General features: G+C 40.6%; 3 protein-coding genes across 7 annotated transcripts; all 3 read left to right on the forward strand.

Moving 5' to 3' along the window:
- The first annotated feature begins 20,616 nt into the window (after positions 1–20,616).
- Positions 20,617–41,998, forward strand: rasgrf1 (Ras protein specific guanine nucleotide releasing factor 1). Its single transcript, XM_076089899.1, has 27 exons — positions 20,617–20,892; positions 24,618–24,724; positions 25,030–25,177; positions 27,309–27,401; positions 27,487–27,740; positions 28,958–29,037; positions 29,190–29,383; positions 29,937–30,046; positions 30,554–30,672; positions 31,228–31,388; positions 32,916–32,979; positions 33,372–33,514; positions 33,651–33,733; positions 33,835–34,083; positions 35,531–35,901; positions 35,991–36,110; positions 37,024–37,194; positions 37,387–37,493; positions 37,780–37,892; positions 37,994–38,054; positions 39,813–39,916; positions 40,012–40,096; positions 40,191–40,388; positions 40,475–40,554; positions 40,645–40,762; positions 40,870–40,938; positions 41,906–41,998. The coding sequence occupies exons 1-27, from the start codon at positions 20,617–20,619 to the stop codon at positions 41,996–41,998; spliced, it is 3,771 nt and encodes a 1,256-aa protein (XP_075946014.1).
- A 3,366-nt stretch (positions 41,999–45,364) lies between these two features.
- ctsh (cathepsin H) lies at positions 45,365–49,544 on the forward strand. The gene is made up of 12 exons (XM_076089068.1): positions 45,365–45,521; positions 45,668–45,699; positions 45,947–46,052; positions 46,156–46,226; positions 46,325–46,429; positions 47,582–47,668; positions 47,763–47,818; positions 47,931–48,012; positions 48,113–48,181; positions 48,264–48,370; positions 49,038–49,163; positions 49,252–49,544. The coding sequence occupies exons 1-12, from the start codon at positions 45,458–45,460 to the stop codon at positions 49,319–49,321; spliced, it is 975 nt and encodes a 324-aa protein (XP_075945183.1). The 5' UTR covers positions 45,365–45,457; the 3' UTR covers positions 49,322–49,544.
- An 815-nt stretch (positions 49,545–50,359) lies between these two features.
- Positions 50,360–58,182, forward strand: blm (BLM RecQ like helicase). 5 transcript variants are annotated; one of them, XM_076089072.1, is made up of 23 exons: positions 50,363–50,710; positions 51,277–51,337; positions 51,428–51,509; positions 51,600–52,046; positions 52,143–52,278; positions 52,397–52,500; positions 52,627–52,741; positions 52,836–53,473; positions 53,883–54,059; positions 54,160–54,278; positions 54,378–54,491; positions 54,599–54,697; positions 54,791–54,939; positions 55,019–55,125; positions 55,412–55,572; positions 55,739–55,934; positions 56,051–56,241; positions 56,335–56,479; positions 56,593–56,792; positions 56,910–57,105; positions 57,198–57,320; positions 57,420–57,618; positions 57,746–58,182. In XM_076089072.1, the coding sequence occupies exons 1-23, from the start codon at positions 50,616–50,618 to the stop codon at positions 57,933–57,935; spliced, it is 4,044 nt and encodes a 1,347-aa protein (XP_075945187.1). In that variant the 5' UTR covers positions 50,363–50,615; the 3' UTR covers positions 57,936–58,182. The 5 variants fall into 5 exon arrangements, with proteins under 5 accessions (XP_075945188.1, XP_075945187.1, XP_075945186.1 ...); XM_076089071.1 differs by having other exon boundaries at positions 51,277–51,509; XM_076089070.1 differs by having other exon boundaries at positions 51,428–52,046.
- Positions 58,183–61,961: the final 3,779 nt, after the last annotated feature.

The raw sequence follows: 61,961 nt of genomic DNA on the forward strand, positions 1-61,961 counted from the left end.
TCAAAAGGACATCGTGTGTCACGATGTGGTCGCAGCTGATTTCAAGACCGTGTCAAAATAAATTAGCGGCAGATATTAATAGAACGCGGTGATCATATCACAAAATTATAGTCAAATGTATGGTGATATGTAGTGCCCTTTCTGCTTCCAGAGATGCACACCAAACCGTCTTCCTTCGCCTCTGTCTTTTTATTGTGTCGTCATGGTGATGGGTTTTCGTCTTTGTGTCTAATTAGAGAGCTTTAGATGTATTGACTATCTCAGACGATAGAACCACCTCTCTCCTAATACCTCTCCCTGTGTCATCATCAAATAGTCAATCTTTAATTGGAAAGAAACATGCTGAACATGTGTCCGGAAAACCTGTAGTTTCAGAAACAGAGATGGCCATTGCAACGTTGTTTAGTGAAAACTGATATTAACGTTGATTTGCTCGCTTTGAGAGAGAATTGTGCCTTCTGTGATGACCGCTTTCACAAATAAACTCTGTGTGACCTTTGCTGGCAGACACTGGTGTCAGTAAACAAGTTTGTTTTTAGAAATAAACATCTCTGCAAGTGTGAAAATCCCAAATTTATCCCAGAGCGTGTCAGCAATCAAAAATCAAGTTCTTAATTACAACCACATTGTTTCCATAGTTACATGGAGAATAGGAAAAGGATGAGCCAAAGCTCTCCAGTTTCAACATGGCTTTTTACGTCATGTTTTCAATGTATTAGAGGGAACATCATGTACACGCGACTGTTAATCATGGCGGTGACGTTTAGAGACAGCTTCACCTTTTTTTTTGAAGTTTAGCAAATTCCTTAATCTGTTTCTTATACTTCAGAAAGGATCTTTGGTAAAAAAAATAAGCGTGGAAGGCTCTTGGTCAAAGCGAAGAGAAATATACCAATTATTGTTCTGCAAATATAAACACAGTTATGAGTCATAATTGCCTCTAAACTTCAATAAATAATAATAGAATGATGGCAGCGGAGTCAAAGAGAAACAGCGTCATTGTTTTGTGTCAATGAATTATCTTTAAATAAAGTGAGGCATCTTCGTCCTATTAAAATAATCTTTTTTTCTCGACTTAGTTAATCTTTGCGTTACACATACTCAAAAACAAGCTGCACATGATATCCCACAGGCCTTAATGTAAATATAATTATAAGAACTATTCTTAGAAAAATCTAAAGCTGTCTCCCCCATCAAGAGAGCGTTCCTTCAAAGATTTTGCAAAGAAATCAGGCAGGAGGGTCCTTCATTTGGCAGGCAAGGATGCTTAAAGTACAGTTTAATAATCCCTGAGCCTAAAGTCTGCCCTGTTCCACGGATCAACTTCAGGCGACATTGGCTGCCCTTGCATATTTGGTATGATTAATGGTCATTGTAATATATTTTTCTATTTTAAGTTGATTGCATTCTCTCTTCTCGGGGATGTCATTATAGGAGCTTTGGGTTGTATCATTGGTGTGTCCTGTGTGTTCAACATCCACTTCACCGGTATCTGACAACCAGAGAGCTGCTCTGCAAAAGTAGTGGACCAATACCCTCTTGTGTCGACTGATGCAGCTGCAGGCTACAATCCACATCTCTGCACAGGAGAGTTTCTGCATAGCATGTTTGTATGCATGTTTTTAGGTATACGTATTATACTCATATAATGTCTAAAATATTTCTACGGTTGCATTTGATCAAGCTAATATTATGAGGAACATGTAGCACAAATGTGACTAGATGTTATTGCCAAGGCATAGTACAAAAAAATACAAAAATGTTGCAACGTTGGTAAAAACGTTCTGCTTCTATCCTCAGAGAAGCGTTTTGCCGCCGTGTGAACTGTAGGTGAAATGTAGCCACATATTTTTGAATAAAAGTGCAGTACAACATCGTTACAGCATTTGCAATTCAGCATTTTGCAACATTTTCCAAAAAAACTAAACTGAAAACAGTATGTGCATTTCGTAACTACAAAATGTATCTTTTGTCTTTTAATCATGGCTGTACCTGCATCATTGTTGTGAGAGTACACACTGAAATGTTAGATAGCGTTGTGTCTTTTGACGTGCGTCAAAGAACCCTGATGAGCAAACAGCCACACGTCTAGTCTGATAAATTGGGTACGCTAACACACTCAAGAATACTTACGAGACTGGACGGAGTTAATCTTTGCATGCTGGGATGAAAACTGTAGTGACCAACGTGCTTTGGTTTAAATGTGATCAAAATTATTTATGCGAGTATCCATATCGGCACATAAAAAATTACTCACATCAAACAATGAAGTCCAAAAATGATAAAAACACCAGCGGATCAATGAACTTGGGAAAACAAGGTAAGGGTGAACTACATATGTAGTGATGCTGTACAGAATTTAACAAACATACAGAAGCAAGCAGCTTCTCTCAAGTAAACCCTGGTGTCTCCAAAATGCCAAATTCAATAAAACAGTTTTGTAAACTTGTAAACTTATAAAAACAGAGGATAATGAAATGTTTGAATAAAAATTAAACAGGAACTTCATCAAATATTGGATTCTTGAGGTTTTTGTTGCAGCATTGATACGACACAACGGTATGACAGATAAGGGGTGAAAGAGAGACAGAAAAAGGTGGCAAAATGAAATGCATCATTGATATAATATTTTTTTGATCAAAAGTTAAAATTGAGAAAGTTATGATCTGGTTGTCTTTATGAGAAAGTCACTGTTTCATATAATGAACTTTTTTTTTCTCAGAATATTTGTCCAGTTATCAGTGAAGGAAAGTGTCAGACACATACCCTTATCAGTTCTCCGTCCAACAAACATTTGATAGATAGCTGGGCTGGAAAAGTGATAAGGAGATGTGCTCGACAACATATAACCTGAACAGCATTTTGTAATAAAGCAAAAATGAAAAACAAACTGACCCTGACAAAGGTCATAAGACAATAAAAAAAAACTTCTAAAAGTGTCAATTAGTCTTCATATTATCACCACAAAACGGTTGTCCAAAACGTTTATGAAAGGTATTTTGTCGACAATTTAAGGTCGACAAACACAAACGTCCTCAGAGGAAGTAGATCGCTGCATCACTTCACCATCGGAACCAAAATGCCATCAAGCTGCAGTCTCTGTCCAACAGCTCGGAGTCCAGCGTCCATCTGCATCCAAAAGGCCGAGTAACTACGAGGACACGTCCCGTGAGCAGTTTTATGTCCCTCTGGCCCCACCTCGTCCCAGCTGCTGTCTTGTCTCTTACTGGTCGAAAACGAGTGCTGAGATTATCTTTTCACTCTCCGGTCTGTGTTTTGTCAAGTCATTGTGGTGCAAGGGGACTGACTCTGTCCCAGGAAAGGGTGATAATTACTTCATTACACTTTTCAAAAACAGTGTTGCATGGTGCTTTGCAGTAAAACTCGGATTATACGGTAAAATAAGAAATAATAATTAGTAGTGATACAATAGTGATACAAAATCCAAATCGTAAAACATAAAATGAGATGCAGTAATTACAACCTTCCCAACAAATTACAATTTGTTAAGAAAAAGCCACAGAAAAATAAAAAAAATAGTTAACAGCTGCAAAGCATTTGATAACATTTGATTGTCATCAATTAATATTCTATAACGCTGAATGCATTATGGACAAAACAGTTATCCATTAATCCTAAAGTATTAGTGTCCTGATATCATAACTGTTTAACAATTCTTAATAATTATTATATCAAGTAGGTGGAAATATTAGTAGAAGCTACAAAGCAAATCTGTGAATGAGCTTTGAGTTAATAGAGTTTAAATCCAAATTGCTGTACATCCTAACTTAGAAATGAATAATTAACTGAGGGTTATTATTTATCATCTCAAAAGCAGCCAGCTTCATCTGTGAAAATTGCATTTAGACATCGAACATAGAAGTTGTCTTTAGTGGTCATCTTTCATTGCAACAGTCTTTTTGAATGAAAATCAAACAGGCTTCACACCCAGTGCACTGACACCCTCTGACCCCTCTGCCTGTTATCTACAGTCACTCCTGGCATGCGGTTGGCAGAGGAAGGACAGCAGACGTCTCTGTATGCTTTGGTGTTGGCTATCTCTGCCTAGTTCCTCCCGTCGGTGTGAAAAGTCCCGAGCAAATTAAACACGGGTGGCTCGCTTTCTGATCCAGTTCCGGATTTCTTCTCCACACCAGACGCCAACAGCAGTCACACGGATGAGGGGAGATCTGCCAAGCATCTCCTCTGCAGTGCTCTGCTCTCCTCTGGGATTAGCTGCACTGCATTCCCACCATCAGCAGCACCGGGGCCATCATAATCACACACACACACACACACACACACACACACACACACACACACACACACACACACACACATTTCAGTGGAGGCAGGGGCTGGGTTGTCTATACAAACAAACACACGTAAATTCCTTTTCTTTCTCTCTGTCTCTCGGTCTCACGGACTCCCACCAGTCTGGTTTAACCTTTTCTGCCTCACTAAGTGACACACACAAACACACACACACACACACACACACACACACACACACACACACACACACACGTAAATTTGTTCTGCACTTCCTTCCGGGGGACAGAGTGGTGCTGTGTAGGTTGACAAAAGTTTTTAAAGGTTGTGGTTTGTGGTTTTGTTGCGTCCACCCCTCATTGACAGCACAGAGACCCTCTCCCTTCCTCTCACCCGCCCTGGGGACGATGGATCAGATTGTATGAACAAGAGGTCAGCGCACACATCATTACATATCGCTGGAAGGCTGCAGCATTGCAATGCCAAGCAAAATCGTCCAATTCTGGAGTCACACAACACACAACCACTGCTGCATTCAAAACTATTTTGAAATAAGAAAACGGCATATATTTGCAGCTATAATAGTGCATGAGCTGCAAAAATGTCATTAATCTCTGCAGAAATAGGATTAGAACGTGTATGATTTTAGTCCTAATCTGACCATGACATTCATCAAAAGCAAAGGCCAGAAGCTTCCTGATTCCCACCACATTTGGTGAAATAAATTACCTCCACATCCAACCTCTACCATCTATCACTATTTATCATCCCTCTCTTTTCCTCAGCCTGGAGTGACCTCGGAACCCTGCTGCGTCCTCTTGGGTCATGATTGCCAGTTGTTAAATAACAATAGATGATTAGCCTAAGACAGAGGGGGATTTCCACTGCGCTATTTTGTCTGCAAACAAAAGAGGCATTCAGTTTAGTGGAGGCTTGATTAGGCTTTTCCTGGGGAGACCAGGTAATTCCCACTGATGACGTCCTGAGAGAGAGAGAGAGAGAGAGCAGGGGGAACCTGGGGATTGGCTAACTTCAGGATACTGCAGGCATGCATGTGGGGAAATGTCTTCATGAGGAAACAAGCTTGCTTTCAACATTCACATAGACACAGATGATCAATGCGGCAATGTAAAAATAAAAGTGCCAGCCGTGTGATTCATCTCGCAAGAAACAGGCAGCATAGTCCTGTGTACATGGACACATATCATCAGTCTGTGAACAGTCCTGCAGTATTGCTTGATGCTCCCAAATAGAATACAGCGCATGTCAGTGGCTGAAATTAATCTCCAGCAGAGGGCACCATGAATGCTTTCTATTTTTAGTAGTTGACTAAGATTTCTAAAGGGGATTAGAGGCTTCCTGAGGATGCCTTGCTCTGTTTTCAGGGGGGGGGGGAGCCTATTTTCTCAGATTGAGCACTAACAGGAGATTGTGCAGCAGCCATTTATCAATTCCTCAGTATTAAGCAACAGGGATAATTGTATGTTTCTTTGTGTTATCACTGTGGAAGGATTTCGCATGCCTTTTGTGTCATTGTGTTTACCTAACACTAAAGCAGCAGTATTTTGATTTGATCTTTTTATAGGCTGTCAGGCGAGATGCTGTTTAATGCATTTGCTTCTGATAGTGCTGTAGTGTTGTTTACCGGTAGCTGAATGTGCCTTGCAACTGGCACTGGCATCTAATACACATATCTCGCATCTCTTAGGAGACTTTTGCCGAAACCATTTTTGGCAGCACTTAACTTGACTCAGTTGCTATGGACACAGATGATGTTTTCTTTTTTCTCCTTTTTTATCTATCTGTGTCCATGACAACAAAATGGCTGTTACAGGAAACGGTTTGCATTTCAAGACACCAGAAAGAGAGAGAAACAGCGAGAGAGAAACAGACCGGGGGGGTAATGTCTTAATTAGTTATGGCAAGTTAATATAAACGAGCAATACATTTTTACAATCATACTGTTGTTTGTTATTTTCTCCTACAAATATGTGACTCTTATATGTGTCCAGAAAACATGACAGATTTACAATTGATAAAAAAAACATCATTCACTTTCACTTTATTTAGTTATTTTACAAACAGTTAACGGTGATCCGGGAGACAGACGATGGTAAAACCCCAAACATACGTCTGTATGTGGGGACTGATAAACTGACTCGTCACAGTGAGTGGATCTCAGCAGAAGCCTAAAGGCAGGATGAAGGCGGAGAGAAGAGGGTGGGGGGGATGGTGGGATATCCCTGATGACGGTTTATTGCTGTTTTCTAATTAGTTTGATGTTTGTAAAGAGTCACCAAATGAAAAGGAGAATATTTAATTACCCCCTCCGCCAAAGAAGTATCTTAATTGTTCACCACCTAATAATAATAATACAAGTGCACAACTGCCATATCAAAAAAAAAAAACTTTTAATCTAATTATTGTACAAAATTGATAAAACACATTATTATTATCATTAATGTATTTGTCAACAACATCTCATAACTGGTAAATAAACAGTTGGTAAGAGCTTGATTATAATTTGTAGTCATATATAGAAATATTATTTGTGAAGACAGCAGTAGTAAATGTGTTAATAACAATTTATCAAATGTTCAAGACAGGCGTGAAAGGTTTTGGTCATGTGTTATCATATCATAATATATGATTACAACTATCCTATACTCAGTATAGTATACTGTGTTATACAACAGTTATGGATGCTTGATAAGAGGATTCAAATTGTTGACAAAAATGTTATTTTAATTCCATTATTTATAATTTATAAGCAGCATGTACAAACTTATTAAATAGTTTATATCAGATAATAATTTAAGAAAATGTGAGGACAGTGTGTATTCATATACAGTATTTACCAGTAGTTTGATGACCAAAAACAATACAAAGCAACTGCAAAGAGATGCAAAACGACCAAATGGAGACGCAAAACGACCACAAAGAGATGCAAAAATGTCAAACAGACACAAAACAACCACAAACAGATGCAAAGTTACCACAAACAGATGCAAAATGACCAAAGAGAGATGCAAAACAACCACAAACAGATGCAAAATGACCAAAGAGAGATGCAAAACAGCCACAAACAGATGCACAACGACCTAAAATAATTTGAATCTGTGGCTTTGTTCTTATGCAGGAGGGATGGAGGCCATTTGTGTGACAAGGGGCCCTTTGCCTCATAATCCATGGATGAAAGGTTAAAAATAAAGTATTAGCCAATACTTCACTGCTGATGCCAAACAAGACCTGCTCCATTTGCATGACCACTAGATGGCAGCGTCAAGTCAACCATCAGCCTGGTTGTGTGTGGCCACCAGGCTCATTATTAGCACATGATGAGGCTGCACTTCTTGGGAGAAGCAAATGCAGGCTACTAGATGCATATTTAAGAGGGATAAAGTAAACAAACAGAGGAACAACAAATTCAACACAAGAAGACATCCAAGGTCCCTGTGAAATAAGAAAACCTCCCCCGAGGCCCTCGGCTCAGCGGCAGCAGCTTTTATATTCATCATGTATTCAATTATAGATGGTTTTAAGGTGTCTTGTGTGTTATGAATGTTGCTCATTATAACAACATCACATCTCATCTTCAAAGCAAACGCCACTGCCAGTTTGTTGTGACCTCCTTGGCGTTCGCATTTTCAATTATCTCTAAAGTTTTTCAGCTGATTGCATTTAAAGATGTTGGACTTGCTTACATCAGAGGGCACACAAGCATGCTGCGTGATGCTGTAAGTAGTGTTCAGAGCATGTAATGATTCATAATACACGTCGATTTTAAAATCATGAAGAAGAATGGAATTCCAGCTGTGCCGATTTTACCAACTACACACTTATCAAGATACCTGCTGGGAGTTTTTAAAAGGATTTTCTTAATACAAATAATAATACAAATTGAGGCCACTCATGAAAAAGACATGTTAAGAGCACCAACGCTTATACAACAAATGAAGCATACAGCATCTGTTATGAAATTATCTGTAACAGCAGAGCAGAATCAATGTGTTGAGTTATTTTAACTTAAAGTATTTGTGCTGAGAGAATACAGTATTTCTGCTGTGTCACACGTTTACTGTTAATTATTCCTTCTCTACTGGCTTTAGATCCGTCCAGCTGAACTGACTTTGCAGAGTAAATTATTGTAGATTATCAAAGTATGCAAACGAAAATACTGGCACCATATAACCAGAACAATAAGCAAATTTGAGCTATACATTTCTTGTACATCAAACAGTATTTGGCAGCCAGGAGAAATGTGGGCAAACAAATAATTATACCAGTTTGTTCCTGCAGATGAGGTTGATTTGGGATGATTGTTTGACTTTAATGTTAATTTCCAGATGACAGATTGATGACCGCAGAGGGTTAGTTGTGACACAAACACATTGGGAGTGAAGGTGGGGGGGAAAAAACCCCACAGAGAAATGCATTTCCACAAAATACTGCAGTAAAAAAAGGAGATAAAAGGGGGTATTAAAGATCACAACCTCAAATATCAACTCTGCACAGTGTTGCCAAGTCTTGTTGCTATGGAGATTGCATCCTACTGCAGGTGTGAGTAACGACAGAGGAAGTCAACTGTGCTTCCCTCTCTGCGTCTCTTTCTGCTCCTCTGTATCTTACATGGTCCTCACTGCATGTGTGAGCGCATGTGAGTGTGTGTGTGTGTGTGTGTGTGTGTGTGTTTCCGCCACAGACGCGCTAATAAACAGCCGTGAAGATTAACCTTGTTAAACTTTCTATGATCTCTGTGTGTTCATTACGGACACCATGTAGATCACAATTAAAAGCTTCATTGTCCTCACATCTCGAAATATTTTGCTCTCCGCCATTGTGTCAGGGAGGTGTCAATGGAGGACCTCTGAATTGTGCAAATGTAATTAGCCCTCAGGCAGGGTGTGCACATTGTAGGCTGGAATAAATGGATGCATGCGTCCAAATACTGCTCGGGAGATCTCCAGTGAACCGAGATGGCATCGCTTTGCGTCAACGCTGTTGGAAGAAATCCAGTCTGAAAAGCCAAAAGAGATCTGACCTGGCCAGATGTGATATGACTCTTTTCAAAAGTGTTTTCATGAGATTGCGTGGCACTTGTTTTTAAGACTGTGTCTGACAAAAAAAAATCTAATATTTTATTTATTTCTTCGTTTACAGTACAGTGACAGTCTTTAGCACTTCATCTCTTCTCAATGCCTTTGATGAATTGCTCAGTGTATTTTGATAACCCAGTTATAGTTTAAGTCATATTTCAAGCAAAAAAAAAGACAACAGAAAAACAAGCATTTGCACAGTTGTGAGGATTTGCCACTTTTCTGTGTCTAATAAACTTAATCTGTGTTTTCGACTATTGAACAGACAATTGACCTCGAGCTCTGCCTCACTTCATACATTAAATGATTAATCAATTGATTAAAATTGTAAAAAATTGTTACATTTATCTTAAGTATTCTCTGTGGTTTGAGTAATTTTAAAGTTGCACAAGAACGTTAAATTTAAATGGACACAGTATATATTTTTTCTCCACAAGAATTACACCCTCACATTGACTTGTCCAATTCTATCAGATTTGGAGCTGTTGTTATGCACTGCAGGCGGCTGCTGCTCAGCTTCCTTGTGGCTTTGTGGCTTTGAGTCTAACCGAGGCGGACTGAGAGAGGCTTATTAATCCCACGGCTGCAGCTTCACTCTGAAGGCCACAATCAGGAAAACAAAAATTCACTCACTGTGTGACTTAAATAGACTTCTAATGTTGATCATCTAAATATACAGGATGAAGTGCAGACGTTAAGATCCAGCATACTTGATCCAGTATTGTTATTAATAGGGGCTGACATTTTCACACCTCACGGCTCAATCATTCTGTGCAAGCCTTAGTGAGCCTGCACATTTGTATTACGATGCATAAAAGCTCACCCAAGTGTCCAAATTTGTTCATAACTGCATTTTGAAGTACAGATCAAAGTTAAAGATAAACGTCTGCAGTGAGAGAGCACAAGGAGGTTTCTACTTCCACGATTACTGCTGCTAAAACCGAGAGGAAAGAAAAATAATTATTAATTTATAATATTCGATCATCATCGGTATGATAAAAAAGAAAATTGACAAATGAATTACAAATGGAACACTTAATGTCCGTTTCTCATTAGCAGCAGACTGGAAAGGGCAGCAGTTTGATTAACAAATATCAATCAGCGATGGCAAGCCGATGATTGTGGCGGGTGCAATTTTAACTCAGTGGATTGTGGTGTGAGAAGGTCAAGAACAGCCATAACCGTCCGTAACAAACACACTCCACAGAAAGGACGCTCCAGCAAAATAGATTTACATGTAGTGACCAAAACAATGAAATATGTAAATACATGCTTACATACATCAGATGAAAGGATAAGGCTGTCTATTGACTTATCGTAAACAAGTCCCACTGGAAAACAACAATGCATTAGTCTGTCTCTCAAAAGCTTTCTGACTTCCCTCAACCTGAATGTGTCTCTCTCAGCCCTAAACCCATTGATTTCAACTGAAGACGTAAATCATTAAAAACAGGTCACAACTATACAGTGACATTTAGAAAAAAGGACTCAGTAGTTTCCTAAAACTCTGCTTTATCAGCTATTTTACTCTAATGGGACCATAATATACTGAATGAACATCGCGCTGTATTTAGGAAGAGTTGAAACTGGAGATTGAGATCATGAACTCAAGCTAACAATGTTTACTTGGGTAATAAATCAAGTGAGAAGTCGGCTAATTTTCTCATAGACTTCACAATCAAACTTCTTTTCTGCAACCAGAGGACTCGTGCCCTGCTGGTTTCACTTTTCAGACCTGGACCTGGACCTGGACCTGGACCTCGACCTGGACCTCGACCTCGACCTGGACCTAGATTAATACACATTTCGTGTTCAAGTGAGTATTTTTGACAGCAGGACTGTGTATGTGATATTTACTCAAAATAAACTACACTTCCCATGTTTATCATAAAACAACATGGTCACACCCGTTGTAACAGTGTGGCTCACTGATGTGTTTTTAATAGTTTTTGGACAACAATGACGTCGATGACACAATGGAATTAGATGTATCAGGCTTTTGCTACACAGACAATAATTGTTGCAGGATCAGTCTATGGTTGGTTTTGGTCCTTTCACAGGACTTGTTGACAATATAAAAAAAAATAAATGGAATACTTCCAGCCCTGCCCTTTCAATCTGCGCTGTCACCCAGACAAGAAAAAGACGAATGCACTGAGGAGGCTTGAAGATGGGTTCATGCTGGGTGGGACGATGGTGTTGAAGGAGCTGTTGACTGCAACAGCTGAGATAATAGCATTTTTTATTTTGAGCACTCGCCAACAGTGGTATAACCTTGCCTGGCCCTTGCTGAGCACTGGGCTGTAGTGTAAGCGATGGCACTCTTCCAGGATCTGACCATTAAGGCTCATTAGTCCCTATTGATAGCCCTGATGATAGGCACTCTGAAAAGAGCCAGCCAGGCAAAAGGTCAGCGTATGGATCTTAATTTGACCTCAGTAGCCCGTCGCTGATTGGCAGCATCTGTCATCCTTAGATTTAATTTAACGCCCCTGTTCTTTCACATAAAATCCGTGCCTGCCACCCGTTATGGCACAACTGTCTCCTGTGCCCATTTCATTTAGGCAGTGAATAAAATCGGACTGGTGCTAGGGCCGTGTACCTGCAGTGGCAATTTCTCATATTTGTCTTCCACTTGCAGTTACAGTCATTCAAACATCGAAACCCAAGAATATAACAGAGATTTAGAAACTACAATTCACAATATGTGGTACTGTAACGGGTCAACATTTTGGTCTCAGTGTTTTGTTTTCAGCTAAAGAGGTTAGTGTAATTCCCACTGGAGGTTGTGTGACGTCCTCCCGAATTTATATGTTTACAATCCATGTAGTAATTGTCCATACTGTGATTTTGCCATGTTGGTCTATTCTGTACACTCAACATCTATTGCATGTCTGTAGGTTCAGGGAGATGGATCCTTCTGTTGCTCTTATCCGAATCAAGGGATAAGGACAGAGGGTGTCGATTGCTGTACAGATTATGAGGGCCCTTGAGTCTTGACAGAAATTTTGACCTGATGATGGTGCTAGATGAAAATTCAAAGGACCATTAATAAAGTCAGCAAGATACGTTTTCCTGGATCCATGAGTGTCTGTGCAATCTGGTACAGTCGAGAGAGGTAGGTAGGTAGATGTCAAGATTTTTCTAACAATAAGTGAAAACTTTGACCTGTTAGTGCCTCTAGAGGAAAATTCATAGTGCATAGGGTCAACAAAGCAGCTAGTTTCATTATGTTTTTTACTCAAGTAAAAGTAGAATAATGTCCTTAAGCAAAAGTAGGTTCAGTTACAACGTAGCCTGAGTAAACATTTCTGCATTAACTTCTCTTCAACAGTAGAATAAAACATCACCAAAGCAGACGAGGTGGACATGTAAACAATATAAACTCCACAGCGGCTCCAGCCATTAACTCACATATTAAAGCAAAGGATGGACCAAACGTTTTTTTTAACTATGACTAGGTACAATAATGCTAATTGTAACCCCATATTTGCGCCTTAATATGATTGTGCTTAAGTGGCCCAGGCCTGTGAACTCGGCCTGTTACCGCAAATATTTATAACTTCTCATTTCTGGGAGCGCAGAGTGTTTCCTCTCTGGAGCTCCGCCCTCCTGCGGCCTCAGATACACCTGCAGCTTCGTCTATTCTCTTTCTTCTGTACCATTCTCACACAGGACTTTTTCATGTGACTTCAGGTAAATAGTAGGCCTACTTAAGTAAAAATTAGATAACAGATTGTTGGAGTCATAATGTAGATTGTTTGTTTTATTTATACATGCAGTTCTGACATTGAACACAGGGTGGAGCATTAATGTAGAACTGCATATAGGTAAGTGCCTGGCAATGAGAATCAGGTGTTAGCTTCCCGTTTTTGACCTCGTCGTATCCTGTCGTGTCGTGATCTGTCACGTGTGTTGGTGTTAGAGCGTGACTGGCATGCTCAGATTCATTGGTAACTGAATTAAGATTGAACAATGCTGATTTGTTTACACTGTGAAACTGAATAAATGCTTCAACAGCTCCAAAGAGATACAGCGCACTGAACAGTGATTTCTTTGTAGCCCAGAACACACGTCCGAACAAGTTCTTCCGTTTGCCACCCAGTGGCTTACAGATAATATTAGATATTTATTAAAGTCATTACACAGATTTAAAAGAAGAAATACTTTTTGGTGTACAAGCACACCAAAAACGACTCTGAACTAAAGTCATTAGAATTCATCTTCTGGAGACCTTGAATATCTGTAGCAAATTTCCCAACAATCCATCCAATAGTTGGAAAATATTTTCACTTTGAATTGTCAACCTCATGGTCAGTAAGATTCATCCTCTGGGGACCATGATGAAGTAATGAGGCAGCTATAGATTGTTAACGCCACAGGAAGTCAGCGAGCTAAAGACATTGAGTGTGTGTGAAATAAGAGAAGATGCTTCAAGGAGAAAGGGGCCGATTATGTAATAGAGGGACTTGTTTACGTGTCCCCTCTGAGTTCATGTTAGCTGAAGGAAGACACCCTGCCTTTGCGGCTGTTCTTGGCTCTGCCACATTGCATTAATGTCTTTACTCATAGTGACTGGTAATTGGCCTACTTTGAGGCGAGCGTTTGTGTCTCATGTAGAATTGTACAGTAAGGAAAACTGATAGAAACCACGGCCTGGAGATTCCACTTAGGTGGAATTGCAAACACAAATGTAGGAATGAAAAATGTCAGAAGCAAGCAAGTCCTGAACCTGTGGAGAACCACTGCTGCTCCGGTTCATGCATTGACAAGAGACTTTTAATTTGCAGAGTGTGTCCATTTGGAAACATTGTGCATATGCACCTCCCCCTGATTGGCTGACGATTACATTTCACACAACCATATATATATTTTTTTATCATTTTGTAATGGTTATCTAACAGTAAAAGGAAAGGACTTCTTGTTGTATGATGAAGTGAAAGTTAGTGTCTTGTATTACGGTTACTAAGGCTATGAAGACTCTCAACAAGAAACGTTGAGAGAGCCCAGGTGTCATCCTGGAAGAGCAGCTTGTAATGTGCATCTACGTGGGACGTTTCGCCTCCCAGACAGACCTTCCCCTCTGGCTGTGTTCACATCCTGCCTCCTTCACCTGGATTGGCCGACACACAAGCCCAAACATGGCCGAACACCTCACCGACTTCAGTAACTATGAAAAATAAAGAAGAAAACCGTGTGGCTCTGCAGGAGAAGGTATGGAAGATTATTGTTGCATCCAGATAATAGCGAATCTCTAGCAGGTCAAGGTCAACCCTCCAATGTTCAGACTGTTTACACAACATTTAAGTCTTTCCTGTTTTTGGTACCAAACTTACTACATTTATTTTAATGACTAGTTTAAAGTGTGCAGAGGAGCTGCAGTACATTCTCCCTCATCACGATCATTCTCAAGCATATCAAGATTTAATTTTTCAAGGTACACGCACCTTGCAGCAAACACAGTTAAGCTGACTGTGACATGTGTGAAATTCAATTACAGACCTGCTGTGGATGCACTCTGTGTAACCCAGGGAGATTGGAGGAAGCGTCTGCCAGGTGGCAACCCTGTAGGCAACAAATCACAATGGCCTGGGCCGCTGCCAAGAGCAGGGATTCTGCCATCGCACGGCCCACCAACACTCCAAGAGCAGCTCATGGTCACTCATCACAGACACTCTCCACGCGTCTCTCTCTCTCTCTCAGTGCACTCAGGTCAGTAGAAAGGGAATGCAATACACATTGTTGGCCACTTCGCTCTATAATTCATGTCCTGCTCCTAAAATAGAGTACTCGAACAGTACGCACTGTTTCATCGGTGGCTCCAAAAAATTGAATCGTGCACGTGGAGTAAAAAGCAGCATGTTTCAAATAAAAGGGGATTATCTTTATGTTCACATTCTATGTATCATTTGTCATGTGGATTGTCTCTAATGTAATTTCATTATGTTGGTCTGTTATGTACAGACACCTATGTCTGTCTATCCTGGAGGAGGGATCCCCCTTAGTTGCTCTTGCAGAGGTTTCTTACATTTATTTCCCTGTTAAAGGTGTCTGTTTGGGGAGTTTTACCTAAGCGAGGGAGGTTGTCATATGCTGTAGGGATTGTAAAAACCTCCGCAGAAAATTTGTGATATTGGGCTAAATGAATAAAATTGGCTTGACTTGACACATTAGAGATGACTGTGGTTTAGGGGCATGAGCTTCATTTTCATCATGTAGGTTTACTAAAAAGTCTGCTGGCTCTGTGTGGTCATCTCTGTGCACAAGCAGACATCAAATCACAGTGGGACAAAGCGCACTGATGTTGTGGTAAACTGTAAATAAAAGTGAAATATTTCTGGTCGGTGAAGGCTCACCAAGGCAGACATGAAATCTGCATGTGTGCAAGCCCAGACTTCCTATATATGTGACCAAGACTCAGTGGGCCCTGGGGACCCTGGAACATCTCTGTGCTGTTACACAACGGCTGCTAGCGATCAGAGTGTCAGTGAACAGCACATGGCCACAGCCAGCTCCGATAACAAGACAAAAAGCAGGGTATTTCTCCTGTAACTTGCTAAACACTTGTGATTTGACGGTTAGATATTTTGTTCCATGGCCAGTAGTATCACTGTACTGCTCGCACATTACACAGCCAGTGTCTGGTGGGGCCGGTTTCTCCCACTCCCGCACTCATGAGCTGTGAGTGGCAGGCCGGCTAACCGGTCATGACACAGGAGAATCAGCCTGAGTTGAGAGGGAGCAGCCGTGGGAGCAATGCCTGCCTGCCACATTGGAGACCGTCATCGAGACATGTCAGCCTCCATTCCAGTTAAAGTCCCAAAACCGTGTTGTACTTTAGTGCAACTCATAGGCCTGTAAAACATAGAAACAAAAGGAAAGTAAACACATTGCAGTATGTTTATTTGATGGCAGAAAACACATGCAGGATGTTTGCACAGCCTCTAATTCAACCCATTATGCATGCAACCCTTCAGCTTAAGGGGTGCTCGAGCTGCCCAAGTGCTCCCAAAAGTGCCCTCTGGTTAGCTCAAGTGCCACTTTGATGCAACCTGAGGGTAAAAATGAACCATAACCCTTCATACAAGTCCCTCTTTGTGTATGTTGTAGCTAAATACTTTATTGATGTTAATACATTATGTACTAATGCTTAGGTCAGTTAAGTAATAGAAAAGAACAACCTTTCAGCTGATGTTCTTCCTCTTATACCCACACTTGAATCATCTTTGTAGCTCTTCAATTAATCAAGAAGATCCCTCCAGTACACTTGTTGACAACAGCAAAAGTCATTTTCCGACACAAATTATTACATTTATGGCTCATAATTGATCTATCAACAATAGTAAATGATTTCTAAAGCATTAGTTGCAATTTATAAAACCTTTATAAGGGAGACTTAATTTAATTGAAAGGGGTGCCTTTAACCATGTGCATGAATTTTCACCCCTGAGTCTGTGCACGCCACTGGCCAGAGGTTTTCCCATCATGCACTGGGCAGGAGTTATTGAAGCATCCCAGACAGGTTTCAAATCTATCACAGAGTCTGGGATACATCTTGTGAAGAGAAAAATCTTTGTTCTCGTGCTTTATCATTCACATGGCGCGATTCATTTTCTGTCAAACAATAGCACAAATAGTGCTCATTTGCATACGCCGTTAATGTGGCTCCACATCATTATTACCACCGAGGGAACTGAGCAGTTAAGGCTGAAGCATCACCTGGAAGAAAATTTGTGTTGCCCTTATTGAAGAAGTTCTTTGCTTTTTGTCCCCATATTTCCCCCCACATCTCTCTGATTTTATTTAATTCCTTTCTAATAATCCAGATTGTTTGACACAACATCATGCTCTGAAAGGATTTCAGATGTCTGTTTGTATGTTTGCTTACACACTTTCAATCAAATAGGCTGTGACTGCCACAACAGCCAACTAGTCTGTTCCTACATGACAATGAGCATGAGGGAGCCGAGATGCAATTCAGAAAGCTGTTTCTAAAACAGGAAGGAGTAATTAGTAAATGTCATTTGAGAGGAGTGTGGCGAATTAGAAGCCCGGTGGATCATGTAATTAGGACGGGAGCCTTTTCATTGGCGGCTCAGGGAAGGACGAGGACACCACGGCAGCATCCTCTGTTGAACACTGACACCACTACGAGCTGTTACAGAAAACACCATTTGACACACACACACACACACACACACACACACACATCACGTGCACACTGACAGAACCACATTGTTGCACAAATACACACATGTGGGTACAGATCACAATGTCAACCAAGACTGACAGAGATGCATGAGACTTTTCTCTCTTGTTTCACACGTCTGATGAGACGTGATAAATGTGAAAAACAACATGTGGATACATAAAGAGTTTGAGCTTTTAGGGAAGATTTGGGTTTCAATAAGCAAAACCAATTTCAAATCTAATGAAATGTCATGTAATATTTGATTATGTAACAATTAAAAGTGACCGTATGTTCAAGTACAGTTGAATAACACAAGCAATATAACGTCACCTTCAGCTCAGTATTTTTCACAGTTAAAAATAATCAACAGATTGATCGATGATGGAAATGTTTTTTTGTAGCAGCTCTGGTTTAACTTTACCATTTAAGCAGATAAGAGTCGGTATTAAAAAATCTTCATGTTGGAGAAGCGAGCAGCTCAGATGTCACCTATTCTCATTAAACAGAAACAAACGTAATAAACAACACACGCACTCCCTCCACTGTGAGATGTTTTCTCCAACAGAGAAGCACAGTCTCAGTTTGCAAGAAGCTACTGGTGTTGCTGAATCACATCATTTCAAACACAAATCAATTTAAGTATAGTAAGCGTTACTTGCAGGCACATTATTTTACTGTTCTCTTTAGATTCAGTGATCCACAGAGCAGGATGGACTGAACATCTCCAGATTAAACACAACAGCCCTGTTGTGTTGCACCTTGGCTCACACAGTGCAGACCAAAATAACCACAGTGTTATCAGCCTCTCACATGTGTGTCTATGCAAATCTATTCAAAACTCGGCAGCAGTAATTGCTTAGCGCATGTATAACATTGCATCGGTTTATTACAAAACAAATCTCTAATTTCTCTACATCTCTGCCAGGGTTTCACTGACCACCTGTATTATTATTCATTTTAAATATTTGGTTAATATCTAACTAGTCAGTGACTAATTGAAGAAAAAAAGAGGCTTGTTGAGGAGGACAGTGCACAGCCTGCAAGGGTTTATGGCAGAATAGATCAGAGGCAGCGCAGATAACAATGGAGATGGAGTAATAAATAAATCTCCTCTCTAGCCGGAGGACTGACAGCAGCAGATTAGAGCCTGTGCCTTTTAAACAAATTGGGTGCTCAAAGGGGCATATTGGCTGTGTGCTCAAGCATGTTTTACAGTGCAGCTCTGTAACCACTGAGACACACAACTCTGCCAGTTCAAACATGACATCATGGTCCAGTTCAAACAAGCTAACGCTGCAAGTTCAGGTTTTTTGCAATTACCCTTTTTACTAATTGACCTATCGACCGCTGTCTCTTGCAAAAGGTGGATTCAGTGTTAACAACAAGAAATGAGACGACCAACCCAAAATAGTTTATATAATGTGAAAGTGTGTTTCTGTTTGGGGAATTACTTCACCTGGAAATACAACCAGGTGAAGAATAAAAGCTCAGATATAAATATGTATAGTATTGTTTACATGCAACTTGAAATGTGAACATTAAATATGTTTTACCTTGATTTACCAGTAGGTACTAAAGAAAAATATTTTGTCTTTTGACCAAACCATATGTGACATCATATGAGACAATAAAGGACAGCAGTTAATCTTAAACAGTCAGACCACATGTTAACGCAACATGCTGGTGTTTTTGAAAGTTTTAGCCTTTTTACTACAGTTAACATCATAACTTATCTTGTTTTAGAGTGTTTTATTGTGTTATATGACTGTTACTAATAAAATGAATGATGCGTTGGTTTGGTAATGGTATTGTGCATGTTGGCTCACTGGGAAAAGTGAGTTGAACAGAACCATTGTCAATGTTGTGAGTAACATCTGTGTCAAAACATCTGCAGTGAAAAAGGCCCACTTGGTTTCATTCATGTGAATACAGTATGAAAATCAACTTGCAGATAATTGGTGTTATTGGTAATCCATTAGTTATAACTGAACCTAAACAGATAAAAACTTAAAATATCATATGAACCATTGGCACTAATATTAAGTATGTGAGATTTTTAGTTGAGTTTGTAGTAAATGGGCAAAATGGGCAAAAACACTGGTATGTTGAGTAAAGAAATGTTTTGTTCTTTCTTGTCTTTGTTTTTTATTTATATGTCAGTCTAGCATGGAAGTTCATTATTCTACTCAGAGATGAAGACCATGAGAATCAGTTGAAAGCTCTGAACGAGCCAGTAAGTGGACCGCATACACACAGCTTAAATGTAGCATTTAAACTGTGATTCATTAAAGTGAGGCTGAACTGCACCAAAAAAATGATAGGTGATGATAGAGCAGTTTTGATGTGTTATGTAACCACTTTAAAAACTCAAAATATCTACACTTAATATATATTACGTTGTCAGGAAGAATGTGCTGAATGGTAAATGACAGTGATCAGTGAACACGAAAAAAAAAAGGTAAAAATACCTTTTTACCGGAGCCTGTCAAATGGCTGATTTCAATTAAAGACGAAAATTCTCTCTTGAATATCTGTAATTCTCATTGTTTTCTCTTGCATCCCCAGTGCTCAATACTGTAGGCTGAAACTCAATTTAGGCGGCATCTTGTTGAAACGTCCCTGTCCACGGTTCTGAAATCTGCTTTCCCAAGCATGCGTCATGTGACTTCACCCAGCACTGCCTAGCTCAGCACCAAGCCTACTGGTTTCTGGAGATTTCATGTGAGAAAAGGACGAGCCCCGAACCCCTTTCCCTCTCATCTTGCGTTGTTTAGACTGTTTTTTTCCCCCGACCCCCCTTTCTGTCTTTTTTATCGGTCAATGCGCTCGGAGTATGACAAAAGGTTTTAGGATGCTGGATTTGAGCTGCTCGTTTCCTCTCTTTTCACTTAAATGCCAGCACGGTGAATGCGTCGGACAGAGAGGACAAGCCTGCTGCTAGTGGTCCGCATTCAGAAAGTCAACATCTTGTCTTTCTTGATTTTATTTTTCCCTGGAGCGACTTCAGAAGGATGTAACGACCGATCCACCTTGCGCAGCTGAAGTCTCCTCGTCAAAATGCAGAAGGGAATACGACTTAATGATGGTCATGTCACCTACCTGGGGCTTTTGGCGAAAAAGGATGGTACAAGACGAGGGTGCTTGAGCAAAAAGAGCTCAGACAACACGAAATGGCACACAAAGTGGTTTGCTTTGTTACAAAATATGCTCTTTTATTTTGAGAACGAGTCCAGCTCCCGACCCTCGGGATTATACCTGTTGGAGGGATGCATATGCGACAGAGCGCCTTCACCGAAACCTTCACAGTCAGCGAAGGAGTGTTTGGAAAAGCAGGTAAGGAAAGCGTGCGCACACGCACGCACGCACACAAACACAAACTCTCTCTCTCTCTCTCTCTCTCTCTCTCTCTCTCTCTCTCTCTCTCTCTCTCTCTCTCGCACTGCTTCACTGTTTTTCAGGCTTCGTGTTAAAAATATCGACGACGTGCAACACTGAGTGCAGAAATTGTTCCTTTGCCGCAAACGCCTTTGAACTATTTTAGTCCCGAGCAAAGCGCTTTTCTTATGCGTATATTCATTCATTCATATCCAATCGCATCATGACCTCAAATCCAGCGCAGCAGAAATAGCACGAGGTTCCAGACTGCTGTATTGCACGTTATGTAATCCATGCATGGCATTAATGATGAGGTAACAATATTAACACCTAACGGCATTACAGCAGCCCTGGCACTGGGCTATGCAGTGTTTTGCTCCAGGTTGCAAAGCTGAGCTTGATCCTTTTTTTTTTATTGGTGGGATAGTGTTCAGTGGTGCATGAGACGTAAATTGTTTGTGTTCTTATCACAGTGGTGTCTTTGCATCCTGGTTGGTCACACATTGTGCTTTTGACTTTCAGTGATCACATTTGTTATGTTTTAGGGCGGAGAGCGATATACTAATGCTCCTTTCAACAAAACATGCAAAAAAAAGTTGCAGCCCCAAGGTTTCCATCTTGTGGTGAAATGATGAAAATACAGCTGAAGCTGAAGAAACAGCAGGGTGCCTGTGATCAGTCAGCTCTGATCACATCTAGATGACCTGAATGAAGTTCAGTCTAATACTGGATTTTTTTATTTGCAATATACAGGGTTATTAACCACTTTTTATTCGTGGTATCTTCAATGAAGACTCTATCACACATTGTTAAGGTAGCGGAAACATTTAATCCAAAACTACAAATGAAGCATCCACTCGATCTTAAAATATCTCATCTGGCTGCTACTTAAATCAGCAAAGCATGAAAGTGAGAAGTAGAAAGGGTGACATGTCTGTTGACATTGTTATTGTGGATAAACAGTCGAGGAACATAATGCTTTACTGGCTCTGCTCTCTCCCGGCTCTGTGCCTGACTCTGTCGGTAGGGCTGCAATCCAAAGTGAATCCAGGCTCTTCCTGTGAACAGCTGCCTTTGTGCTGATGAAGCAGAATGCAACACACTGGCGAATGTTGTGCTCTCGCAGTTGCTTTCAAGCCACCCAAAATAAACCTCCCTGAAAGAATTTGGATTATGTTTTATTTTTGTCAGCAGTGCTGTTTCCTCTGCAGTTTCCTGTTTTACATGCATACATAGGAAACATGCTGCAAAGAGCCTGATGAATAGATGGTCAGAATTTGTGATCAACTTGAGAGGAGATGCTTGATTGGCTTTGTTCTGTGAGTCCTGTTTGCAGAGAGTAAAAGCACCGAGAAGTGCACAGATAATGAATGTGACGGATGTGACAGGCTGCTGCTGAGTTACCTCTTATTGTAAACAAACAAACATCCTCTTCAAGGACAAATAAGAGTATGAAAATATCTCCTATCCCCACCTGGATTTAGGGTTTTGTGCAAACGTTTTAGCAATCCACCATAATCCCTACATTATATTTATCCTCAAATGCAGTTAGTGTGAAAATGATAATGCGTTTGAGCCCGATGTTTCTATGGCAACCCTTATTTGCATCCTAAAGAATGATGCAGTTGGAAGAGGCGGGGTAGCAGAGATGAGAGAAGTAGTGTGTGTCGCATCTCTCCTATTAATGTGAGCGCTATCTGGGCTAAATGTGCTCCTTGCTGTACCTTGGAGGGGTCAGTGTCCATTTATAGAAAACACAGCTCGCTCTGGAGAAACAGCAGCACTTCGACCAACAACACAAGAAGCTACGGGAGCAAGAGACGGTTGATTTGCTACGAACTGTACTGTGAAACAAAGGATCTGACTAATGTTCTAATAAACTAATAGGTGTGATATTCTAGTGATGTTGGTATAGGGATAAAATAAAGTGCCTGATTAAAAGGAAAGTGGACGCAAGTAGAGTGATTACCCACACGTAGCACTTCAGGGAATATACTACTGTACAGATCTCATTATCTGATTCAGGAAAGCCCTTTTACCGTATTGCAGCAATAAAATTATGCTGCAATTAAACAAGACCAAAGAATTATTCTAATCTAATTAATTATTTACAATTCACTCATATCCACAGCACAGCAAAACTGACAAGTGATTGTTGCCCCCATAACAATAATACTCATGTATCTATATCATAGGTTTTATCAATGTAATTTATCTCTGTTCAGATCAGTAATGATGTTTAAAGGTGCATGACTCAGCCATAAACATAAAGCAGGAAGCAGACAGTGTGCTTAACATTGCCTTACACCACACACTCACCGCGCTCTTAGAGAGATCATGAGGGAAAACTATAACATGCGTGCCTCTCTGCCAGAAATAGATTTTCTTTGACGGTAGGATGAATACCTAATGAATGTGAAGATGGAAGAGCAGTCACCCATGAATAATGATCAGTTGCAGGTTGATAGGCGCCTGTTGAACATCTGCAGGCCAAAGATTAGAGTCTGGTCTCTCTCGGCGCGGCTGGAACCGTCCACAGAAAGATGCCATTTCACTTATGGGAGTTGTGCTATCGTTTTAATCATGGCCCACTTTCTGAGGTCTTCCTTATGTTTTAATAAGCAGTATATGCTATATATAGCTCACATCAAAAAGGCCTTTATAAACACGATGCAAATCTAAGAACTATTACAATTAGAATTAAAGGAAAATTGCATTATAAATGCAGGGGCTTTCCTTGATATGCAAAGTCAATTGTTTCCTATTTGTAATTTGCCGTTTGGACGCATGCTTGCATATAAAATACTAGTACCCACTGTCCAAAACCACAAACACCACTATATTTGATATACTGTAAAGGCAATGTTTGCTCATTGTACATTTATCCAAATAGTTACACCATTTTGTCATCTAACCAGTGATAGCAGCAGTGTTAAATCAATTAGCAATAATATTATTCAAGCAAAAGTACTCAAGCATTATCAGCAAAATCTCATGTAAAAGTATTCATGTTTTTATGCAGAATAGTTCCCTACATACAAGGAAATTCCAAATAGATGTTTTACAATTTGAAAACCCAAAAGTCACCCTATCAATGACTCATACTTGATTTATGAAACTTAGTAAATTAATAGAAAAATTAAATATGTTACTGACAACAAAAATAGCAGTAATATTATTATTGATATTAGCAATAACACTACTTATAACACTACTATTACTACTGATAATAATAATATCAATAATAATAATAATAATAATAATACCTTATTTTCCATCAAGCTTCAGTTGCTAGGAAACAGGTGTCGCACAGTTATGTAATTGGCTGTGGCTCCATCCTCCACGTCTTATGGCATTTCCTCCTGGGAACCACAGACATCCCAGGAACCGATCTGGGGGAGGCTTCCCTCAGTGTGGCCCATCAAGTGTACTGGTGGGCGAGGGAGATGTGGCTTCCCCAGGCCCTGTGTGTGACTTTAAATCAGCCGCTTAATGTCAGCAGCAGAGAGGCAGCGGAACAAACACAAAGACAAAAGCAGTGGAGAAGCTTCACTTAAGCTACTATATAACAGATTTATCTAGAGGGGTATGCAATAATACGTTCTCCTTCCTGTGCAGAACATACAGCATGTCAGATTAATGATAGTCCTGTTGTTTAACAAGAACCCCCTTTTTTGTTTCAGTACTATTTCACCGTCAGCTTCACCCATGAAAATCAAAAGGCGCTCGAGTTACGCACAGAAGATGTAAAGGACTGCGATGAATGGGTGGCTGCAATATCCCACGCCAGGTAAGGGCACACATCAGTGAAATGTGCAGACACGGCAATTAGAAGTTGAATTAGTCAGTCGAGGGTAAGTCATCTCGGTCTGTAGGGGATGTTGCCATGGTTTCATAAGTGGGGTTAAAATGTGAGGAATGACAGAAAAATACTTTGTTCACAAGAAAAAACCTGATTGCTTTGATGTGAGATGAAACTACACACACTGATGTGAAATGAATTACTCAAGCTTGAATTCAAAAACCATGTGTGTGTGTGTGTGTGTGTGTGTGTGTGTGTGTGTGTGTGTGTGTGCGTGTGTGTGTGTGTTACAGTTACAGAAACTTGGCCAACGAGCATGAGACTCTCATGCAGAAGTATCTTCATCTGCTTCAGATCGTGGAGACGGAGAAAACTGTTGCTAAGCAACTTCGACAACAGATAGAAGATGGGGAAATAGAGATCGAAAGGCTTAAGTCAGAGGTAATACTCACTGTGATGCCTTTACGCTGCGGAGTAGCGATGCAAACAAATACGAACACATTATTCAGAGTTCAGCAGATACGAACAGCGTACAAATGTTGCAGTAATATTTGATCCCCCTGTCCCTCGCCTAATTACACAGTTTTCCACCTCTTCTTCTCAGAGTCCAACCTGAGTCAGATCTAAACACACCTTGCTACAATCAGTTGAGTTCACTCTTTACAACGGTGCCAGGATACCTGATGTCCATTGAGGATGAACGTCCATAAATCCGTTTAGGAATCATAGAAAAAATGTTATTCAGGTGTGTTGTCTGTACAGTATGAACAGGAACCGCTAGTAGACAAACCAGCAAGACTTTTGCATGCAGATTTCCCAGAAAGTAAACAAATAGGCTACAGGCTAAAGATCCAGAACATTGATGTTCATTCTCAATTACTTTCACCAGTCCTCACAAGATTTGTTGTGCAGTTCAGGCTGAAGCTCGACTGGTGTTGCACAGGTTTAGTTTTTACACGTATGATTCAATGTTGAAGCCTTGAGCGACTTGAGCTGAAGTTAGGGACTGTCTCAATGCTTCAGATCAACTCAATTATCCTCCCATTTTATAGAAATATACAAGGAGATTTGTGCACTATGGCACAACAACAACAAAATACGTATAAGAAATAAATGGCAGCAGAAAACAATTAATCACCGGATTGTAGATCCAAAAAAACATATTTTTGTGAAATAAACAGATAAAGATAGAAGCCCTGAATCACGTCTCTCAGGAGTATCTGTCTTGGCTATTTTAGCCTTCTGTTGGCGAATGTTTTACCGCAGGGATGTCCAAACTTTTTTCAAAGAGGGCCAGATTTGATAATGTGAAATTGCCCAAGGGTCAACAGTCCCTGCTGACATTATTTTAAACAATACAAGTAGCCTATACATACATTGTTATTTAATCATTTTATTTTCAATGACAGCAAATAGCAACGTAACCAAATGTAAGCATTCATGTATGAACACATCTCAACAACTATTCTGCCTTTCTTTCACATCTTGAAAGTCAGATAACACAAAGAACAAGCCATCTAAAAGCTAATTACATAGAAAGCGATCAATATTCTCACCTCAAGACAATCTTAAATATGACTTAGTGAGGGTAATGAAAAGTTGTCTCACATTTAAGTTCAACACACATGAAACAGGCTAACGAAAAAAAATCAAGTTGTCTCTTAGTATCTGATGATGGCTCTTCAGTGTTACGAGCCAGGCAAACATTAGCAAACTCGGTCTTCTTCTTGGGGCAATTATGTTTTCTGCTATTTTCATAACACAGTCTTTGATAAACTCACCTTCCGTAAAAGGTTTGTCATGTTTGGCAATTACCATGGCCACTTGGTAGCTTACTTTGATGATGTTTTCATGTGAAAAGGACCGCTGCTGTGAGGCCAAGTTATCTTGGAGTTGCTTCACTTTTCTAGCACGGTCGCTCTCTGATAGCTTGTTGTAGCATTAGCATGTTTGGTCTCGTAGTGTCTCTTTACATTATATTCCTTAAACAAGGCAACAGTCTCATGACAAATTAGGCAGACACAGTTGTTTGGGTTTGACATGCAATATCAACACTATCAATAGACTACTGTTCAGGCCAACCACACTCCACTTTGCATCTCCTCTCAGAAACAATGCCTCCAATAAGGCTGTATTCTTCAGATCAAATAACCATTTTACTTTAATGTGCAAATGTGGTGCTTGAAATCAAATGATGTGCTGAATATGCATGAACACGGCGTTATATTGCATCTCTTCTATGAAATGCAATGACAATTAACTCTCACGCCTTCTACAAAGTAAATGGAGACACTTAGCTTCAAACAGTTTAAGGCAGCCTGTTTACCTTTCATCAACATGCAGGACAGTGTGGAACATATTGCATTTAAATGACCAATGTAAATAAATATTGATGCAGCAGTACCAGCCAAGTGAACACAACTAGTTTAGTCAATGTCTCAGTGTTGACAGAGCTCACAGGTCCTGTCCTGGTGACTCAGTCACTTTGTTTACATGCTGGTACAGTAAGTGAGAAGAAGAAAGTGTGTGAGTGGGAATGACTGGTCTTTTTTTGTGGTTGCCTCCGTGGCAGATCTCTGGGCTGCTCAAAGACAATGAGAAGATTCACGCCAGCCCTGCAGCCACCCCAACTGATGACGACTCAGAAATCAAGAAAATCAAAAAAGTAAAGCACATGATTTAAACCTGTTGCTACATTTTTAGAGTATCTTAAGATGCTGGGAAACTAACTACAGCCGTTAAAACTTCAGGTCCAGAGCTTCCTGCGAGGATGGATCTGCAGGAGGAAGTGGAAGACAATCATCCAGGATTACATCCGCTCACCACATGCAGAGAGCATGAGGAAGAGGAACCAGGTGGTGTTCAGCATGTTGGACTCGGAGGCCGAGTACGTACAGCAGCTTCACATCCTGGTGAACAACTTCCTGAGGCCGCTCCGCATGGCAGCCAGCTCCAAGAAACCGTCCATCACCCACGATGATGTCAGCAGCATATTCCTCAACAGGTTGGATCCTCTCGTCCCATAGAGAATATTCATTTGCTTACAAAACGTTATCATCTTAAAGGTACCCCGTGGAGTTCTTTTTCGTAGAGCTATGGAGCAATGTAATTGTGAGTGGATGCACATTTGTTTATATCTTGTGCGTTATTCTACTGATCGTCAGCTGGTGGCAATAACGGGTCAAGAGATATGCCAACACAAGGCAAGAAAAGACTAATGCTAGCTAGCAAACTTATGAAACAATGCAGATTTAAAAACACTTCACAAATTAACTTTTGCAAATGTTTTATGAGAAAGGAAATGCATTCAATACCTTTGACCTCAAGGATACAGACAATGTGTTTCTTGCACGTCTACTTTTACAGTAAGACAAACAACATTTAAAGGGTATAAGACTAAGTGACATGTACTCTATTTCAACCTTAATTTACTATTGATGACCAACATAAGTAAACAAGACCATGAGCGAGAAGAGTCTATTTCTACATAATTATTCTTAATGCTCGTCATTGGTGCCACCGTGTTGGATTCCGAGCAAAATCAGATGAAATCATGCAGGTTTGCCAGAACTCCTTCAGCATAGACTCCAGCAGGGTCTTCGGCAGCGACCAGACCACCGCGGATAGACCAAGATCCGGCTTGGCCACCACCTTCAACCTGCAGTACGAAGCTCCTGTGAGAGGAGGAGAGCTCAGCACCCGGCAGCAGCGTCTCCTCCTCCAGCCAGGAGCAGAGCTTCGCCTCGCTGCTCCTCCGCTTCCTGCTAGAAGCCAACAGAAAATGAAAGTTCCATGTAGTGCAATAGCTTTAATATAAATAAAATTCCTATGAAGAAAGATATGAAGACATCAACAAAGAATAAAGAAATATAATTTCTCTAAACTGAAATTACCCTAAAATGTCAGCTGTATGCTGCATCATCTAGACAAACTTCAAGGTTCCAGATTGAGTTTTGTGTCTTGTTTAGACAAATCTTTGCCAGTAACGCAAACAGTACAATGAAGAGAATAACCTGCATGGGCCCTCATTGGCCTATTCAAAATCCACCCACAGTCCTCCCAGCACGTTCATGCTCAAAACCTGCACACTCGTGTTCTCGTACGCACTACCTGGTGTCAGGGCTTTCCTTTACCACAACTTCACTGGTTGTTGGCAGAATTGATAACACCAACTCTGTATTTGTTTCAGAAGATAATCAGTTTTTCTTTCTTCTTTTTCAGTGAAACTATCATGTTTCTACATCAGATATTTTACCAGGGTCTAAAAGCCAGAATAGCGAGCTGGCCAACATTAGTGCTAGGTAAGAACTGTTTCATGCCTTTTTTCCGATTGTTACCATTTTGAAGCCTGTGCGAAATATCATAAAATGTGATGAGGAAAGACTCCAAAGAAGGAGCCCTCAGTTTTGTTGTGTCATTGTTACAGTATCTTGGTATTGATCTCTCTCTATAGCCGACCTGTTTGACATCCTGCTGCCCATGCTGAACATCTACCAGGAGTTTGTGAGGAACCACCAGTACAGCCTGCAGATCCTGGCTCACTGCAAGCAGAACCGAGACTTTGACAAGCTGCTGAAGCAGTACGAGGCCAAGCCCGACTGTGAGGAGAGGACTCTGGAGACCTTCCTCACCTACCCCATGTTCCAGGTGAGCTCATTTGTCCCACTGATATACACAAGAAATAAAGGCAGGCCCATTTGTTTGCATATTTTCAGTCATGTGTTCTGGCCTCTATTGCCACCATCGCTCGGTGAGGACTTGGCCTCAAAGACCCGCCTTCTTCTTGAGCACTTATTGGCTCTCTCATATTGTAGCATCCCTGACAGAAACGGCAGGCATTTGTCTGCTTTTGCTCAGAATATCCCTGCAGTGTTTTCATGTCTATAAAAAGCGGTTGTTTTTTGGATCTCAGGCTTTAATAATGGCTCCTTTCTGGCCAGGCACGCAGTTTCCTGACAGTCCTCTCTGCTGGGGCCTACTGCAGGCTGTGCTGTGTTGATAATAAATTGTGCTGATGAGTGTAGATTGTGCTCTCCACTGATCTACTTCTCATTAGTGTACGTACACGTCGGCACGTGTGTATTCCTGTGTGTGCGTCTTTGTGTTGTTGTTGTTACATTTATGCATGCATGTAAGCTCTTATATTTGAGTGAGACTCCCCTTTTGCTATCGTGTTGTCTTGCTATTCTGTCTCTGTTAGATTCCCCGCTACATTCTTACACTCCACGAACTTCTGGCCCACACACCCCATGAACATGTAGAGAGAACCAGTCTGGACTACGCCAAATCTAAGCTGGAGGAGCTTTCCAGGTATACCTTCATGTAATAAAAGTAAAAGAGTTGCATGCTGTCTCAAATGAGCGACACCACAAACCACCAGTATGATGATTATCATGTTTTCTGTAATAATGTAGTACGACAAAAAACATTAAAAAAAACATTTTTAGGAGAATTTTAAGTAAATATTGAGTAAATTATTCTTTTTTGACCCATAATAACATGCAGAGGTTGTTGTACTTTAAGCCCCGAGTGGTGCAATGCAAACTGTAAGAGTCAAAAGTCAGGGCAGATTACTTTATTATCTTTATTAAATATTATTTCTCTCATTAGGAATCTGGCCGGACAGTAAGTGGTCAAGTAAATTTAACTGAATTTTTAAAAAAAAATCATGATAAAGTCACAAAATGAACATTTACAGTAATGCTTCTTGTGTTTCCTGCGTTCTTGTGTCATTTATTTGTCTCATGTTTCCTACTGGATCCTATACTCTCCTATATATCTATTGAATCAGAACGATTGAATGTCCCTTTTCCATAGAATCATGCACGACGAAGTGAGCGAGACTGAGAACATCAGGAAGAACCTGGCAATAGAGCGCATGATCGTAGAGGGCTGCGAGATTCTCCTCGACACCAGCCAGACGTTTGTAAGACAAGGTAACAGCTGCCTTCAAGTGCCGTATTTCAGATCCCAGCGAAGAAACCTCCAATTCCACAGAAAAGCAGAGTCGCGGCAGAAGGGGATTTCCTGTCCCTCCTTACCTTTCCGACAGCCTGATCTCACATCTTCAGCCCTGTATTGAGCGGGAAATACTCTGTTTTAAAAAGAAAAACTCTTGCTCTCTCTGGGGAACAATGTGTACTCCTCGTGAGGGTTTCCAAGTGTAATTAGACTGTTCAGAGGCAAACTGATGATGAATCTGGGACTGTAAATGTCACACGTCCCCAACAGGCCTTGATGGATTAGGAAAGGGAAAACAGATATTGTAGATTAGTTAATCCTTAGCATCTCATGTGACTCTACATGTATTCATATATAGAGGAGGGCAAGAAAAGCAATTTGATATTGATTATTTCTTTTTTTCAGTTTCTTTACTCCTTACTTTTTTTTTTCCAAAATCCCTCTGGTCCTTGCTCCTTTTCTACTTATGTGTCTTTCTTCTTTTCTCTTCCCCCTTCTATTCGTACACACTCTTTTATTCCCACATACAGGGTCTCTCATCCAGGTGCCGATGAGCGAGAAGGGCAAGATCACCCGTGGGCGACTGGGCTCTCTGTCCCTGAAGAAGGAGGGGGAGAGGCAGTCCTTTCTCTTCTCCAAGCATTTAATCATCTGCACCAGGGGTTCTGGGGGAAAGCTTCATCTCACCAAGGTGAGCCTGTGCTGCTGAGCTAGCAGTGGAGCTGCTCCTTATTTCAGACATCGCAATCTTACGGCACCGCGAAGAAAGAAAACAGAATCTCTGGGCTAAATTGAACGGATTAATTGACAGGAGATGAAAGCTACAGGGTTAGCGATGTCATGGCTTTTATCAGTGGCAGTGACCGCTGGAGCTCCACGCGCTCATAGCCTGCACACACACACACACACATGCAGGCTCATTGAACATGTTTAAAAGCAGATTGATGTCACTTTGATGTGTGTTATGGAGCGGTTTAGTAGTATTTCTCCACATTACTCAACATTACAAAGGACAATTGATGCTTGGAGTCTAACATGAGACCAAAAAGCTTTCAACTGAAGGCCTTACATACATATAGTTACAGTAAAACTAAGGTCTTCTTGTGAGCACAACATTGACATATCATGACTTTTTAAATTGATATGGCAAGCTTGTTAGCAAACAGTTGCTTATTTATGCATTCAGCAGGAAAACATTATCAATCATCTGAAATCTTAATTCTGGGAGTTTGATTTTGGTCTCTATCAAATCCTGACAGAAATATCTAGCACTTTACTGCTAAATACTCCATATGTTAACCAGCTAATTACTTGTTGTGTCTCTCTTTGGTGCTGAGCAGGTATTTGCACAGTGGGTTCATAGAGCTTGTTCACTGAAAACAGCTAAAAGAGCAGTGAGCGTGAACCAGACAGCGAAACAATGAACTGAAACTCTCTAAAAAGCTCTGTAAAGCCGAGGGGAACTGCAGATTGAGGAGATAGAGCTCATGTTCATTCCCACGAGCGACCCATTTCACTGTCATTTGATACATTATTATAAAAATCTTAATCATAGACTTATAATCCTTAATATTTTCATATTAATACAAAAATATATGATCCGAAATATCTCTCTGTAGATATAATTGTTAGTGGCGGGGTCGGCGATTTCTGCACTAGATTCAAATTGCCTTCACACACACTCAAGGGATTCACAGGAAACAATACACGACTATTATAAATATTATAAAATGATTATATTACTATTATAAAAAACGAAAAGACACAAGGGTTTGTGGCAGTGGCCCATTCTGCAGCTGCTGCACCACAACAGGACCTATTATGTCCAAAAGTGCAAAATGCAAGTGTTAAATTTGTTAAACTGCCCAGCTCTTGTTCTGTGACTTTGTGCTACGTTTGATGGCTGCAGGGATTAAACCAAACTTCCTTTTGTTTGTTTTACATGAAGGTAATTACAAGTCCCAATGGCATTAGCTTACAGTAAAGAAGTAATAAAAAAACATGTGTGGGGTCAACCGTGTCTTTTGAATGTATTTAGATGGTAGATATGCTGCTGAGCCATTTTCTCAATAATATATAAATATATAAAGTTCACAGTCAACAGTCAGCAGTCAATTGACTGATGAACCTTGTATGAACTTTGTAGTCTAAATGCACATTTTGAGTCAAAAAAAGGTTGAAGGGATGAAACTAAATATATATTGTATGTTGTTTTCAGAATGGAGTAGTCTCGCTTATAGACTGCACTCTACTGGAGGACCCTGAGGGGACGGATGATGAGTGTGAGTGTTTTATTCATACTGCAGCTTACAGAAATATGCATCATATGTACCATGTGTGCTAATGTATATAATGTATGATTACAAGATTGTGACAGAATGTATTAATATTTTACAATTCATATTTGGAACAATTGAAAAAGTGCTTCAGAGGCAGGCAGTGCCACTAGAAACTAATACAGACTTTAAACAAATAAATAAATAAATGTCAAATGATGACTGATTTCCCCTATTTTTAGCCAAATGTTGACATTTGGCTTGGTCTAATATTAGTTTCTTGTTGCAGTAATACAGTGTAAACACTTGAATGGTTGCTTTTTTATGTCTTTACTGTTTACGTCCACGAATTTATAGAGAAAATGACATCTAGTTATGTCTTTGTGTTCGCCTCAAAGCCAAATCAGACAAGAGCGGCCAGGACATGGAGCACCTGGACTTCAAGATTGTCGTGGAGCCAAAGGACAGCCAGTCATTCACAGTCATCCTGGTGGCCTCCTCGAGGCAGGAGAAGTCTGCATGGACCAGTGACATCAGCCAGGCACGTCAACACGCATCACAGTCTCCAGCAGTCAGACGAGAAGCAGAGGATGTCGGCAGAAAGCCTGCACGTAACAGAACTCACTAACAATTTCCTCTGTCCTCTTTGTTTACTTCTACTGCTTCATGTCCCACAGTGCATAGACAACATCCGCTGCAATGGGCTGATGATGAACGCCTTCGAAGACAACTCCAAAGTCACAGTGCCACAGATGATCAAGTAAGCCTTATTCTTATTTACAGTTTATGTATCTCTTTGCAGCTTTTTTTCCCGCATTTATTTCGAATTTTGTTCAAAACATTTTTTTATTTTCTGAGCAGGTCAGATTCAAGTCTGTACTGCGATGACGTGGACATCCGCTTCAGTAAGATGATGAACTCCTGCAAGGTGCTGCAGATCCGCTACGCCAGCGTTGAGCGCCTGCTGGAGAGACTGACTGACCTCCGTTTCCTCTCCATCGACTTCCTCAACACCTTCCTGCACTCCTATCGCGTGTTCACAACCGCCGAAGTGGTGCTAGACAAACTCATCACCATCTACAAGAAGCCCATCAGTGCCATCCCTGCTCGGTGAGTCATGTTACATGTGGAAAGATTTGAATGTTGCGAGGTTGCTGTAACAATAGACAAACAAATTTTATTAAATATGCTTTGCATCCCTCCAGACTTTATGCTGCATGAAGATGAAACTGATCTATAATGATGTGAAGCTTTGTCGTCCTCTCATCAATGCAAGGAATGTGCAAGAGCCAAGGAGCTAACAAGTTGAACTTTTAGGTTTAACTGCAGCGATACAACTTGTTTCCTTGTTTATACTGTAGGTTAGTTTCACCTGAGGAATCTCACTTCAGACATGAAGGCGGTATGCTCTGACAAACAGCATAAAACAACAATAAGTCAACAACCTGGAGATGTTACTGACTGAGGAGATGACTTCAGGAAAACAACATCCATATGAATAATACATTTTGAAATGGTCACATGATGGATGACCATGTGTGAAATTAGTTGGTTGTGGTGTGTGTTGTAGACAGACAGACAGATAGATAGATCGATAGATAGATGACTGTGTCCTTTCTTATTCGTTTCTTGCAAGTCTTTACAGAGGTAAATTTATATTTAGCATGGTTAGGAGTGTAAAGAGTGAGTCTGGTGTTCAGGGATATTTGTTTTGTGCGTTCCATGTGACATAATTCGTGTTCACATAATGTATGTGACACTGGAGCAGTGAAGTCCAGTGATCTTCGAAGTCTTCGAAGCTTTGTGTCAGCATATGGGAAGTTTGATTTGTTGCTTAATGTGAGCAAAGAAAAGCAGCAGATGGAGCAGTATATGAAGACAGGCTCTAGGATGCTTCAGTATCCCTGTTTGTGTGTGTATTTATGTGTGTGTTCAGTGATCAAAGGCAGTAATTGGGTCCAGTCTCTCCTGCCTGCCTGGGAGCGTCTCAACTGGGCTCTGTCGCTCTATGGCAACCAACCTCGGTGCTGCAGGACCCCACCCTCCCCTCCTCCCTCTCCTTGTCTGCAAAGATCCATAGTGTGAAATATTAACGAAGTGTTGCAGTGGGGCTAACTCACCGCTCCGCAGGGCTAGAGCGAAGGCCCCCACTGTGGGGTGCAGATCACGGGGAGCTCCCCATGCCCACGCCCTGCAGCATGCTCTCCCGTGGCGCTTGTCATGTCACTGTGAGACACCTACACTTGGCTGCTTGTGTCAGCAGTGGCCATGCGCACTATCACTCGGTGTGCTATTTATGGGAACCCGTGAGGTCGCCAGGAGGGTGGCAGGGAGTGGGAGAGGTTTTCTGCAACACTGCAGCTTGTATCCTGCTCTAAAACAACGAGACACGGCTGCAAATAGACTTCTGGTTGCTGGGATTACTTGGGTTGCATACATTATTTAGGAGGTGTTGTGTATTTAGTTAAGCTTTTAAAACAGAGAATAGTTACCACATATCAAAGAAAAATATTCCGATGTCCTTAATTCAAATGCATATATCTTCCCCTTGATGCAGGTCCCTGGAGTTATTCTTTGCCAGCACTCAGAACAGTAAACACTTGTATGGAGAGCCTCCCAGCTCCCCCAGAGCCAGCAGAAAGTTCTCCTCCCCACCTCCTCTCGCTATCGCCAAGAATTCATCCCCAAACCGCCGGCGCAAGCTCTCCCTCAACATCCCCATCATCACTGGGGGCAAAGCTCTCGACCTGGCTGCCCTCAGCTGCTCCTCAAATGGCTATGCAAGCATGTACTCATCCATATCCCCATTCAGCAAGACCACCTTGGACATCAACAAACTGTACGTGTCCAGTCCCGTCTCGAGCAAAATCTCTGATGAGGGAGAGGACAAGAAGGACAAGGTGGAGGATACATCAGTGAGCAAACAAGGTAGGTCAGCAGGAGCCAACCATCACCAAAGTATTGCAATTTTGATTTTCAGGAATTATGTTTGTATTGATCATTTTATTATGATACAGATCTCTCTGTACGAGAAGAACGTGACAATGATCCAAACCAGAGTGATGAAGTGGACCCAGAAGCCTCTCCCACCAAATCACCAACCACCCCAAAAAACATCAAATGCAAAAACTCCACAGGTACATTGTGTCCTAAACATGTGCAGTGATATAATTACGACGGTCTACACCAACATGCCACCAATCCAATGCACCAGCCAGTTCCACACTTATTAGATCCCTCTGCACTATTATTTTCTGTCCACAGTAACAGACTAAATAATAAAAACAACACGTGGAGCTGAATTTTTATTTTATTTTATTTTTATTGTTAGGTTTGTAAAAAGGCCACAATTTGCTGTCTGCAAGTTGTGGAATGGTTTGTTTTGCACGGAAATTGATGCTCTCACTTTGCATAAGTCAGTTGATTTATATGTCTTCCGCAAAAACAAACTTCAAATGAAATAATGAACTGGTTGATGGTTATGCTCATGTGGGGAAAGCCAATGCTTGGCTTCAGTAGGTGTTAGGGAAACTTGTGTCATAGCAACTACATAAAGAGCGTGTTTTCCCTTCCGCCCCCACTAATGAGGCTGTTTCACTGGAGCCAAGATTATCTCTGGCTTCTAAATCTCATGACAAAATCACACAATGGAGTTTAAAGCAACCTATTGTGTGAAGTAAAGAATTAACTGAAATTGCGAAGCAGCGAGTGCTTAGCTGCTTATGATCAGTCTATGTTCTCAGGATTTAAACATAGCAGACTGCAGAGAATCTGTTGATTCCTCTGTTATGCTGATATTTGGTGGCTATATTTAGCTGCAACCATCTTGAATACCAAAGCCTCTTGTAAAGGAAAGTCTGGAGGGAAACTGTTATGTTGGCTTGTAGTTCCCCCTAGTGGATGTTTGTACAACAAGAAGCAGATCATTCTGCAGTCACTACAGATTCAGTTAAACTCAGTAATATGAACAATATATTACCAACACTTTTCTGTAAATGTGTGTTGTCTGAAAGGGTTGTTCTCTTTTTCTGTATTTGTGCCTCCCTGTAGAGTTCTCCCTGTTTTCCTACAACAATGGCATGGTGATGTCCTCGTGTCGAGAGCTGGATAACAACCGCAGTGCCCTGTCCGCTGCCTCCGCCTTTGCTATTGCTACAGCTGGAGCCAATGAGGGCACACCTACCAAGGAAAAATATCGCCGGATGTCTCTCGCCAGTACTGGTACAAACATCTATTCACTTTATAGGGCTAGGCTCCGCTACAGGTGAACATAATGGTTGTGTTAAAACTGCACCATGTCAGGTCAACTGATTTATGGGTTCAAAAAATGTTGATGATCTTCGTTGCCAAAGCTGTAATGTGTCACAGCGACGAGAGTTTGATGTAGAAACTCACTTGATATGTTTTCTGCAGGTTTCCCAACGGATCAGAGAAATGGAGACAAAGAGTTTGTGATCAGACGAGCAGCGACCAACAGAGTCTTGAATGTCCTGAGGCACTGGGTGTCCAAACACTCTCCGGTAAAGCATCCCCAACACAGATATAGGCACAGTTCATATCCTGCTGGAACACTGCCATAGTTTACAAATGCATATACTGATTTCATTGCATAATAAATTGCACAGAGACACCTTTCTTTGAGGACTGTTTGTCAATAACAGATGAAGTTGACAAGAAAACTGAGCAAGAATTGGTTTAATGAAAAACTAAGCACATTTTAAAATGAAATCTCAAATCACAAGTTGGTGATTGATGATAACATAGTTTTTAGGCCACATGGTTGTGTGCTGTCTGTTGCTTTTCCAGGACTTTGAGAGCAACAATGAGCTGAAGACAAAAGTTATTGCCTTCCTGGAGGAAGTGATGCATGACCCTGAGCTGTTGACCCAGGAGAGGAAAGCAGCAGCCAACATCATCAGGTACTGTTATGTGCAGTTTGATTGTGGGATTATTATAACCACCCAAAATTTGAAAGAAAAAATATCCTGTACATACTTCAGAGCTTGACCTCTTTTTTCAGGACTCTAACTCAGGAAGACCACGGTGACAATCAGATCACCCTTGAAGACGTGACACAACTGGTGAGTGAAGTCCTCTGTCAATTAATGTTTAGTGTGGTTTTAAAACTACTGAAGACAAAATTGTAAAAAGTGAAAATGAAAAAAAGCAAATGTATGCAAATTATTACAGGTCAACTAGAAGTGCACACATTAGAGCTACTTATTTTCATTATTGATTAATCAGACAAAGATTTTCTCAATTAATACCCTTAAGTGACCTCTCCAAATGCCTTTTTTTTTTAAAACTACAGTCCAAAATCCCAAAATATTTGGTTTACTATCACAGAAGATTAAGAAGGCCAAGAAATATTCATATTTGCAAGGCTGGAAACAGAATCTCTGTTCTTAAAAAATGTCATGATCAATTCTTTAAATTGCTGCAGATTAATTTTATGTCACTCAACTTCTAATTAATCGACAAGTTGTTTGAGCTCTAATCCACATCAACTAAAAAGTAGATTTGTCTAATTTGGACATTTCTCTACCCAAAGAAAGTCCTTCCATTTATCCATTATCTTTACCCGGGGGCAGGTTGTGCGGGGCAGCAGGCTTAGAAGGGTAATCCAGATGTTCCTCCACCCAGCAATGTTTTTCAGCTATTCCTGGGGAACCCCAGGCCAAACGTGATCAATAATCCCTCCAGCAAGTTCTGGATCTACCTCTGGGTGTTGGATGTGCCCAAAAAAAATCATAGGAAGGTGTCAAGTAGATCACTTGTCCATCTAACGCTTCATTTGAGCCTCACTCGTGAACAAGAACCCGAGATACTTGAACTCCCTCGCTTGGGGCAGTCAATCTCTCCCAACACATAGGGCGCAATCCACCATTTTCTGGCAGAGAGAAATGGCCTCAGACTTGGAGGTACTGACTCTCATCCCGACCTCTTTAAAACTCACTTGTAAACCGCCTCAGTGCATGCTGGAGGTCATGCTCTGATAGAGTCAACAGAACCACATCACCTGCAAAGGTCCCCAACACTCTCCTTCCTGTGCCTTGAGATCCTGTCCATGAAAATCACAAGCAAAATTGGTGACAAGGGACAACGCCAGTGGCCAACATGCACTGGAAACGTGTTGAAACAGATCCACTGTTCCACGGCAAGGACAGAATCTGCATCCTCCGTGACCTGACCAGTCGGTTGGAGCCTTATTTCCAGCACCGTAGAATAAACTTTCCTGGAGAGGCTGATCAGTGTGATAACCTGATAATTGGAGCATATCTCCTCTCCTGCTTTGCTGCTGGGGAGCTTTTTGACTACCTCAGCGACCCCTGCCAGGATTATGGATGGATCTTCCCCTGAGTTTTCTTACTCTGCTTCCTCCACACAAGACAAGTTGGTCAGGTTCAGGAGGTCCTCAAAGAGCTCAAGTTCGCCTGCCCTGCTGAACACAGCCTGAGCAAAGTCCTGCTTTACCTTTTAGAGTCATCTAACGGTTTGGCAGAGCTCCCTTGAGGCCAACCCAAAGTCCTTCTCCATAGTCTCCCTGAAGTCTTCCCACACCCAGGTTTTTGCTTGGGTAGAGTCCAGCCCCTTTCCAGAAATTTGGCTCCAGAGCTAGTGCTATGCGTTGAGGTGAGTCCAAATACATCTAGTTGATACCGCTACACCTCCTGCATCAGCTCAAATCCCTTTTCCCAGCAGAGGGGTGACATTCTACGTCCCTAGAGCCAGTGTGCGATGCCAGGGGTCGGCTGAACCATTGCCCAGTATAAAAAAAACTTTGTGCCAAGTTGCTTGATACAATTTTGATTGTTTTCGGGCTGTTTTGTTTCTACTAGATGGGTGAAGGGAAGTTTGAGCACTTTGAGAGTCACTCTGCGTTGGAGATCGCAGAACAGCTCACTCTGCTGGACCACCTGGTGTTTAAGGTCATCCCATATGAGTGAGTGCCATCACGACTCAGCTGTACATGTCTGTAGCCAAGAAGAACACATGGACCAATCCAGTGTTCACATTTCATTTTCAATCTGTTAACAGGGAATTCTTTGGACAAGGCTGGATGAAGAACGACAAAAATGAGAAGACGCCGTACATCATGAGAACAACAAAGCACTTCAATGATGTATGTTCCAATCAACAAGCCCCTTACACATCTTCTGTATTCGTCATTGTCAAATGATAATATTGAGTATTTGTTTCTCTCTTTCCTCTGCAAGATAAGCAACCTTATTGCCACAGAGATCCTGCGCTGTGATGACGTGGTCACTCGAGTGTTGGTCATAGAGAAATGGGTGGCTGTAGCAGACATCTGCCGCTGTCTCCACAACTACAACGCCGTGCTCGAGATCACCTCCTCCCTCAACCGCAGCTCCGTCTTCCGTCTCAAGAAGACCTGGCTCAAGGTTTCCAAGCAGGTGTGTATCTCCCTAAGTATTGTTTGTTAAGCTTTTTTTTCCTAATGTTCTTCCTGCTATCATTAATTGTGTTCCCTTTCTTCTAGACAAAAGCATTGATTGACAAGCTGCAGAAGCTGGTCTCATCAGAGGGGAGGTTCAAAAACCTGAGAGAGGCTTTGAAGAAGTGAGTTCAGTTCAAGGACATAGTTTTGTACTGGATCAATACAGCAAGCTTGCAGTACAAGTGGATGATGTGTGTGTTTTTTCCCACCAGCTGTGATCCTCCCTGTGTGCCCTATCTGGGGATGTACCTCACAGACCTGGCTTTCATTGAGGAGGGAACGCCAAACTACACCGAAGACAACTTGGTCAACTTCTCAAAGATGAGAATGGTGAGATATTCGGTGTCCTGATGCATGAGAGAGTTTGTGCAAGTGTGTGTTTTAGTTGTGTGTGTGTTCAGAATTGAATATCCTGTTTCTTATGTGTTTTTTTTCAGATTTCTCACATCATCAGAGAAATCAGGCAGTTTCAGCAAACAGCATACAAGATTGACCTGCAACCAAAGGTAAATGAATAACAAAACTGTAAACAGCCTTTCTGGCTTGTGACACGTTAAGAAAAGCTGTAACAAATGCAGAGGCCAAGTGCTCAATCCATTTCACAAGCACCTGTAGTGGGTCAAGAGGAACTTACGGTTCTTTTGAAGCGCTGATCACAGACATTTGCTGCTCAGGCACTCTTTAGGAGAGCAAGAAGAAGAGGTCAATCCAATTTTATTTATGCAGCACAATATCACAAATTTGCCTGAATGGATTTCACAATGTCTACAGCTTATGACACCCTCTATCCTTAGTCCCTAGACTTTCTTTGTTATATTAATTGCCTTGATTTCATCAGACATGTTGGTTTCAAACACTTTTAACCTCAAAAGCAGAAAAATTTAAAATGAACCTAGTAAAAAACATTCTTCTTAATTTGTTTTATTTTAAAACTTTTCAGGAGGCCTAAAGAGAAAATGGTCAAAAAATAGACCTGTTTTGTTTTCTGTACTATGTGTTGTAACCACTTGGTGGTGGTGCTGACATCCTGACCAAGTTTTGCAGGAGCAACTAGAAAGATCGTGAGAGAATAAGAAGAATAGGAAATCTGAAAATATGTTATGCACTTATGCTACATAAATTAGAATTTGTTTTTTTTTACAATTCTCAAATTTTTGTTTTATATGTGAGTTGATGGATAGTTTTCTTTTTCAGCCCTTTAAAAACTTAATCAAAAATATCTTTATAAATTAAAATAGCTCATTAGATGACCTGGTGATAACCTTTAGACGTATGATACCGATGATGATGCGCTACACGTAGTCATCGCCTTATTTAATGGGGTCACAAACCAAAATGCTGGCAACCACTTACATAGACAATCAACAATCTTTGCTGCCTTAGCTATTTTGTGTTGTTTGAAAAGTGTGAAGATTCATTTCGATGAAGGGAGATTTCTTAAACTTGGTTTTGTTTTGTCTTTTAATCTTCCAGGTAGCCCAGTATCTACTGGACAATAGCTTTGTTCTGGATGAAGAAAGCATGTACGAGGCCTCACTCAGAATTGAGCCTAAAGTGCCCAACTGATGGGGAAGTTGGTCCTCCACATTATTTCCTCTGTTAATATTACACATCAGTTAACAAACGCATCAACTTTTGTATAGTTGTACATGTTTAAGATATTTGCTCTTCTGTACAGTAGATGTTTAAGGTTGTTTGATGACACAAAACCTTTCAGTGTATATTTTTTGTTTGTTACTGTTGCCATGATGCCACTTGCTTTGAGATTTCTTTTTTAATTTCTTTGGGGTATTTCAAGCATAATAACAGAGGTCCCTTTGCCTGCACATAACTGTGTCTTCTTAGTGACCAATGACATTATTTTGCATCATCTCATACTGTGTTGACTTTGCACTTTCTGAGCACTCGTGCTGCTGGCCGTTGTTCTCTTTGCCTGAGTTTCATCGATGAGTTTCTCTGCAACCAATGTAGCATTGTAAAAATGTAACCGCGTCAAATCAGGTAAAAGAGCCCAGAGAATATAGCTGGCTTTAAAGATATGGAACAATGATCAGTGGAGATAACAGCGAGGTACCAGAAGCATAACTGTCTCTATGCTTCCCAAAAACAAGAGGGATTTATTTTTTAATTTGTGCTGACTACTCGAAATTCAGAGGTTCCCAACCGTTTTTTTTGCCCTGCGGACCATTTATTTTTAGTGACAGTATCATTGTGGACCAGCCCAATGGGACGGACCGGGGATGAAACCTAAAGGATAAACAAATAGTTACGAATACCACTTTATAAAACAACTAATACTGAACGAGTGCTCATTGTGATGATGAAAAAAAGGTTACCTCACATACTCATAAACTTTTTTAAATAAGTGTCTACAGCTATAGCAGCTCTGAGAGGCTTTACTTAATGCTAACATACTTATGTTCATTATCTTTGTTTAGTATGATAGCATGCTAACATTTGCTAACATTTGCAATCCATAAAATAGCTGTTGTCATGCTGCTTTCACAGCAAAAAAAAAATCTATTTATTGTTGGTTAGAACATGACGGGGCTGATGACTGATGACATTTATAATTATGAAGATTTTTTTGCAGAATCACACCGTTTCTTCGCTCCTCAGTTGCAAATTTTCCAAGGGCCGGTTACAGTCCGCAGAGGGCGGGAACCTCTGCTCTAAAACACTTCCTCAATAACCTAAAATCGAGACTATTTGAAGTGTCTTTATTTATTGTCAAGCAATACACTCTTCCTCTTAGCCTCTTGTCACACAAGGTACCCAAACTCACCTTAGTTTATTTGATCTAATCAGTGATAAAGAGAGATTACATCTCTTTAGATTGTTGTGATTTAAAGTGAAGCATTAGACATCTGAATTTACCGTTACACTTCAAATATACCGATACAGTACAGTGAATTCTACCTATGTTTAAATTTCTTGTTTTTTGGATTTTAGTTATTAAACTCGTAAAAAAAAGATCACATGCGTTGGAAAGTGTTGTACCTTCAGGTTTGGCGATGATTCTGTCGAGTAAAAGGTTTTGCTCCTCTGTAATTAAAAGACAATCTGTCCTTTTTGCTGTTCCAGTGATTGTGGAACGTGACTGTATATCACTCTGTTATATGCATTGCTGTTTAAAACTATGATAAAAACGTATGTGAATGACCTCTGCCTGCAGCATTCAAACACTATTTTTGTAGTAGTATAAGAGAGAGTGAACTGCTCTTTATATGAAAATGGGAAAGTATTTTGTACTTTGTTGTTATTTCACCTCACTGAGATGTGCTGTACATTTTGTACATGCAACCCTGCATATTTCTCAATGTGGAACAGTGTAATCCTTTCAAAAAAAAAAGTTGTATCTTTAGCTTGAACACGGAACGCTACAACAGTGTGGTCCTGAAACCATGATTTAGACAACTTCAAAGTGTTTTGCATTTATACTGTAATCCTGTCTATAACCATTTCTGTTAGCAGGAATATAGTAACGTAGTGCTTATTCTGTGAATATTTGTATGTATTTTTACTATGTATGTACAGTACACTTTTGAAGCTCATGTGGCAGGCATGCAACACCTTCACAGACAGAATAATACTATATACTTATACTGTATACACTTATACACGCACATACTCTTATAAAGGTATATCAACAAATAAACATTTTGCTGTTAGCAATACCCAGTGGTATGAAAATTATCTTTCAACCCTCATGTTTCCACACCTTAAGAAATATTACCAGTTTTGTAAGAAAAAAAATGAAAAGACAACAAACGATAATATATGATGATGATAATAACAAATAAACAAGAATATGTTCCCAGTAACCTCTTGCTAATAAATCCATTTTATATCAGGGGCATTTTGTCTCAAGTGTTTTTGTAGATCATTTATCAGATGACACCATTCTCACTCAAACAAAATAAAATCTGTAGAAGTATTTAACATCACCAGCATTTCTCTGTCCACGAAGCCCACAGTGGACAAAAGTGTAAAATCTCAGCTTTATCTAAAAGAAGAAAAACAAATGATGTTGCCTAGTTAACGTAGTTGTATGCTGAAACACAAGTTACACTGTCAGGATATAATGTGTCACTTCCAGAGTTTCACAATAAATTGAAAATCACTCAATTTTATGTGGAGGTACCAATTACGTCAGGGTTTGTTATCTCTTCGTATTTATTTATTTTGTATGTATTTTAATGCCAATTTATAAATAAATGTTGGCTGGATGAACCTGGCCTGGGGGCAAAACATCCTCCTTATTACATGCCCCGATACAATGCTATGCTGGAAGACTATCTTACCCAACGTTTTCTTTGTGTCAGTTAGTTTGAGGAAGTTTAATCAAACACAACTGTATTTATGAATATATGGCCACTATATAAACTACAACTACAATTTTGACACAGGTGCCCCTCTTCATAACAAACAGGAAACACCTTAGTTGATTTTATGCTTTTGTGGTTTGTGGTAAATATGAATTTTTGGTTTCAGGGCAAACTTTCCTAAAATACTATCTTTATAAGTGAACATTAAAATTGTATAATGATTTTTTTAGGATATGTATTGCCTGGTTGTTCTATAGCCAGTACACCTGATTAATTAAGCCTTGATGTCACCCATTTTGTGCACAGTTTACTTAGTTTAGGTATTTATGGGAGAAATAAATAATGTATCCAACCATTAAATAACCTCTGACCTAACATGTACACGGTTTGACCATTATCACCTCATTATACCTTTAAATTAACAAAGAGGGCATTTTGAGTATATATTTGTTTTAATAGGTTTCTAGCGATACAAGATGAACCTTCAACATACTATGAAAGAAATCTCCTGAACAGAGGAGGAACAAATCTCTTCAGTTTATGGGCGCTATGTTTGACACTGATTGGTTGATTCGTTCTCCTTTGTCGGAAGGGTAATTTGAGACAGCCGTTCACCTCGTGACTTCTCATCCACTTCTTTCACTTTCACCACCTCGGTTGTTGTTGTCTAAAAGCTTTAATAGTCGAAGTGATCACGATGAACACTTTGCTTTTGTTTACTTTGCTGTCAGCAGCTTCGGCTTTTCATCTGTCTGAACGAGGTAAGCTGCTGCAATCGTCCCGTTTTCGTACAGAAGGCTACACTTACTTTTTCAGTTTTATTAACCTGCATGGCGTTTGCCCGTTTCTTAACGCCTAATTTTCTGTATTACATCGGCAACATTTTGACAATGTCACTTGTTTTCAGACGAGTTTCACTTCAAGTCATGGATGGCACAGGTATGTTATACTGTATATATCAATCAATGTGTAGCAAGTGTACAGTTAGTTATGAGGAAGTTAGCTGCAGGGAAAAATCCCTAGAATTGTTACTTAATGACTCATAAGTGCAATGTTGAATTGTGAGCTACATGATTACAACCATATTAGCTGATCATTCATCACCCATATTTAATATAGGCCTACTGTGTGTGTGTGTGTGTGTATATATATATATATAAAACAGTAATAACTCCCCCGTTTAAAGCACAACAGAGCGTACAGCGTGGAGGAGTACCATGAGAGACGTCAGATATTCTCTGAGAACAAGAGGAAGATTGACAAACACAATGAAGGAAATCGTACATTCACAAGTAAGAATAGCTTGTTATTGAATGCACTATTTTTAATTTTTTTCATATGATCCACAGTAAAATGTGTTGAGCAATGTTTCATTATCATCATTTCTTCCTGCAGTGGGGCTGAACCAGTTTTCAGACATGACATTTAGCGAATTTCGAAATACTTTCCTCTGGTCTGAGTCACAGGTAATGCCATATATATATAGGCCGACATGAATAATTTGCAAATATATGTATATATTTTTCACAGTGAGGATCTTTATTTTGCATACTATCTTTTACAGAACTGTTCAGCTACCAAGGGGAACTACTTCAGCAGCGACGGACCACATCCAGACTCCATCGACTGGAGAAAGAAAGGAAACTATGTGACTGACGTGAAGAATCAGGTGAAGTTTAACTGCACTAACATACACACACACACACACACACACACACACACACACACACACACATATTTCATCTTCAGTTATTGATCTCAAAGTTCACAGCAGGTTGTGTTGTTGCTGGGTAACAGCAGATTATAAGAGTTTCCAGCTGTCGATAATATTATAGTCCAGCCTGAATCCAGTGGGTCACAAACTAGGTGACAGTCCTCTTAGCTGCATGTGTCCCAGGGCATAGGCGTACAATACTAATGGTTGGTAGTGTGTTTGCAACAGAAAAGCATCAAAATTAACAGCCATTATGTGTACAAAAAAAACTTTGAATTTGCAAATAGACACAATTCTCCTACAGTGCAATGCACAAAGGAATTGGAAGAGCTTTGGGATAGCGGTCAAACAGCCTAAAACGTTTGCATGTCTCTGTTAAGTTTAATTGACATCATTCCCTGTAAGTGTAAAACCAGAAAGTATATTTATTTCTTGTATACTAATTTAAAAGCAGTATACCATAAAGATTAGTATTTATTCTGTTTAGAGTTAGTATGGTGTCTGTTGCAGCTTCTAAACTCAATGCGTTGCCGCCCACAGACGCCCTAACGTTAGACATGATCAACGCGCTGTCCGGTCAGTTAGTTAGTTAGTCACTGTCGGATGGTCCATGATGGTTCCGGTGGTCCAAGGGTTGTTTGAATGGTGTATTCGAGTTGGTGGGTCAGGTTCAACTGCTTCAAAACGAAATCAAATCCCCAAAATAAACAGGCCTTTCCAAAAACTTTAAATCAGTGGTGAAGTAAAAGAACAAAACTAAGATTAAATCAGCCAAAATACCCAAAACAATCGGTGGTTCCTCGTGGCTTCACCACACCTGCCTTCAATGAGAACTTCCTGAGATTTGAGGTCAGGTGACGCTGGTTTAGCACCAAAAGCTACCACTAGGTGCTGCCAAACTATTTACATTGAGGTAATTATAAACAATAAGAAATGATAAAAGCTTGCTAGAAATTTCTTTAACAAAGTATGCAATTCGTCATTGTTAATGTTATTAGTTGCACCTGTTCTTTTCCTGCTGCAACATGTTTTCTGTGAGAGAAGGTCTATGAATCGTATTCATTCCATAAATCAAATGTCTTTTTGTTTTATCTTCTCTTGTTGCAGAAAGATTGTGGTAGCTGCTGGACTTTTTCCACAACTGGATGTCTGGAGTCCGTTACCGCCATCGGCACAGGAAAGCTTGTACCGCTGGTGACTTTCACTTCTCTATCAAAACTGCTGCACTTGTATGAAAAATGTAGCCCATAGTTCCATTGTCAGTCATTTTCATTTTCATATCACTTAGTCAGAACAACAGCTGGTCGACTGCGCTCAGGATTTCAACAACCATGGATGTAACGGGTGAGAGTCACACTGATGTCTCCTACCTTTTTTAATAATTTATCCATAACTGCAGCAGAGTGCATCACCACGGACGCAGTTTTATAACGAGATCTTAATGTGTCCTCTCTAGAGGCCTTCCCAGTCAAGCATTTGAATACATCATGTACAACAAGGGACTCATGACAGAGGCGGACTACCCATACACAGCTTCTGTAACTATAAACAAAACTGAAGAATAAGTAAAACTGACTTTGACTTGCAAGTCACACATTCAATGTCTTTTCATGTCTTTTTATGTTTTTGATAAATCAGGATGATAGCTGTGTGTATAAACCAGAACTAGCAGCTGCCTTTGTGAAGGAGGTGGTGAACATAACCGCGGTGAGCAAACATCAGAATCTGTCCTCGAGATAGATGTCTTTATTGAACAGCCTGTGAGTTACAAAGTGTCCTTCTGTTACAGTATGATGAGATGGGGATGGTGGATGCGGTCGCCACACGCAACCCTGTCAGCCTTGCCTTCGAGGTGACCTCTGACTTCATGCATTACTCCCAGGGCGTGTACACCAGGTGAGCAGAAGTCACGGAAATATTGCCCAGTATGCTCTGGAAAAATGTGTCTGTCAGTGTTCATGCTTTTTTACACTTATGGGTGCACTGTAAACCGGTGATCAATAAACATGAGTGTGAGGGTACGACCACTAGAATGACATAAATGTGTATTACGGTACAATCCTTTTCATGGTAATATGTACTATGCTATCTGGTTGATAAATATTATACAGAGTATGCTTTCTTAGGGGGGTAAATACTGTTTAGTCCATAGTTTTCTTCTTTTCTGTTTTTCTCTTTGAGGTGGAGCTCACATACCTGAATCACAACATTTTCTAAGTTTTGACAAACCTGAGGAAGCTGATTCCACTTAGTTGTGCAATTTCGACACATGCACAAACACATGGAGTGCGTGCCAAGTTACTTAGGCATTTGTCAACATTAGCTGTGTTTTTTTAGAATCAAATTTCACCAAATAGCCAATATATATATATATATATAACAGTGGCTTATAAATATGTAATCGTTTTTTGTTTTAAATTGTATCTGTACACTGAGCATTTAATAAAGAACAATTACAATGGCCTCTTCTGTCAAAGCTGTTGGACTTGACAGTGTTTAGTTCCTCATTCTTCAACAGTCGTGTATATAGTTAGATCTAACTCACTTCTCCTCTTCCTTTCAGCACTGAATGCCACAAGACCTCAGACAAGGTGAACCACGCTGTGTTAGCAGTCGGGTATGGACAGGAGAGTGGCACCCCTTACTGGATTGTAAAGAACTCATGGGGATCCGGCTGGGGGATTGGCGGGTAAGTCTTCTATCTAACCACATACAGGACAGTTTTACTAAATGTATCCTAACCAAAGAAAGATAAAAACAATGTTCTCCCCTTACAGATATTTCCTCATGGAGCGTGGGAAGAACATGTGTGGACTCGCTGCCTGCTCGTCTTTCCCGGTGGTTTGATTTCTGCGTGACAGCAAACTGTAAAAGGGCTGAAAGGAGAGCAGAGTCCAAACATGTGATTTTTTTTTTATATAACCAATAGCCTACTGTGCTTACATGTACAGTACAGTGGGTTTTTACACTATGAATCAAGTCGTTTCCAGATTAATCAATACATATGAAATTATCACTCAAGTACCAATCATTCAATTCATGCAATTCAAATAAAAAATATAGAATTTTGTTTGTTTGAGTATTTTTTTATCACAAATATATTGCAGCTGTCTGCACTACATAGTGCCCAAATACGATGGCTGGCTATATTAATACTAATAATTGAGAAAGGTATCACCCATGATTACATAAAACAACTCTAGAAAGTATGGAAGCCCATTTCCTCCACTGTGATGACAAAATAAAGATCCTGTAAGTCATTGTAATGAGAACCTTTCTCAAAAGAATTACTTAGTATCTCTCTATCATAATTCTAAAATACTAAGTCATAATTATGAGACGTTAAGTCATTATTTTGAGAAAGGTTTCTCATTATAATGACTTACAGGATCTTTATTTTTTCATCACATTGGTGGAATGGGCTTCCATAAGAAGGAGAGTGCACACATTAACATAAATTGTTTAATCCCTTTGTGACATAAGATTACCTTTATTGCAAACCTCAACTGCCTATTTTACTGAACCTTGAATTAAGGGTAAAACTGGACCATTGCATCAAGAATAGTTGATATTAGTAGGCCCAAATATAGTAAACAAGACCCGCCAAGAGTCATTCTGTGGTTCAAAGGCCTCTGTAAAATACTGATTATAAGTCCAGCTACAATAATAATTTTTGGTTAAAAAATTGTATTACAATTTTGTGTTTTTTACATCCCTCAACCTCAACGGCACATAAGGATTTACCTGAGAGAAACCTGTCATACATACCGGATATTATCCACCCACTACCTCCTCAAGTTTTACATCATGTTGTCCATGTCGTAAGACTACATTTCCCAGACTCCTCAGTCCTGCTCGACCTCGGCCAATAAGGAGGAGTTTGTGGAATGGGCGCAAAATCCGTTGTGGGTGTGTTTACCTCACGCCCCTGGAGAGAGGAGCTGCTGCAGTAAAGCTAGTTGATAAAACTGTAAATGTTTAATGAAGTGTAACCAGACAAACTGAGCACGCGACTTGTCTTGTATCGTCGTTATTCTGTGTCACGAGCAATGCTGAAGAAACCGTCCGCTGCCGCTTGAACTGAGCGCCACACGGCTGCTAGCAAGCTAACACTCGCTAGCTCAGCCTCTTCCCAACAACAATGTCTTGTCTTCCACAAAATAACTTGAAGGAGCAGCTGGCGAGGCACACCAATGCTGCTCAAAGCAAGTTGTCTCTGGCTAAACCCAAACTGGGGTAAGTCTTCACGTTACAGCGACGTCACGCTAACGCTACAGCAGCTAGCTAACAGTTAGCTTTGTGCTGTCAGCTGTGCTAACTGATAAACACAACAGCGTTAGCTTTGTTAGAGTGAATGGTTTCAGGTGTGAATTTGGCATGCTTATGTCAAGAAATACTGCACTATATAGTCCAAAAGAGTAATTTAGCTGTCTGTTCATGTAATGTTTTCAAGTGTTTCCTACAGGTACTAACTTTCATTTTATATCAATAAATGTTTAGCTGTAATCACTGATCTGAGGTTTTGTGGTCTAGTTCCTGGATTTAAAAAAATCTGGATAGTCTGTATATATATATTAATGCTTAAACCAAGACAATTGTTAATTTCTGCTATGTTTAGGTTTATTGGTCTCTTAGATACACAGAAAGAAAATACAGAATATCAATTTTTGTTTCCAAATTTAAAGAGAAACAAAAAGATAGATTTCACTGTCTTCTTAAGCAAATCTCCAGGTGAATGGGAATCATGCCTTTTGATCGTAATTGTCAGATTATGTTTTAATCACACTGGTTTTATTTTTCAGGGCCTTTTCTTTCAAAAAGAAGTCCTCGTCAGGTACAACCAAGGTGGAAGTCCCAACCAAGGTAATGCGCTCGAATGTCTTTGCAAACAGGAATGTCAATGTCCCTAAAAACAATTTGGTGACTAAATCTCCTTTGACATTTCCAAACAAGCTTGAGAGACCTCAAAAATCCCAAATCAGCAACTTCTTCCCTGTAAGTTCAAAAGGCAAGTCGGACTCCATCAGCCCAGCAGGTAACTGTGCTCCTGCCGGCCTGACTCCTTCAGCAGCATCTGCTGTTAAAGTGACGACAGCTCCAACTAAACCTGGCAACCTGTTTGCAGGTGGCGGTGGAGGCGGTTCCACAAGTCTGGATGCATCTCTTGAATTCCCGATGGATGACTGGGATGATTCTGATGACTTTGAAACTCCAGTCAAAAACTACTCATTTAGTTCAGAACTATCTGGGAAGAAAACCAATCCAGTATCATCTTTTAGTAAAGAAAAAACACAACTATCTGTGATGCCGCAGTTGAGCAACAGCTTTGCAAACAGGAATGTTCTTTCCGGAAGTGAACAATCTTGTATGGAAACAGACGAAGTGGAGCACAGGGTCTGCAAAGCTGCAGCTTCACCGGGACCTAGTTTGAATAAGGAACTAGCTGAGTTTGAACGCGAAGTTTCTCCACTGAAAACGACCAGAAGACATCCTCCTGGTCCTCTGAAGTCCGTCGTGAGTGATAGTGAAGAGGACAACGATGATGTGCTCGAGCCTTTCAAAGGAATGACAGGTAATTTATATTTTACTTGTACATTGTGGGGCAGATATGGGTATTGGAAGCATTGAATTATACTATAAACGCATGCTATATCTTTTTGCATTTTAGATGACGAGAAAAAATGGATTAACCCGAAGGTGATGCAGCTCGATGACAACTCAGAGCCTGAAGATGATCTCGATTACATTCCTCCTTCTCCAATCCCTGATGAGATATCTAATACTACTTCTGCATTGGAGACAAGGTCAGTTCTTTCAATTTAATATTTAATATAATATATACTCCTGGACTCCATGGGCATTTGATTTGACCTAAAAGATCATTTAAAAAAGAAAGCGGGACATCATTTTCATCTCAAACAGATCTAAATCAGCCGATGCTAAAAGCAGAGACAGTCCTGTGCAATCGAAGGGACCCATCACCACACTACATGAATCCTCTGACAACCACTCAAAAGACAAAACAAGTGGGTGTAATACCTTTTTCTGATTTGTCCAGATCATGTGCACATTTTATTTCGCAAAGCAGAACTCCATTCTTTGTCCCTGTTGTTCATTATTTTAGTTATTTCTTGTTTCTGATCCCGTCACAGATGAGCAGCTCTTCAGTATTATGCAGTCCATCTGTTCTCTGGTTGATTCCATCCCTGAACATGAAGTCATAGCTCTGTCCTGTGGAGGTGAGCTTTTGCTGAAGAGGGCTCAAAGGTGTGTACATTTGAGTGGAAAATGGCGTTGTTGTTATTTGTGATATTTAATAATATGTCCGTATAATTGCTAACATCTTGCCTTTCTCCCCCAGGAAGAGGATTCTTGCAACTGGGAGTTGCAATTCATTTAGGATGCAGCAGCCAGACAGCACTGTGATTTCTCAATCCAGCTTTAAAGGAAAATCTTCTTTTAGCTGTGAGACGTCGAGTGTTATGTCATCCAGCAGCTCTGTGCCTGTGGACTCCAACAAGCCTCCTCCGATCAGGAGATCTTCAGTCATCTCGGTGGACTGTGACTCTGATCACTCGGACAGTATTATTAACATGCAGCCCTCGAATAGCAGGAACAGCGGGACCGAATATGTGACAAATCAGAGTATCTGTGACTCTCCATCAACCCACAGCCTAGCAGAGCCATCTTTTAATTTCTCTAAGAAAACGAGCACAGACCTGGATGCTTCAGATCTCTTCTTCTCACCCAAGAAGCCAGAGACGGTTGTTCAGAACAGATTTAATACTCCAGAAGACGTAGAACTAGATGACTTTTACACTGACTACTTTGACATAGATGACTTTAATGACGCCGATGTCCCCGATTACTTTGACGAACCCCCAAACTCCAGCACCGTGACTACAACAGTGAAAGAAAGGGGATCAAGCATGTCTCCGTGGGAGAAGAAGCCAACAACGCCTGCGCCTGCACCCAAGCCTGCAAAGATCTGCTCTCCTGGTAAACCTTGGCCTGTACTATGCATTTTTGTCCTCTTTTTAGGCGGTAAACTGCACTAAATTTAACTTTTAAAACAGATGAATTGTAGTTTGTAATTTGTATCACACTATAAAATATATATTTTTTATTTTAAGTAGATATTTTAAGTTATTTTCTCACCAACCTGGTCAGTCTTTGAATCTGTTATAAAGATATAATTTAGAGCTGAAACTAATAGTAGATTAATCGATAAGCAGATCTACAGAAAATCAACCAATAATTGAATAATGGTCTTTTTTTTAATAGCATGTTGTGGCTGATTGAATGCTGTTGGGTTATGGACTGTTGGACAAAAACAAGCAAACAGAATATTCAGTTTACGGTCCTGTGCTGTGTTTTAGTGACACAGTTTTAATGTTTTCTAATGCAGAACCCACCTTCAGAAACCCAGCCCATGACCGCTTCAGAGGGTTCAACTTCCCCCACTCGCAGGAGATGATGAAGATTTTTCACAAGCGTTTTGGTCTTCATCAATTCAGGTTGAATCAACTTGAAGCAATTAATGCGACGATTCTGACAGAAGATACGTTTGTTTTGATGCCCACGGGTTAGTACAAAAGTGTTTTATCCTAGCGATGCAACAATAGATTTCGGATGTTTTCAGCCGTGAAAATGTCCACATTTCTCTGAACCTGATGTATTTACAGGTGGGGGTAAAAGCCTGTGCTACCAGCTGCCTGCCTGCGTGTCACCAGGAGTCACTGTTGTCATCTCCCCACTCAAATCTCTCATCGTAGACCAGATCCAGAAACTCACTACGCTGGATGTGAGTATGGTTTCTCCTATTGGATCAGTAGGAAGTAGTGCACAGTAAATATGTGTGGTACCCGGAAGGTGTATTTAATTTGTAACGTTTAATTTTCAGATCCCAGCAACAAGCCTCTCTGGTAGTAAGAGTGACAGCGAAGCAGGGAGGATTTATATGCAGCTCTCTAGGAAAGAACCCATCATTAAACTTCTCTACGTCACTCCTGAGAAGGTGAGACCTGATTGATTTACACTCTAAATGTTGGAGTCAGTGAGTGTGTTTTCTTGTTTGTTATAAATAAAGTTAGTAGTAACTGATGCCTCTCTCTTCTCCCCAAGGTGAGTGCAAGTAACAAGCTGATCTCCGCCATGCAGAACCTGTACGAGCGAGGCCTTCTGGCGCGCTTTGTCATCGATGAAGCCCATTGTGTCAGTCAGGTGTGTTCATCTGCTTTATACATAATCTGCAGTTTGCTGTTATTTTTTGCGACGACCCTCGTGAATCATCCCGCGTCCTTAAAATCTTTTTAGTGGGGTCACGATTTCCGTCCGGACTACAAGAGGTTACACGAACTGCGTCAGAAGTTCCCCAACGTGCCGATGATCGCCCTCACAGCCACCGCCACCCCCCGCGTTCAGAAAGACATCCTCAACCAGCTGAATATGACACGGCCGCAGGTGTACGTGCTTTTAAATGACTTCTATTTCGTTATTCTTGAATTCAAACAACCAACAGCTTCACGTCCAATGTATTTTCAGGTTCACCATGAGTTTCAACAGAACAAACCTGAAGTACGCTGTCCTGCCCAAGAAACCCAAAAAGGTCGACGAGGACTGCATCGGCTGGATCAAGAAGCACTACCCACGTAAATAATTCACGAAGTACTTTCTCCGATCCTGGTTATTTTCGGAAACACTGCCATAACAGTTTTGTTGAAGATTCAGCTCACAGTCTCAGGTCTGTGGTGTTTTATAAAGCACATCAAGTTCTTGAGCTTGTAACAGAAATCATTTAAAATCAGTGCTTTTGTCAAATGCTTAATAGCTGCTGTAAGTAACGTGACCATGATTTGAATGATCCCCCTGGGGAATATTTAGTCAGTGATTACAGACCCTCTCTGACTGTCTTCTGTCTTCATTAATCTGTCACAGGTGACTCTGGCATCATTTACTGCCTGTCCCGTAATGACTGTGATGTCATGGCCCAAAGTCTGCAGAAGGCCCGGATATTAGCTCTGGCGTATCACGCAGGCCTGGGTGACGGTGACAGAGAATGTGTGCAGAGCAAGTGGATCAACCAGGACGGCTGCCAGGTGAGCGCACCACTCACTCACTGATCTCACGTAAGAATTACTAATAGATGGTACTGGATGCAAAGCAATGAACCTAAAAATTGGTAACATTTTGCAAGCCAGTAGCCGTTTTTCCGATTTTAAAGTTCACACTGCCTTAGTTTCACGGCTTCCTCTTGTCTGCCAGGTCATCTGTGCCACCATAGCTTTCGGCATGGGCATTGACAAGCCTGACGTGCGCTACGTGATCCACGCCAGTCTGCCTAAATCAGTGGAGGGTTACTACCAGGAGTCTGGGAGAGCTGGCAGAGATGGAGAGATCTCTCACTGTATTCTCTTCTACTCCTACGCCGACGTCCACCGCATCAAGAGGATCATCGGCAGTATGTTACCAAAATCTAGACCCTTCTTAGTTCTGGTTGTGTGATTTTCTTTCCTCCATCAATCATAACTACATATCAGTCGATGGAGACTCAGATGACTCTCCTTTAAATCACAGTGGACCGAGAAGGGGACCGACAGACCAAGGCGACTCACTTCGACAACCTGCACAGCATGGTGCACTTCTGTGAGAACCTGATGGAGTGCAGAAGAATTCAGCTGCTCGCATACTTTGGGGAGTTCAATTTCAACAAAAGCTTCTGTAAGGAACACGCAGACGTCAGCTGTGACAACTGTGCCAGACCCAACGTAGGAATCATTTCTTTATTGAATCATTACAAATTCCAAAGCTACCGGGCCGTTTCTAACTGAGCAACAATGTTTGACTCTTCCTGTGTGCAGCAATACAAGATGAGAAATGTCACTGAAGATGTGAAGAAGATTGTGAGGTTCGTTCAGGAGAACTGCGAGAAAGTTGGATCAAGGTTTGGCAGGACTGCACAGCAAAACCGACTGACGCTGAACATGTTGGTGGAGATCTTTGTAGGTAAAGTAAATGCACGTGATTGGGAGGAAAAGTAATTTAGCGATGGTGAATCCTGCATGATGTCCTGATGTGTTCGTACTCCATGTGAACTGTGAATGGTTTCTTTCTCTCAGGGTCTAAATCGGCCAAGATCCAGACAGGAATGTTTGGGATGGGAGGAGCCTACTCGAAGCATAATGCTGACCGTCTCTTCAAAAAACTGGTTCTGGACAACGCCCTGGAGGAGGATCTCTACATCACCAACGGCGGCCAAGCTGTGTCGTACATCTCTGCTGGACCCAAAGCCGTGAACGTGCTGTCTGGACACATGCAGGTAACCTGACTTATATCCACTGTTGGGCAGCATGAAGAGCTAGATCTGTAACACTTGATTATGTATAAATGTATATAAGAAAACATTAAACACTAACCAGCACTTGTCTCATCGCAGGTGGAGTTCTACGAGACCGAGAGTGCGTCTAGCATCAGGAAACATAAAGCTGCGGTGGTGGAGAATGTCTCCCATAGAGACAAGAAGGTTCAGGAGTGTCTGAAGGAGCTGACCGATCTGTGCAAGCAGCTGGGGAAAGCGTTTGGCATCCACTATTACAACATCTTCGCTACTGCTACCTTGAAAAAGATAGCTGGTAATATCTGAGACAATTGTTGACTGTCCTTTAAATAGCTCATATGATACAGCAAGCGTGTTAGAACTTTTTTTTCTTCTTCACGTGAACAGAGAAGCTTTCTCCTGACCCCGAAGTCCTCCTACAAATGGATGGTGTGACGGAAGACAAACTGGAGAAGTATGGAGCTGAAGTCATTCAGGTCCTAGAGAAATACTCTGAGTGGCAGCTGCCTGGTGAGGGAACAAAATATAGTTTTGTGCATATGTCAAGTTCTTGCACGTCCTTGCAATTCTGCACATTGTGGTATTAATCCTACATCGTCTCTGTTGCAGAGGAACAGACCGACAACGGTGGAGACGGCTGGATAGACACGGCACAAGGCCGCTCGTATGGAGACGACGAGGACGACCCAGAGTCCTCCACGTACTTCCGTAGTCGGTCTGCGCAGGGACAGAAGAGGAAGCAAGCTCCATTCTTCAAATATTCCAAGAAGAGAAAACCCTACGGCAACGCAAGTGCCAACTCTAAAGGGTCTGTAATGTGTTTGTCTCACATATTGTCATATAGCTGGAGATTGTGTGCAGCAAAAAGCTTACATTCACAGCTGAAACCTTATTTCCTCTTTTCTTCCGTCTTCTGTCTTGCGGTGGTGTTGTAGTCGTGGCTACAGCAGCAATAAATCGTGGTCATCGTCCGGCTCCAGAGGTGGATCCAGTGCTGCAGGCCGGGGGTCCAGGAGCTCGACGGGAGATGCTTCAGCTAGCAGGAGGCCGGGCTTCATGTCTGTCCCGACCCCTCAAACCAACCAGAGACCGTTCTTAAAGCCGGCCTTTTCACACTTGGACTAAGACCGTCTTCTGATCTGACTTCTAGGATAGCAAACTGCTTTGTCTCTACACTTTAAAACCAGTTCGTTAGTATTGGGTTTAAAGTATTTACCAGTTAGATCCCAACTGTTTATTGAAACCTCTACAATTGTATATTTATGCTCTGTACAGTTGTCTATTGATTGTTGCAAACTGTCGCTTTTCACTGTCCATTTTGATGTAAATCTTTTTTTTTTTTATATTAAAGGTTAATTGAAATTTTTCAGGACACTTTTGTATTTCTTGCTAAAGAAAATCAAGCTGTGTGCTGTATTTGTGTTGTAGCACAAAGCCACAGGGAGCCACATCATGTTTTTAATCAATGTTTATTTCAAGTTTGAATAGTTTTATTGAATGGCACCAGTTACAAGGGACTATTGGAGAGAAACAATATGTTATACTGACTTGTACAGAAGGTTACCGACAGTACAAACATGGGTTCGGAATGGATCAGACTGAGCAAGAACTGGATTTGGCACATGGATTTATATATGTATATATATTTACTTTATATAATGTAATTAAACAACAATCTCCAATCCCAGGATAAAGATGCAGACTACAAAACACACCACCAGACATGGTTATGCACACACACTTATTGACGTGTATGTGCAACTGTGTGAGAGGCATAGAGCAAGTCACGATGCCTTCGGTTATGACTACTTTCATCTGTCAATCCCTCAGTTCTACATGCAGCATCCTCATTAATGTGGGTTTTTGACCAGGAAGGAAATTTAGGTAAGCCACTTGTGTATAAATCACTTGATTCCAATCATCAAAACTGATAATGTAGTTATTTTTTTATCACATAGTTAAAACAGAGTAGACTAAATGACAAAAACACCCCACAGAAAGGTTCCGTAAGAAAACGCCACAACGTACGACGTTAGAAGTGACCCCCAATCATGTCTTTGCCTCCGCCTTAATACTATTTTGTATTTAAGTTTCACAAATGTAGGATTTGTTGCTTGGTTGTTACTGTACATAGTACCACGTGGGTGTTTCTGTTATTGAGTCCATCCCCTGTGTATCGGTGATTCAACTTCCAATGCACCACATTGTATTTGCATGACTGTACCTTCACTGCTGCCTTTCAGGGACGGACCAGCTGTTTCTGATTTGTAAACCATGGATGGCAATCACACTCGTTCATCAAAGGTCACACATCCGGCCAAAACTGCAGCAATCTCCCATGAAGTAAAGTAACTTAAATATGTAAACAGGACACGGCAACTGAAATGTAACATTAAAGTCAGGTTTGTCATAGGAAACCTTCAAAGGATTAAGACATTAAGACTTCAGGCGGCCCAGTGTGCATTACAAAATGTTTAAGACAGATGAACACTGTTTTTCCCTCTTGGCCTGGGAGATTTAAGGATGGAGTAGTCTGTAGTCTGTAGTACAGTTGTTAGGGATGTCGAGTCTTTTGTTCTCCATTCTTTCATCTTTGTCACTTTGGTTAACTGCAGAGTTAGGATCCAGGCACAAGGAACAATCTGTCACTTAACAATGAAACAGCAAGGAAAACAGCAGAACAAACATCCACACGAGAGGTCTCTAAGGAAAAATGGATTTTCATAAAATGTTGTTAATGAATGCAACAGTGACTAAGTGTCTCAGTGGGCACGTCATTGTTAGACAGGAATTAACAACAATTTGGTAAGTGGTTTTATAGAAACAGAAAGGACATATTTCACTTACTCTTTGTTGGTTTTTCATACACATGTTGGTAAATCACATCTTTTTGCTCTTACAACTGATTATTGCTCCTTGAATAACGCTGCCTTTTTCTTTTCTTTTTTTAATTGTTGCATGTTCAGAGAGACCACTGAAGCTACATAACGCTCATAGATGTGACAGAAACGCCTTTAGAATATGTCCTGCTAACCAGTCAGCCTGGCTGGACAGGTCCATCACGTTGACCTTTATGTCAGTAAAGAAGTAATAAATATGAAGTATGAATAGACACACAACAAAAGTCAACCCGTTCACCCTGCTCCACCCCGTTAGGAAATGTGCTTCATCTTTGCTATTTATTGGATGTATCCAAGTTACAAATTATTACTTGACATAAATAAGCCCCTACACTGTATGTAGGACAGGTTTATTGCCAACATAGCTCCAATGATGTGATATTTCCTCTAGCATCATGCTGGGAAATGTTAGTGCTGCTCCCTGCACCACGGATAATTGAAGGATAATGAGCTACAGGAGTGGATCCAGCCACAACGCCGAAGTGCGTGCTACTCTGTGGTCAGGACTACAATTTAGCCAAGGAGTGACGCGCTCGGATTACACAGACGCAAACAAAGAAGGCAGCACCATCGGGCCGTCAGTGGAGCAGGTGCTGGTATGAGAGTGTGGCATTTGAAACAGCAGGCCAAAAACAAGCAACCCTGTACAGCCATTAGAGTGATGAGTCACTGAGGGCCTTCCTTTTCCAAATGGTTTCATTAATCCCACTTTCTAAGAACCTTTCACAAAGGCCTTTGACGTCCCTGAAGTCTTCTCTATCTTTCTTTTTTCCTTCCTCCAAGTCCTCCTTTTTTTTACGTTTTCACTCCTCTCGGTCTAAACCTTCACAGCTACCACCTTGAATCTTGTCTCCATTCCTACAGACACAGTAACACCTGCACGTGGGGCAGGAGGTAGACACGCAATACAAAAAACAGATTTTACCCAGAATCCAGCAGCCGTGGCAGTTATTGCTTCCTGGAGCTGTGAGGCTGAAGAGTCTAGAGCCTGACCGACAAATCTATATTATTATATTATATATTATTTGTCAATATAATACACAAGGTACCCCAGAAAATGTCATCATTACATACTGCAGTTTGTCGAGCAGACTTCCACCAAATACTTTGTGTTTCCGCTCTCATTTAATTGTTTATTCTTAATTTACTACTAACCAAATGTTTTGTTTATTTTCATTATCTATTAATCTGCCCATTATTTTCTAGACTGATTATTACATTAAAAAATAAAATAAAATCCGACCAACAGTCCCAAACCCAAAAATATTAAATTTACAATGATAAACAACAGAGATCTGAAAAATATTTTGGAAGAGCTGAAACCAGAAAGTTTACCAGAAAATCTTTACTTGAAATATGGCAATTAATTGACTATCAAAATATCTGCCATTTTCATCAGTCGTTTCAGCTCTAGTTTTACTTCCTACTTTTTAAAATGAGTCCAGTGTGAGGAAAGGTCACAAGTCACAACATGCAGTATCGGTCTGGCTCGCAGTCACCTCTCCAAACTCTTCAAGTAAAATAAGATATGGTAAATGATGAATGAATGGTGAAAATGTGCTTTTGGATTATTTGGTATTTGTGGCGGTATAATGACATCTTCAGATTCCATGCTGTACAAATACATGTTCATTAAAATGATCATTCAAATTGCACGCACACTGAAGGCTGATTCACTGCTGGTGGAGAGATGAGATGTGATCAGTGTTGGGTGGATCTGGATAAAAAACCCTGTTTTTTAGTCCCCACGACAACATTTCCATAAACGGTTCTGACCTGACTTGAAACACGGCTCTAAAAAAGGTATAATTTAATCTTCAATAACAAAATAACATTTCAGCTCTGTTAAAATATACATGGAAAACCTGTCAATATATATTAGGAAAAAAACTAATTTGTACAAAAAGTACATCATTATTCTTATTCTAATAATAATATAGTATGTTACATAAACCTAAGGGCAAGGTTGATATTAAACCAAAATGAATCATAAACTCTTCATACAAAGAAATTATTGAAATTCATCGAATTTCAACTTGCTGAAAATTGCAAATCAAATTAATAGGAGAAATAACAGAACAACTGAACAAATGAGCACATTCAACAGTACTTAATTATTTAAACCATATGAGCATTGCACATCTATCTAGACTATCATCTATAGGTGCCAGCTGATCTTTGCTTTTCATGAATATTTCTCTAACCGCATCTGACACTACTGGGTCACATAACACCATCGGTATTGTTTATT

The sequence above is a fragment of the Anarhichas minor genome, unplaced genomic scaffold (genome assembly GCF_050575085.1).
Source record: "Anarhichas minor isolate MPS153535 unplaced genomic scaffold, ASM5057508v1 ptg000011l, whole genome shotgun sequence".
Classification (NCBI taxonomy): Eukaryota; Metazoa; Chordata; class Actinopteri; order Perciformes; family Anarhichadidae; genus Anarhichas; species Anarhichas minor.

Bases quoted from the DNA above. Each gene is read 5' to 3' on its own strand.
- rasgrf1 (XM_076089899.1), top strand. From the start codon at position 20,617: ATGCAGAAGGGAATACGACTTAATGATGGTCATGTCACCTACCTGGGG. The intron at 30,673-31,227 runs GTAACAGCTGCC...TCCCACATACAG, and splicing joins CCAGACGTTTGTAAGACAAG to GGTCTCTCATCCAGGTGCCG. The intron at 39,917-40,011 runs GTGAGTGCCATC...ATCTGTTAACAG, and splicing joins TTTAAGGTCATCCCATATGA to GGAATTCTTTGGACAAGGCT.
- ctsh (XM_076089068.1), top strand. From the start codon at position 45,458: ATGAACACTTTGCTTTTGTTTACTTTGCTGTCAGCAGCTTCGGCTTTT. The intron at 48,013-48,112 runs GTAACTATAAAC...TTGATAAATCAG, and splicing joins ACTACCCATACACAGCTTCT to GATGATAGCTGTGTGTATAA. The intron at 48,371-49,037 runs GTGAGCAGAAGT...TCTTCCTTTCAG, and splicing joins TCCCAGGGCGTGTACACCAG to CACTGAATGCCACAAGACCT.
- blm (XM_076089069.1), top strand. From the start codon at position 50,616: ATGTCTTGTCTTCCACAAAATAACTTGAAGGAGCAGCTGGCGAGGCAC. The intron at 52,279-52,396 runs GTCAGTTCTTTC...CATCTCAAACAG, and splicing joins ACTTCTGCATTGGAGACAAG to ATCTAAATCAGCCGATGCTA. The intron at 54,279-54,377 runs GTGAGTATGGTT...TTTAATTTTCAG, and splicing joins AGAAACTCACTACGCTGGAT to ATCCCAGCAACAAGCCTCTC.